Source organism: Octopus bimaculoides, chromosome Z, assembly GCF_046866305.1.
Source record: "Octopus bimaculoides isolate indiv1 chromosome Z, ASM4686630v1, whole genome shotgun sequence".
Lineage (NCBI taxonomy): Eukaryota > Metazoa > Mollusca > Cephalopoda > Octopoda > Octopodidae > Octopus > Octopus bimaculoides.
In genome coordinates this window covers 29,017,388-29,089,476 of record NC_142944.1, presented here as the reverse complement: position 1 = coordinate 29,089,476, position 72,089 = coordinate 29,017,388, and the positions used below count along the sequence as shown (strand labels likewise).

The 72,089-nt window shown below is 37.6% G+C and overlaps 1 protein-coding gene across 1 annotated transcript; it reads left to right on the top strand.

Annotated features, from left to right (window-relative positions):
- Positions 1 to 14,449: 14,449 nt before the first annotated feature.
- Positions 14,450 to 64,811, top strand: LOC106880831 (FHF complex subunit HOOK-interacting protein 1A). The gene is made up of 10 exons (XM_052973665.2): positions 14,450 to 15,284; positions 19,706 to 19,864; positions 33,252 to 33,338; positions 38,076 to 38,243; positions 41,724 to 41,803; positions 48,035 to 48,196; positions 50,579 to 52,056; positions 55,012 to 55,190; positions 61,655 to 61,868; positions 64,133 to 64,811. The coding sequence occupies exons 1-10, from the start codon at positions 14,511 to 14,513 to the stop codon at positions 64,327 to 64,329; spliced, it is 3,498 nt and encodes a 1,165-aa protein (XP_052829625.1). The 5' UTR covers positions 14,450 to 14,510; the 3' UTR covers positions 64,330 to 64,811.
- The last annotated feature ends 7,278 nt before the right edge of the window (positions 64,812 to 72,089 follow it).

The following is a 72,089-nucleotide window of genomic DNA, read 5'->3' as shown; positions in this document are numbered from 1 at the left end:
CGAGTTGCTTCAGCTGCACAGTTTCCTTTTTTAGATTCATATGCTTTAAATGCTCCTTGGACACTTCCATGTTTGAAGAGCTGTAATTAGTGAAATTTCAATTAAATTATCCTTCAAGATGAAATTTAATTAGTTTAAATATGTACTAACACCTATAAATATTACTTGATGCCATTAGACATTCTAAAATACTGTTAATATGTTTACAAACTGAAAATATAGAACTCTGGACATTACTTATATACATATGTATATCCTGGTATATGGATATACATATGTAAGTATATTTGTGTAATGGGTAAATTGTCGCTATTTTATATTTTTAATTTTACACATGTGCATTGTTTGTTTTCGATTTTGTCAACTGCACAGTATAGTAGGGTCAGTTTGGCACCATCTTTGAGAAAAACAGCACCATGACACAATTCACTCTGCCAGAAATTTGGAAATGACATGCTGTACTGCTTGACATTCACACTGAAGCCCCTATACGAACATTTCAGAGTGCTTGGATGTCAATTTGAGGACTTGTCATGTCCCCAAAACATGTACCGAGAACGATAGAAATCAGACATCCAGTCAACTTCATTGTGTTTGGAGTGATCACTTGTGATGACAATGTTGTAGCTCCATTCATCTTCCCATATGGCCTCAGATCTAACATGGAGGCCTACATTAAGTGCTTGGAGGAAGTAGTGCTGCCCTGGGCCAAGAGGATGGCTGTTGGCAGAACCTATGTCTGGCAACAGAACTCTGCACCATGTCAGACAATTTCTGTGACTGCATCACCCCTAACATCTGGCTACCTAACTCCCCAGACTGCAAACTCCTTGATTATTATGTGTGGGGTGCAGTTGAGCAACACCCCCAAGAGAATTCCTTGTAACACCAAAGTTGAACTGAAGGCAAGAATTATGGCAGCATTCACCAACTTAAACAAGAAGACTATCCAGAAGAGTTGCTGGAGATTCAAAAGTCATTTGGAGGCCATGGTTGAAGCCAATGGTGATTTTACTCTTTAGTATTTCAAGATATTTTTATGTAATTTTGGTAAATATATCTGTTAAAATGTGATGTCAGTGTTATTTTCATTTCTGCATAATGTAGATGACAGTTTATTCACCACACCCTGTATATACAGGGTGATTCGAAAGTCTCCATACATATAAAAATAAGATACCCCTGATCCCCTGATCTGACCCCTCTTGATTTCTATCTTTGAGAGCATTTGAAAGGCATGGCGTATCGCAGAAAGATAAAAGACATAAATCATTTGAAGGAACGCATCACCAACTCATTTGCACAAGTATCACCATATCTGCTATTAGGAGTTCACAATAAGTGGAGTAAATGTATTGCATGTGTATTCAAAACAATGGTAACCATATAGAGCTTATTAAATAAAAAAACTGTTCTTATTAATTGTTTCTTATAAAAAGATAAATTGTTCCTATGTATGGCGACTTTTGAATCACCCTGTATATATGGATATACATATGTGTGTGTATATTTGTACATATATACATGTGTGAGTGTGTGTGTGTGTGTGTGTATGCATATACACACATGTATATGTATAGTTGTGTGTGTGTGTGTGTGTGTTTAGCAGCTGTGGCCAACTCACTACTTTTCAAAAACACTACAGAAAACAAACCCAAACACAATAAAAGGCAGTGCTCCAGCATGGCCTCAACCTCAGGCTGAAACCTGTTAAAGAGTAAAGATAAAAGATACATATATAAGTGTGTATGTGAATGTTATGAGTAATTATAGATTAAATCTAGTTAATCTGGTTTTTCTAGTCAGGAAGAAAATTATCAAAACATTGATGAATATAACACATTGTGTGTGTGTGTGTGTGTGTGTGTGTAAACAGGGTGCAATGGGTAAATTTTTGCCATTTTATATTTTTAATTTCACGCATGCACGTTGCTTGTTTTTGATTTTGTCGACTACACAGTATGGTTGGGCACCATCTGTGAGAAAAAACTGTACCATGATGCAATTCACTCTACCAGAAATTTCAAAATGACATGCTGTGTTGCTTGACATTCATGCCTAAAGCTCCAATACTAACATTTCAGAGTGTTTGGGCGTCAATCTGAGGACAGTGCAGAAGATTCGGAAAGAGTTGGATGAGTCTAATGGTGATTATGAAGGTACGGCAGCTTGGAAATCTCACTCTGATTGTTCTGACAAGAAAAGAACTCCTAAATTTGTTGGTGAGATCATTTCCCATTCAAACTTCTCCAGTGGCCAAGCATTATCTGGATGGAAGAACACCTTTCATCTTGAAAGCAAAGATGGTCATTTTTCTTCTGGTACTGTTGTCGATGAATAGTTAAATGACCAAATCCAAGCTTTTCTGCTAGTTCCTCAGAAGTTATGATGAGATTTTGTTCCACCAGGGTTTGCAGAACGTCTTCATTGAGCTCTGCAGATCTTCCAGGATGAGGCTCATCTCCTAAGCTGTAGTTTCTGGCTTGGAATTTCTGGAACCACCATTGACACTGGCTTATGTTTATTGTCCAATCCCCATATACTGCATTAATATTCCTCACACTTTCTGTTGCGCTGTTGCCTTTATTGAACTTATAAAGCAAAATATGCCGAATATGCTCTTCCATTATAGCTTTGAAAATATAACTGTTAAAATCGAACTGCACTCTTCAAAGCTTGCACTAAGAATAAGGATAAGGTAAAATTACTACCTGCTTTTATAACAAATTGATGCAGTCAGTTTATCCCGTTCCCCTCTGACTTTTAGTTCATGCAATTGAAAAAACTGCATTATTTATGGGATGACCCAGTACTTTCAAGTCCACACAAATTAGCCATGCATGTTCCTTGTAATTTATGCAGTCTAGAATAAAAGCAAGATTCTGATATGTCTCTCTTAAAATGATTGAGTGAGCAATTGGAACTGAAGGCATGGTGTTCCCAATGTGCAACAGAACCGCTTTTATGCTGTAAAGGGATACATTTATGAATAAGCTCCACTCATTTGGTTCATAGGTCAGCTTAAGGGCATTGGATAGGACTCTGATATCATTAATATTAGTCAAGTTGTTTTCCAAAGTGAAGAATTACTGTAGATCTGCAGAATGCTTCCTAAATACTGTAATTCAATCATCTTTAACCATCAGGTTCCATTGTTGCAGATGTGAGGCCAGGACTTCACTCTGTTGCTTAGTAAGTGTTAGATCATGAACTAGATCATTGGGTTCAGGTTGGGTGATGAGGTGTGGTTTCTTGTCAGAGTTACCACACATTTGGACACACATAACTATAAAAATATTGAGTGTATGTTTATAATTTTATAGGTTGGCAAATACCTTAGGAACAGCCCATTAAAATTATATCAAAATCCGTTAATAACTTTTAGAGTTGTCAGTTTCGGCCCAATATATATGTGTGTGTATATAATGTGTGTGTGTGTGTATGTGTGTGTGCATATATAGTCACAAAATATATAATTTAAATTCCGTTTTTCCTTATAGGAATCAAAAAGTAAATTAAGTACAAGGATGCAAAGGGAAGTGTCCAAGTAAAAACTAAGACAAAAGATAAATGAAAGTGAATAAACAGGGGATACTGATAATGCAGGTACCATTCACATTCCCACACACACACACTTACTAAACATAGACACACACAGGGATATATGCATGTGCAACAGGAATACAAAATGACAGATTATTTGTAAGGAGAGACACAAAAAAAGAAAGAAGAAAGCAAAGGACCACCAATGAGGTCACAGAAGTGTGACAAAAGAACTCTGGCCAAAATACAATTAATATAAAATGAAGCTGAAGCAAGTGAACACCAAATATATAGTGCCTGTATTTTCATTGGCTAAACTGGCAACATGACCATTCCTAAATACAACAATATCTGTTTCAACACAAGAATTCACATCAAGAATCTTAAAATAAATATATATGTATATAGATATACATATATATGGCAAATGGAAGATGGAATATACAAAAATTTATTAATCACAATAATTGTTTTGACACATCTAACATCGATCTCTCATGGGTAGGACACTCAACAACTAGTTCAGGACCATCCAGCGGTGCAGATGTAACTCATTAAAATAATAGTTCTGCAATGTAACTTTCTGTTTTGTAGAAAGAAAAGCAGCCAGACGGAAGAAATATCTTCGTTTACATAGAAGATCAAAAATAAAATAACAGATGGGAAAAAGAGAAATAAACATGCATATACAACGAGTAAAGTATTAAAAATAGCCATTAACAAATATGGATGTATACACGCCCTCAGGAAAGCTGCATGGTGCAAGTACACTCACTCATGCATGCATCCATGAAAATGTGAGCATACGCACACATGATCACAAAGCGAATTAACTATCTACTTGGTGTTTGTTAGAATGGGGAGGTTAAAAGCAAACTTAAGTTATTCATACCTTAAAGTAAATTGTTAACAATTATTCAAAATTCATTCCCACTGCATTGTGTGAAAATGCATTTATATTCATGTAGGCATCTCAAGAGTCTTTCAGAAAGTCTATTAATGATCTTCTTATTAGCCCACAGAATAGACAGGGATTCCTCAGAGCAGAGACAGCATCTCCTGGAAATTATATTGTATGGTTTCACATGCCTTACTATGGTCTAAGTTATGCTGTACTTCATTTTATCCTCCTTCAGTCACTATATAAAATCAGCCAAAGATATTGAATTCTGTTATTGATTGTCTTAAAGACGGCGACGATTCTTAATTGAATCAGCTGTCTGCCCAATTTAAACACGGTACATCTATATACAAGATTTGTACATTATTTAGATTATTTACATTCGACGGATATTTGTCCTCATCTTGTTTGTTGTTAGCACAACGTTTCGGCTGATATACCCTCCAGCCTTTCTTGAGGAAATTTCGAACCTGGGTTCTCATTCCTAAGGTATTTTTCGATGTTGTTGTTATTATTATTATTATTATTGTTATTGTTTAGGTCACTGCTTGGAATCAAACTCGGAATCTTGGGGTTAGTAGCCTGTGTTCTTAACCACTACACCATATACCCGTGGGCAATTATAGAGTGAATTTTAGGGCTTATAAATCTAATATTCTCCTATCCTTCCTTAATACCGGTTCCCATATGCTACTCATATCTGCACTCGGTCTGCTTAGGAGGTTGTTGTGTCCTAGCATATGTGCTGCTTCTTTTAGTTTCATGTTTGGTCTTATTCTTTATAGGATTTATGTGGGTAACAGGTTACTACCTGTAACCTTAGGTATCCACAAGTTTTCAGCAGTCTTTCAAGTGCTTAAAACCCTCCTGATAATCCTTGCTGTTCCTAAGAGATAAAATTTCAGTAGGATCTCTACGATTAGTATTATACTGGACAGACACGGAAACTTAGAGCTCCATAAGTCATAAGAGTGTTTTCAATCTTCCTTCATTAAAAATTTTTTTTTTTTTTTTTGTACAGCCTTGTTTTTAATATTGCCTAGTAGTATTTCTGTTTAGAGACACTCCTGTTTTGCAGGGGATACCCATGTTGGCATATGCCGATGATGTTACCATCATGATGTCGGACACCTCCAAAGTGGAGATGGTCAACTTCATTTTAAATGAATGAATTGTTTGCAGGGGCCAAAATGAATACCAACAAGCTGTTGGGCTTACAGCTGGGCACTGAGGTGGCAGGGGCTATTGGACGCTGGACTGATGGACTAGTTAAACTACTTAGGGTTTGGTTCAGTCCCAACCTCCAGGTAGATAAGAACTGGGATGAGGTGAGGAACTGGGTGGTCAGTCTTACCCCAAAATAAGTAGAGAGGAAGCTGTCCCTGAAAGGTCAGGCAGAGGTGGTGAATGCCTACATTACTTTCATCATCATCATTTATCACCTGACCATCATACCTTCCCCAGTTACTGCTTGATCAGGCTGGGGTATCTCTTATTTATTTTCTTGTTGAAGAGATGCATTCCAATGATCAGCAGAGATATACTTTTCTCTTTTTTCTTATCATTTCATTATATGTAATCCCCCAAACTTTATGCATGTGTAGTGACGCCTTAATAGCAGACATTTCCGGAAAGCTTATCCAAGCATGCGCAGGGACTGGTTCCGGAGGGAATACAGGAAGAGTCTCATGCGTATGCGTGGTCATTCGATATCCAAGCTTCGCGCCCTTATTCATTCTCTTTCTCGGCCGGCCAGCGAGGAGCCAAGACGTACAAGCAGTCTCTCCCCAACATTCCAACTCTGGAGACAGTCTTTCCAACATTCCAACTCTGGAGCTAGACAAATAACCACTCAACATCAATGACGGCGTCTCAGCAACCAGAGGGCGAAGTGCTGCCTATTTCCTCTGTAAATAAATATTGTTGTGTTGATGGTTCAGAATCAGCGTTCCGTTGTTTCTTCTAGTAATTTAATGTACGGAAGCAGGTGTACACCTAATGGTGTATAACCACTTTCCTACAATTGGAGACTGCCATAATGAAAGAGTTTAATACTAACCGACTTGTGCATCCCTTTCATTATGAAAACGACATGTCAACAACAAATCCACTCAGTCATGTTATTAAGACATTCCTACAATTGGTGACCCCGACGCAAGAACAAATGCAGCCCGGAGAATCCCTACAATTGGTGACCCCGACTCAAGAACAAACGCAGCCCGGAGATTTCCTACAATTGGTGACCCCGACTCAAGAACAAACGCAGCCCGGCACTTTCCCACAATTGGTGACCCCGAATAAAGAACAACTGCGGCCGAGGCTTCTGATCTACCGACCGATACCACCACCAGAGAATGCACACACTCACTCGCATCAGCTTATTCCACAGCTGCAGGACTTTCTTTTGGTCATCACACGGTACTTTCCTACAATTGGTGACCCCGAATAAAGAACAACTGCAGCCGCGAAAATCTGAACTGCCGACCAATAATACTACAATTGGTACCCCGAGCTAAAAGATCTACAGACCTCGTTTTCAACAGCCATTGAATTCGTATGTTTCCCGACGTTCAACTTCAGGGTGGCCTCTACATTCTCATCCATCACAAGTGAAAAGCTAAGAAAATTTTTTCTACGTTAAAGTTTTTCATTTTGTCCAATGTGAATACCCATCAGAGTGTAAGTATCTTGAGAGAAAAGCTGAACATTAGAAGCATCAGTTGTGGCGTGCAAGAGAGACGATTGCGCTGGTATGGACATGTGGTGAGAATGGAGGAGGATAGCTGCGTGAAAAAGTGCCACACCCTAACAGTTGAGGGAACCCGTGGAAGAGGTAGGCCCAGGAAGACCTGGGCTGAGGTGGTGAGGCAAGACCTTCGTACATTGGGCCTCACCGAGGCGATGACTACGGACCGAGACCTTTGGAAATGGGCTGTGCGTGAGAAGACCCGGCAAGCCAAGTAAGATCGTTGCCAGTGCCCCTGGACTGGTTCTTGTGCGGGTGGCACATGAGATGCACCATTTTGAGCGTGGCCGTTGCCAGTACCGCCTGACTGGCTCCTGTAGGATTGTCGAGCGAGATCGTTGCCAGTGCCCCTGGACTGGCTTGTGCGGGTGGCACATAAAAGACACCATTTCGAGCGTGGCCGTTTTCGTGCGGGTGACACGTAAAAGCACCCACTACACTCTCTGAGTGGTTGGCGTTAGGAAGGGCATCCAGCTGTAGAAACTCTGCCAAATCAGACTGGAGCCTGGTGTTGCCATCCGGTTTCACCAGTCCTCAGTCAAATCGTCCAACCCATGCTAGCATGGAAAGCGGACGTTAAACGATGATGATGATGATGATGAATGACTTCCAGAGCCTATAACCAAAGACTTCTTTGCGGCTGAGACCTTTGTGGTTTTTCACACAAAGAACTTCACGGTTATTTCATCCTAACAACTTTTTGAGCAGTTTCCTACATGTTTCACGAGACATCAATTTATTCTTACACAGCGTCCTCTACTTGCTGAAAATAGCAGTAAAATGCACAGTTACATTTCAGTGAGTACATAACATTTGTTAATGCTTACTTGTTCGTCACCTCTCCGTTTCTCTTGGCCGGAGAATGGAAGAGTTACTGGCTTATCTTCATTTGCATCGGGATCTTTTGGTCATTTTCACTCGCAGCTCTGAATTCATGACAGCATTTTCCAGCAATGCCACTCAACGGTACCTCTCAAATAGACGCCCTGTCAAATTTCTCTCTCCTGATACGCACCACCAGCTACCATCCCGCTTCTAATGGGATGGTTGAGCGTTTTCATAGGCAATTTAAGGCTGCCTTACATGCCTCGCCCAACCCGCAGTCTTGGGTTGAATTTCTTCAAGGTCGACGCAAATGGTCGTACAGAGATTGTGTCTGTCGACCGTCTGAAAAAGCGTACCTTGACAAACCCTCAACTTTCGTGTACGACATGCCCGTTTTTCAAACACCACACACCACTGTCAACATCATTACCACCACACATACAGAACACAGCTACAGCTACAGCCAGTTTCCAGCGACGACATCAACAACCACTACGAACTACAAGCATCGCCCCCGACGTTGCCAACAGCAATACGACTCTACGTACTACCAACATCGTCAACATGACTTCTACACATACACAAGCAACCAACATCAACAAGCGCGGTTTTATCTCGACCCTGTTAGAGTGGATGTTTCCACTCACGATCAACAGACCAGCCAGAATATTCAGTACCAGGTAACACAGGTCCCAGCCGGCATCCGATGCTCAACTACAGCTCTGTTCCTTGACCGCAACTTCCTGCGTATGAACATTCTAAATCTCCTTGTGTAACTTTTATAGAATATTCCATACCAGGTAACACAGGTCCCAGGCAGCATTGACACTCAACTACAGCTCTGCTCCTTGACCGCAACTTCCTGCGTATGGACATTCTATCTCCTTGTGGAATTTTAATACGAACTGGTTTTCTCTATCTCAGTGTTTTAAGACTTTTCACAGTCTATATTACAGACACTTTTACTATGTTCTGTGTTTTCTCTCTCACACACACTTGTGCACTCATATATTTTCTTTCCTTTCAGAAAAAAACAAAAAGCAGACTTTTACATCGCGTGATTCCAGTTTCCTGGACAGTTGTCATCACGGTTGTTTTGTCATTGTCAATTCATTTGTACATTGCATGCATGTATCTCACAAGTGTACATTCATTTCTTTGATTTTTCTTTGTGTGTGTTTGTGCCACATCTTATGGGTGGTTTCGGTGGCCATCTTGCCTCAGGCGTCCCTCCAAATTTTCTATTTTTGTGCTTTCGGCACTCGCGGGGAGCCATGTAGTGACACCTTAATAGCAGACATTCCGGAAAGCTTATCCACACATGCGCAAGGACTAGTTCCGGAAGGAATACAGGAAGAGTCTTGTGCGCATGCGTGGTTGTTCGACACCCAAGCTTCGCGCCCTTTTTCATTCTCTTTTCTCGCCGGCCGGCGAAGAGCCCAGACGTACAAGCAGTCTCTCTCCAACATTCCAACTCTGGAGACAGCTCTTTCCAACATTCCAACTCTGGAGCTAGACAAATAACCACCAACATCATTGACGGCGTCTCAGCAACCAAAAGGGTGAAGTGCTGCCTATTTCCTCTGTAAATAAATATTGTTGTGTTGATGGTTCAGAATCTGCATTCCGTTGTTTCTTCTAGGAATTTGATGTACGGAAGCGGGTGTACACCTAATGGTGTATAACCACTTCCCTACACATGTTTTTCTATTGTCCCCCTTCTCTTTTGCCTTTGTAGCAAGTAAAAGAAATCATCATAATCATTATTTTTTTTATTATTAATATTATTAAGTTGGTTACCTAGCAGAATCATGAGAACATTGGACAAAACACTTAGTAATATTTCTTCTCACACTCTAAGTTCTGAGTTCAAATTCTACTAAGGTCAACTTTTTTCCCTTTCAGGATCAATAAAATTACATCAGTTGAGCAGTGGAACTAATGTGATTTGCTAAGCCCCCTCTCCACAAAATTGATGGCTATGTGTCAAAATTTGAAAGTATTATTATTTTATTTATCACCATCATCATCACTATCATTTCATACATTGCTACAATTCAAATTTTAGATTTTGCTTTTGTATCTGGTTTGCAAGATTCTTTATGTGAATTTATGTGTTGAAAGAAATTTTGTTGCATCTTAGGAGAATCATTATTCCAATATTATTAACACACACACTGGTTCAATTCCACTCCCTTATTATTAGTCAGATAGTTAAATATCCAACTAACTGATCCGATTGTTTGTTTAATTTGGTTTGACAATAAGTCATTTGTTTTGTTTGTCAAAGCTCTTTCATTACTACTTGCAACCTTGGATATTTAACCTATTGACTAATAATAAAGGAGTGAAATTAAACCAGTGCATGTGTTAATAATATTGGCATAAATACTCACCTTAGATACAAAAGAAAATTGTATATAAAATATATAAAGAAATTACGGAGATGCACTTGCATAGCAAGTGACCTGATCTGAGATCGTGTGCTGGAACGAAAACAATTGCAGCGTGGAAGGTGTTTATAAGCCATTTAAAATAACACACAAAATCCGTTAGATTCACTTCAACATTTAAATTTAATTTGTCAAAATATTTTCGTCGCTTTGAGACCGCGACCTGTTCACTGACAAAATTCTGTGCTTGTTATTTTAAATGGCTTATAAACACCTTCCACACTGCAATTATATAAAGAAAATTTTATATAAAGTTTATTATTATTGATGCATTTTATTATGATTTTATTATTTTATTTTAAACATAATTTAATCATCATCACTATCATTTAATATCTGCTTTCCATGCTAGCATGAACTGGGCAGTTTGACAGGGCTGGCAAGCCAGAACACTATGCCAATCTCTACTGTCTGCTTTGACATTGTTTCTGCAGCTGGATGCCCTTTCTAACACCAACAACTTTACAGAGTGTGCTGGGTGCTTTTTATGTGACACCAGCATGAGCAAGATTGCCAGGTCAACTTGCAAGGCAAAGACCCCTCAACTGAGAGATGGAGTAGTACTGAGGGTGATGGCTTTATGCTAGGTGATGAAAGGATAAACTATGATAGAGGGACAAGTGTCTTTCAGTAGAAGGGATACATGACAACTTCAGTAAAAAAAAAAAAAAAGAGGGAGAGAGTGAGTGAAGGTGGTGAAAAAGATCTGGGCATATCTTCAATTTACTGGCAAGGATGTATAAATGAAGTGGTTCAAAAGATTGGATAGAGTGAGTGGGCAGATAGGTTTCTAAGAGTGCAGAAAGAGAGTGGGAGATGGATGGGAGGAGAATGTAGTGAGTGAACAAGGATGGATGAAGTGGGAGTTAGAAAGATGAGTTGCAGAGGAGAGATTGTGTGCAGATAAGTTTGCTAAATTACAAAAGTAGGAAGTTGCATCTGCAAACAAGGTGTGTGCAAACATTTGCTTAGAGGTTCATACACATTTCAAAATAATTATCAAATTATTTTATTAATCATAATTTTATACTTATTCTTTATCTTTTACTTGTTTCAATCATTAGACTGCAGCCATGCTAAGGCACAGTCTGGAAGAGTTTTTAGTTGAATAAATCAACTCCGGTACTTATTACATTTTGTGTAAAGCCTGCTACTTATTCTATTGGTGTATATTACTTTTGTCATAGTTTTACATTATTGTCCTTAATTCTTTCATTTGCCACTAGGCTGATGAATGAAGAGACAATATTTAACAAACAAAACTCACCCTTCTGATGTACTCCTCAGTTTTCGTTTTCATTTCTGTAGTTAGTACTCTGTCAGATTCTAATACTCCTAAATACTTATAACTCTCTCCTCCTTTCAATGAATTTAATGTCTGGCTATCTTGTAATTGGATGTCTTCGCTGTTGACTACCTGTCCCCTTCTCATGACTAATATTGCACACTTATCTGTGTCAAATTCCATGCCTATATCTTTGTTGAAGAGTCTTACAGTCTGTATTAAGGAATCTATATCTTTTCCATTCTTACCAAAAAGCTTCAGATCATCCATGAAGAGCAAATGGTTAATTTTTCCATTACTATTTCTGAACTGATACCCTGCCTTTGCCTTCCTTAATACTAAACATAGAACAAATATTAAAAGAGACAAATATCAAACATAGAACAAATATTAAAGGGGACAATGAGTTCCCCTGGAAAATGCTTCTTTTGATATTAACTTTCTCTAAGAGTGTGTCACCTGAGTAGAGATCTACTTTCCATTTCTTCATGCTAAAGCTAATTAATTCTCTTATATTGTCTGCTATACTGAATATACTCAGACAGTCACTTACCATGAGTGTGGGATTATGTCATAGGCTTTCCTATAATCTATCCATGCTATTGTTAAATTTTTCATTATAGCTTTTACTTCATTTAGAACTGCTTTGTCTATGCATTCCTCTAGCCTTCTTTCTGCAACCTTTTTGTTCTTCTGGTAGTAAATTCTGATTGTCAAGGTACTCATAAATGCTTTCTAAAAGCATTCCTGTTAACTGCTTCCACATTAATGGTAAGCAAGTGATTGGTCTATAATTGCTAGCTGTTTTACCCTTGCTCCTGTCCTTCATAATGAATATTATCCTCCCTCTAGTCATCCAATCTGATATTATTCCGCCATTAAAGCAATCCTAAAGTTGTTCCCTCAGTCTCCCATTTAAACTAACCCATAGACTAAATTTGGTCCTGGACTCTTCCAATTCAGCATCTTTCCTAACACTTTACTCATTACTGCACTAGTTAATCTTAGATCTAGCTGCTTTCACTCACTACTTCTTCCCTCACTTTCCTTAACCATACTGCATCTCCATATTAATTGACTGGTTTATTCCAAATATTACTCCAGAATTTTCTATCTTCTTCTGCATTAGGTTTCTCATCTTCAGTACTTCGTTCTCCACTATCTATTTGGTTATTAAATCTATTCTGGTCTGTCTCAAATAATCTATTCTGTTCATACTAATCTATTCTTTTCTTATATCTGGAGAGCTTGCCTGTTACTGCTATGATACGCTGTTTCAACTCTTCCATTACTGTCCCAAATCCTTTCTCATTGACTAAGTGTCTTTCCTCAAGGGAAGATTTGCAGCTTGCGTTTCATAAGTTGTTTTCCAGGCTTCTATTCTACTCAGATCTTGTCTTAAAGACTTCACTTTATTTTGTAGTCTCCTTTTCCACATTTACTCTTTTTGATTTTTCCCTGTAAGATATCTAATTTTCTAGTGACTACTGCTCCTCCTGCCTCGGTCAATAAGTTAGTATCGCCTATATTTTTTGTATTGTGTGTTGTTTGTTTGTGCAGGTTGTGTTCCTCTGTCAGGTATCGGCTTTCTATGGCACATGTGGGCTTTGTTCATTTTGTTGGATATTTACAATATGAGTTTATTCCTGTATGTTTTTGGAGGAGTGTTGTGTAGTAGTGTGTGTAAATCATAAATCAGCTTTCATAGTATTTATGGTTATCTATCCACTGTTCTTTCTGTTTTGGTTGATTTTGTTACAGGTTCAATTTTTACAGTGTTTACTTTTTTAACTGAACATCACCCATGGACATGTGTTGATGTTTCTTTCATAGTTATAATTATTATTGGTGTATCAGTAAGACACTGAGAAGAAATAACAATGTGCATATATAGAGAGTTCTTATATAAATATGAATGTACATGTAATTAAAACTTAAAATTAAAAAATTTTTCTCACAGGTTTGCAGTTTTCGTATAAAAATATTGCAGCATTTACATTTTTATGCACATGTTGCTGTCTAAGAGGAAGCTATTTTTTTGTATATATATAGGTGCAGGAGTGGCTGTGTGGTAAGTAGCTTGCTTACCAACCACATGGTTCTGGGTTCAGTCCCACTGTGTGGCACCTTGGGCAAGTGTCTTCTACTATAGCCTTGGGCCGACCAAAGCCTTATGAGTGGATTTGGTAGACAGAAACTGAAAGAAACCCGTCGTATATATATGTATATATATATGTGTGTGTGTGTTTGTGTCTGTGTTTGTCCCTCCAGCATCGCTTGACAACCGATGCTGGTGAGTTTACATCCCCGTAACTTAGCGGTTTGGCAAAAGAGACCAATAGAGTAAGTACTAGGCTTACAAAGAATAAGTCCTGGGGTCAATTTCCTTGACTAAAGGTGGTGCTCCAGCATGGCCACAGTCAAATGACTGAAACAAGTAAAAGAGTATATACTCCATATAACAAAAATCTTTCAGTTTCCAGAGATCATTTACATTAAGACATTGTTTTCTCTCATTGTTGTGGATTCTTAATTCCTGCTTCATGATGGTTTCATATTTGTTCTATCTTCCTAGCAGCTCACTGTCACATATCCATGGTGTTTGGTATTCACTGTGGTATTGTTATTGTTATTATTATTATTGTTATTATTATTATTATTATTATTATCATTGTTATTATTATTATCTATTTCAGATATCAACTATGTTTTGCTTGAAGAATTAGAAACACTGGGTTTCCAGTGGATTCTATCATAATGAACTGGTTTAAACGTACCAGTAACAATAAGCAGGAAGCCCGACCATTTCCACCTGGAAACAAAGATGAGTATGGCTTTCCTGAAATGCATCCTCGACGAGAAACTGACCCTGCAACATGCCTTGAAGTTTTCCAAAACCACTGGAAGCAAGCATGGATGGTGATAGAAGATGCAGATGGCTTATTAAAAGAACTGTATAGCATGGATGAGGTTGAGACCGTGATGCATAACTTCGAACAAATGATGACACTTCTTGCCGGTGAAGAAAGCTACGATGATGACCACCACCAAGGACGACCAGGACCTATTCTTGTACTAGTCATAAAAGATAACACTTTTGAAAAGTTTAGTCAATGGTGTGGACAGATTCATGAACTGGAAGAAAAATTGATATGTGAGCAACTGAAAATCTTCTATCATCTAATAGCTCACTCTGAGCAGCTACTTCTCATACACAAAGCAATCGTACATCCTTTGATGACGCTGCTTTCGTCATGTACTCAATATCTAAAATCAAAAGAAGTAGAGGAGCTCTTAGCTCAGGTATTGCATCAAATCTGCCTTTGCATTTCACAGCAGACATCTACACTGGAAACATTTTTCTCAATGGATGAAGGAAAAGTGCCAGCTGAATGTCTGATATTCTCTTTAATCCTATACATCCATCGAGATGGAAGGGTTGGTCAGCAGGCACGTGAAGCTCTCCTTTTAATTATGGCTTTGTCCAATAAATACCCACACATTGGCAGATACATAAGCGACTACTGTCCAGTAAGTATGATTTTACATATTTTATTTTTGTTACACTATTATATTTTAAACATTTTTCTTTATTATATATATTCTCTTTTTCTCTCTCCATATATATATATATATATATATATATAAAAACAAATAATAAATGAGTATATGCATATATACGTACAGGTATGTGCATACCTACGTCTACCTGTATATATAGGTGCATATCTGGGTACAGGACATTGCAAACAAAACATAGACAAGAAAATAATAATAACCAGAGTACAGAAAACACACAAGCCACATAGAGAACATTTTACTTCATCAGCTACCCCCATTATAACACCGGCGTTTCGAAGAGTTGGGTAGGACGTATCGTTAAAACGGCTCTCCCCATGGAACGCAAATTAAATTTGTATACACAAATTAAACCTGTGCCATGGAGGAATGTAGTGGCGGACAAAAAACAAGACAGGAAAACAAATGGAAAAGGCAATGCGGCCAGACGTGAAAAATTATGTGTATATGAACGCTGTGAGGCACGAACTTGAAAGTGGGGACGAAGTAAGTTCGCGTGTTTGCTCGGCGATAGCCAAGGAAGAAAAGGATTAGTGACCGGAAGCTTGTGACCATGCAGGGGTAAGGGAGAGAGAGAGAGAGAGGAAATATGTATATATATATATATATATACATATATATATATACCTGAGTAAGCACATAAATGTGAAACAAGGTGGAAAAAAATAGTACTTGAATACCAGAGGTAGAATAATATGCTTTATTAAAAAGCAGCAAAAATATCACAAAAACTGTTACTCAGAGTTTTACATTCCCATTCGTTGGACAGTTTTGTTTAGAATCAAAACGAAACTGTCCAACGAACGGAAACGTGAAACTCTGAGTAACAGTTTTTGTGATATTTTTGCTGCTTACTTGGGCACCAGCAAAGAAACTTCTGATCTCCAAGAAAAATCAAAGATCCTGTCTCGATTTCACTCATGAACATGTCATTTGGACAGAAGAACAGTAGTCACAGGTTCATTTTAGTGATGAATCGAAGTTTAGTGTGATTGGTTCCAATGGCAGGATGTACGTCCAACGAACATGTATGAAGAAAATATATATGTGTGTGTGTGTGTGTATGTATTTATATATGTATATATATACATACACATATATATATATATAGATATATATGTATATATTTATATATGTGTATATATATATATATAATACATACATATATGTGTGTGTGTGTGTATGTATTTATATATGTATATATATGGTTGGCGTTAGGAAGGGCATCCAGCTGTAGAAACTCTGCCAAATCAGATTGGAGCCTGGTGTTGCCATCGGGTTTCACCAGTCCTCAGTCAAATCGTCCAACCCATGCTAGCATGGAAAGCAGACGTTAAACGATGATGATGATGATGTGTGTGTGTATATATATACACACACACATACACACACACATAGAACTATAACAAAATAAATTTGTAAGATACTGCATGAGTGAAAATATATATGAAAGAAGGTTTGAAAATGCAATTTTAAACAAGTTTATTCACTTGACCTGTTTCACTTTTTTAGAAAAAGATTGTCAAAAGTAAAAATGTAAAGCTTTGTGGTGTTAAGCACTGGTTGTCACAAAAGTATTAAAATACATATACACATTCTTTGATAATAATAAGAAATGTTAAAAACAGTTTACAAGAAAGTATTTCAACCAAAGTATTAGGAATTCAATAAAAATCATGTTTCTTTGGTAGTATATATATACACAGAAGGAGATATATTTAAGAATTTAGAAAAAATTGGAGAGGAACTGACCTGTCTTTTTGGCATTTTTTCTGTCTTGTGTGTAGCTAAGGAATATTTGCTATTTTAAGGGACAGTGTGGGAGGTTGGTTGGAGTGGGGGGAAGGAAGAGCAATGTGGAATTAAAAGGATTTTTTTGTTTCTGGGCTAATCTGTCATGGTTCAGTGGTTTTGGGGACTGGTCTTAGAGGTCAGAATGATGTGAGTGTGTTTGTCTCTGTGCACGTCTCTATGTGTCTGTGTGTATATACATATGTTTGTGTGTGTGGGTCGTTTTTTGATTGGTCCCAGAGTTTATTGTGGCATGTGTATATGGGTCTATGTGTGTTTTATATTTGGTAGGATGGTGTGTGTATATGTGTGCATATATATTTGTATATATGGATCTTTTTTAAAACGGGGGGGGGGGCCACATTTTTCATTTACGAAACACTTTGAAACTTGGAACACTGGTAGAATGTGTCATATAAAACATCTTTTTCTCTTAGTCTTCTTAAAAAAAAAAGAAATCCCTAAGTTATTCCATGTTAAAGTTGTCGTATTTCTGTAATTTCAACCAATCACTGACGTCCATTCAGCCGATATACATAAAGTGCCGACTACATAAACAAACGATTCTGAAACAATTCTATCGGTGATAGGGTTAGGGTTAGGGTTAGGGTAAAACAGCAAATTTAAAAAGAAAAAAGCAAATAAAACGAAGAAAAAAAAAAGAAAATGAAAAAAGCAAATAAAACGAAGCTATGGAAATTAAATATGCTTTACACCGCTTAATCAGCCAAAGGAGTAAATGTAAACAACTGAATACTTGTCAGTGATTGGTTGAAATTATCGAAATAAGACAATTCTTTACATGAAATAAATTCGAATACAAAAATATTTTTCTGTTCTATAACACAAAATAGATAAGTATACGAAGTTTGAAAGTCTTTCGGTACCAAAAACACTACGTAAAACATTAATGAAAAATGTGGCCCCCGTTTTAAAAAAGATCCGTATATATATATATATGTATATATATATATATATATATATATATATATATATATATATATATATATATATATATATATACAATTGCAGCGTGGAAGGTGTTTATAAGTCATTTAAGAAACGCACAAAAACCATTAGATTCACTTCAACATTAAAATTTAATTTGCCAAAATATTTTTGTCGCTTTGAGACCGCAACCTTTTCACTGGCAAAATTCCATACTGCATCTCATGTCAGTGAACAGGTCGCAGTCTCAAAGCGACGAAAATATTTTGGCAAATTAAATTTTAATGTTGAAGTGAATCTAACGGTTTTTGTGTGTTTCTTAAATGGCTTACAAACACCTTCCATGCTGCAATTGTTTTCGTTCCAGCACATGATCTCAGATCAGGTCACTTGCTATGCAAGTACATCTCCCGTAATATATATATATATATATATATATATATATATATATATACATATGTATGTATGTGTATATGTATATATGTATATATGTGTGTATGTATATGTGTATATATATATATATATTTATATATATATATATATATATATATATATATATATATATATATATATATATATATATATATATATATAAATTATAATAGAGGGTACATAAAACACTACCTTGCTAGATATAAAAGCTAAAAACCTCAAATAAGCCACCAATCACACTGAAAAACATAATGGACCAGCAGAAATCAGGCAAATGAACAAAAATTTAAGAAACTTGGCTAAAAGCTGTAGAATTAGGTAATCGATATACCTGGGTCATGATTTTGAATTCTGGGCTATGCTTTAATTCTCTTCAGCAAGTCTTACAATACCCAATATGAAAAATCCAACTTGCCTCTCTGAATCCATTATGCATTAAATAGCTCCACACCAAATTCAAAACAATTTCATTACATAGTATATATATATATATATATATATATAAATGAGTAAATATTCAAATGAATATTCATATAGATATTATTTTTATTATTATTATCAGCAGCAAATATAAATAATTGGTTATAACAACAACAACAATAATATTAGTGGTCAGCTACCAGCAATAGCATGAAATTGCTATACAATGAAAATTATAATTATATTAGACAGTACATGAAGCACCAGATTGCTGAAATTCTACAGCTTTAAGCCTAGTTTCTTAAATTTTTGTTCATTTGCCTGATTTCTGCTGGTCCATTGTGTTTTTCAGTGTGATTGGTAGCTTATTTGAGGTTTTTAGCTTTTATACCTAGCAAGCTGGTGTTTCATGTACCCTCTGTTATAATTATAATTTTTATTGTATAGCAATTTAACACTATTATTGCTTGCTGGCCTCTAATATTATTGTTGTTGTTATTATCAATTATTTATATTTACTGCTGATAATAATAATTATAATAATATCTATATGAATATTTACTCAGATATACACACAAATATGTGTGTTTATTCCTTTTCTAATAGTTCATTTTTGCTTTATATTCCCATAGTTTGTTCCTATAAAAGAAACCTACTTATAGTTATTTATATGAATTGTTTTGCTATTTTTCTACACATTTGCTTGCTTTTTTTTATTGTTTTTTTTTTTTTTAATGATCAGTTTGAAATTCTTACTAATTAAAATGTATTGCTTTCTTAAGGTTCTGGCAACAGGGCTAAGTGGACTGTTTTCTTCCTTGCCACGCAAAATAACAATAACCAATGAAGACTGGTATTGCTTGACGCTAGAAGACTGCAAAGATATTCCTGATTTGATGCTTTTTCTAAACTCCTTAGAATTTTGCAATGCTGTTTTACAGGTACAATCATATATTAATTGTTGAGTTCTCTGATTATTTGTGTGTGTGTGTGACTTTTATATGTTTATTTTGTTGTGCAATGATATAAACAATAACATGTCCTGTAAGAAATGAAATAATACTATTTAGAGCTATATGTATTTTTCACATTAAAACATATCACTGAGGTATTGCTTCATTGTCAAACCCTAACCCTTCCCTGTTTTCAAATAAGAAGGGTTTCATACTACACCACTTCAAAAGTACAGAGCCAGTGGACAATTTGCTTACAGTGAATGCCAACAGATTTCTTACCCTCTGTAGCTCACTGCTTTTTGATACGAAGTGCAGAATTTAAACATTCAAGCAAGCACTCACACACACACACACACACACACACACACACACAGTTATATTAATTAAGTAACTAGAAGATGGATTTGGTATTAAACTTTATTTTGTACAATGTTTGTTTCAACCCATCTTGCTATTGTCCTTTATGTGTTGGACTCTGTTCAGCATGTTGTGTTGTGTCCATTTTGCAGTCTGAGTCTCATCAGGTACATCCATAACGTTGTGTCTCACTAAAGATCTTCAGTATCGGCTGCCATGTTGTTATATGCTTATCTAGTTAGGGAATGAATAAAATGCATAGAATGAATAAAATGCATAGAAATCTTGTGTCCTGTTTAGATAAAATGACCCAATCAGCTATCGCTTTCATGAATAATAAAAATAATAATAGGCTAACCACAAGCAATAATATAAATAGAACCCATTGGACTGGTAATGGCAGCACACATGCAAACAAAAAAACTGACCAAGTATGTTCATGCAGGGACCAATTGAAATGCCCTCTGGACAAACAATGCATGACCCAAAATGTGGTGTACAAGTACACCATAAATACTAGAGGAGGCTCCTACATATATATCAGTGCATCAGCTGCTAATTTCAAAAATTGGTATTTCAACCACATCATCAACTTTCAAAAAATCCTTAAACGGTACACAGCATCATTGGCCAATTTCATCTGGCAACTCAAGGAAGAGAAGGCAAAATACAACCTGGTCAATAATTAAACATGTGAGTTCCTATAATACACTATCCCAGAAATGCCAGCTATATTCCAAGGAGTCACTGTCAATATTATTAACAAAGGGGCAGCTTATAAACAGATTTACTGAATGACTACTCTGATGCATGCATACTGCTAAACTCACGTTCACACACTACAAAATAAACCACACCTCACCAACAATTCAGATTAATCCTAACCCCTACCATCACAAGTTAAAACCTCATGAACTGCAACCATGGAACCTATACCAAGGAAGGGCTGCATGTGAATGCTACTTGTATTTAGACATGTAACCTTACAATGGAGATGCATATAAGTAAAATGTACCAACAAACACTAGCAAGCTTGAGGGATGCATGGAGAAGTGGACATGCGTAAATCTAAAAGGGAAGGCAGGCTTGTCTAAATGCATACATGTCTGTTTGTGCACATGTACAGATATGCATAACGACGATGATGATGATGATATATATATATATATATATATATATATGAGTGTGCCTGTGTATGGGTTTATGTCTGCATATGCACATGTATGTGTATGTGTGGGTGTTGCACATGTATATGTAGGCACATGCATATGTCTTTGTGTATGTGTAGGAAGGTATATGTTGGTGTGAGCATGTGTACGTATATGTATATATGTGTAAAACACATGCACACACACACACATATATATATATATATATATATATATATGTAACCTTCGAGCAGATAGTCAGCAGCGCCGCCTGGCTAAGGCTTGGCTACTCTGCATTGACAAGGGGCAACACCCTGAAACTAGTCTAGTCTGCAGATGCCAAACCAGCAGGGGGACACTGCTGACCTCCCCTGTTCGAAGGTTATAAAGGACACAGGTTCGTGTGTCACATAGCTAGCTAGAGGCGATGGCTTCTTGGAGCTAATTCACGGCAGCTTTCGTCCTAATTTTGGGACTGCCATGTTGGCTTGGCGATAACTATTAATTTCCAGTACCGCTGCCGTAGTCTCCTTTAGAGAGACTTAGAAATATATATATGTAAATATATAAAAATAAAAAGATAAAGAGAGCAAAGGTAAGGTTGAAGAATTTTACCCTCCTCAACCTTATATATATATATATATATATATATATATATATACACATACAGACAAGTGTGAGAGTATGTCTATGAACATGTGTAGGGTATATAGATGTGTGTGTGCGTCTCTCTATGTATGTATATATATGTACACAAAACTGTTTGACTAAGTATTAATTTTCCTATTTTTCCTTTTTTTTTTCTTCTTTTCTTCTTCTACTTTCTTTTTCTTCTAATTAGTTATGAAAGCAAAAGCTGATTAGGTTAATTTATCTAAACAGGACAAGATTTCTATTGTCATATTTGAATTTTTGTGTTTCTGTAGTCTTGTTTGCGTTTTATTCATCCCCTACCAAGACAAACATATAACAACATGGCAGCTGACACCCAAGATCTTTAGTGAGACACAACTTTATGGATGTACCTGATGAGACCCAAAATGCAAAATGGATGCAACACATGTTGAACAGAGCCCCACATATAAAGAACAATAGCAAGATGGGTCAAAACAAACATTGTACAGAATAAAGTTTAATACCAAATCCATCTTCTCATTACTTAATATAATTTCCCCAACTGACACTGTGGAGTTCCTGAAGTAGATCCATCAGAAATATACCACAACTGCAGATGACAACAAGTAGCCCAAACTGTGCCAGTGCTCTATTCCACACTAACTCATACCTATAAGTCCAAAATATTATTATTATTATCATCATCATCATCATCATCATCATCATCTTCATCCTCATCATCATCATCATCATCTTCATCCTCCTCCTCCTCATCATCATCATCTAAAACCACTTTGAATCAAAATTTGCGATCTATAGAAAAGGTGTAGGTAGAAACAACATAAGATGTACCTGATGTAAGCTATGGACACATAAGAGGTGCAGCAATATCAAATGAAGGTTAACTGGGAAAATAATTTTCATGTGTGGCAGATGCACAGGGGCAATAAACACTGAAGATGTACAGAAAACAGATTCATTCTCATGCCAGTAGTTGATAGTTTCTGTTACTTGGGTGACCAAGTCATTAGCAAGGATAGATGCTCTGAGAGTATAGCTGCTAGAATAAGAATAGCCTGGACAAAGTTCAAAGAGCTGCTACCTCTGCTGGTAACAAAGGGCTTCTTGCTCAGAGTGAAAAGTAAACTGCATGTGTGCGAACAGCCATGCTATATGGCAGTGAAACATGGGCTGCAACTGCTGAGGACATGTGTAGGCTTGAACAAAATGAAACTAGTGTGCTCCGCTGGATGTGTAATGTCAGTGTGCATACACGACAGAGTGTAAGCACCCTGAGAGAAAAGTTGGACATAAGAAGCATCAGATGTAGTATGCAAAGGAGATGACTGCGCTAGTATGGTCATATGTTGTGTATGGATGAGGACAGCTGTGTAAAGAAGTGTCACACCCTAACAGTGAAGGGAACCTGTGGAAGGGGTAGACCCAGGAAGACATAGGATGAGGTGGTGAAGCAAGACCTATGAACATTGGGCCTCGCAGAGGCAATGACGAGTGACCAAGACCTATGGAGATATGCTGTGTTTGAGAAGGCCTAGCAAGCCAAGTGAGATCATAGCCGTAGCTGATGTCAGTGTCACATAACTGGCCCATTTACAGGTACCTTCCAATTGTCAGGCAATATGCTGAGCTTGAGAAGACTTGTTGAGTCAAATGAAATCATAGTCATGGCCAATGCCAGTGCCACCTGATTGACACCCGTACCAGTGGCACATAAAAAGCACCATACAAGCATGGTGGAGGCCAGTGCTGGTGGCATGTAAAAAGCAGTCAATGCCAGTGCTGCCTGACTGGCTCCCATGCCAGTGGCACGTAAAAAGCACCATTTGAGCATGGTCATTGCCAGTGCTGCCTGACTGGTTCCCATGCCAGTGGCACATAAAAAGCACCCACTACACTCTTGGAGTGGTCAGCATTAGGAAGGGCATCCAGCTGTAGAAACATTGCTAGATTGAATTAGAGCTTGGTGCAGCTTCCTGGCTTGACAGTCCTCAGTCAAACTGTCTGACCCATACCAGCATGGAAAGTGGAGGTTAAATGATGATGATGGTATAGATATATATATATGTGTGTGTGTATGCATACATATATATATATATATATATATTCAGATATACATGTGTGTGTGTGTACATACATACATATATATATATATATATATATATATATATATATATATATACTAGCAGAAATACCCGGCGTTGCCCGGGTTAAAGAGAATAATGAAATCTAAAAACGCCGTCTAGACTATGCATCATCTTTATATATAGAGATGTATATACACACACGCACCCAAACACACGTATATATATGTATATCAATATAAATATATGAAAGTCAATGAAGTTTCGTAAAAGAAGGTGATCATGTACATACTTTCTTGCTGTTGTGATTATAACACCTCATTGTAAACTATGTTCCTTGTTTTCCCTTGTGGAGCATATACAAATAGGTTTTTTGTTGCTGCCCACTCTTGAGCAGCCAACATACAGTTGTCCATGTGAGAAGCAGGGCTCTTCCAAGAGAAGACCAGCTACAGACAGTGTTTGACCCTGATATTTGTTTATGGACATGGCAAAAGTCACACGAAGGCGGAATTGTAGTCTTCTGAATGTAAAAGGAATGTCTGCTCCTGATGGAGTAAGAGGAATTCTTGGAATAAAGACGTCATCCCCTTTTGCACATCCAGAAAGAATGGTAGCCTCGATAACGTGTGACATCATTTTCTAAATAATGCTCATCTGTTATGTTCGGGTTAAAATTTCATCAACATCAAAAATATATGAATTTTCATGGGAGTTATGGCCGTTATGCAAAGAATATAATTTCCAAATTTCATAAAGATCCATTCAGTACTTTTGACGTAGTTTTGGATAAGAAAACAAATGACTAATGTGTGTGTTTGTGTGCATGTGTATGTGTGTGTGATGGGTGTATATATGTATAGATATCTGTATGCATGTATATATGTATATATGTGTACATATTACATGTACATCTATATATATATATACATCTACACATATGTATACATATACATGTATGTATAGATCTATATATATATATACATATACGTGTACATCTATATGTATACATATACATCTCTCTCTTTCTCTCTCTCTCTCTCTGAAAGTATCTGTCATTACAGTATCGAAATGGTGTACATATACATGTATATGTATACATATACATCTCTCTCTCTCTCTCTCTTTCTCTCTCTCTCTTTCTCTCTTTCTCTCTCTGTGAAAGTATCTGTCACTACAGTATCGAAATGTGATTGTTTCAGTTAGTGGAATAGTTTCATTTTTAAAATGAAAGTATTTGACATGAGTGTTTTTGTTTCACTTTTGACACGTAATACTTAAATAGTGGAGGAGATATTATGTTGCCGTGTGCTCGAACTCTGCAAGAAGTTAATAATTTTTTTTGACTAAAACACAACTGGAACCCTAAGTAAGGCATGTGTAAAACTTGAATGAAATTGGTTGCGTAGTTCTCAAGTTTTAGGGATTCACACACACAGACAGACAGACAGACACACATTCTCATTTTTATATATATATACACACACACACACACACACACACACATACATACATACATACATACATACATACATACATACATGTGTGTGTATGTATGTATACATATATACATATATATTGAGAGACAGAGAGTGAGAAAAACCATTCATTATGAACACAGATAACAGATAATGTTATCCAACATTTATTATCAAATTAGTATGTCACAAATTCCTTATTTAAAATTAATTAAAAATTATCTGCCTACTTGAGTCAAAGGCCAGATATTTTTATATTCTCTGCTTAAAATTATTGGCTAATTATTGTTATTGAAAAAGCTTCATCTAAAATTGATCACAATAGGTAACTTCCATTTTATATATTTAATTTACCATTCCCTTTCTATACAGCCAGGATGTTTCAACTTTTGATCTTCTTTCTTTGTGGATTATTATAGTCACTTGATTTGGAATATATATATATATATATATATATACATCACACATACATATACATATATATATATATATATATATAGATAGATAGATGCATATGTATATATACACCCACATGTATATATATGCATCTGTGTGTATATATATATATATATATATACACACACACACACACATATGTATATATGTGTACACAACACTCACACACATGTATGTATATATATGTGTGTGTAAGAAGTAAGATGAGGATCCCATTAGAATCAGGTACTTGAAAAGGTGTGCACCAGGTAGCGTTGGGTAATGTCTGTGGTTCCGGCCTATGGCTGGTGAGAGTCAACATATAAGACAGGATATTTCAGTTGTGTACAGAGAAAACCAACCCTATGAGTATTTAATGCCTAAGGGGCTGGTACAAATTACACATAACTTTGAGTAGTACGTTGTTGATATACTCTAGGGTTGTGAGATAAATAAAATTAGTCACAAAACAAGAAGGAAAGAAAAAGATGCAAGTGGGTACAATGCACAGAATATAAACCAGCATTTTTTAAATTGAGGATCCCTACCCTTCAGTGGGTTGTGAAATAAATAAAATGGGTCATGACCAGAAAAGTTTGAAAAATGCTGCTCTAGGGTGTCTGACAAGTTGTAAATTTCTTGGTGTATTGTAATCAAAATAAATAATAACAAATGATGGATAACTGTCAGCTCATTACAGGTGTTTTTTACATAACTTTTAGTAGAAGAATGAGAACATTACATCATTATAAAAGACCATAATCATCCGATGAGAAGTAATTTTACAAAAGAAAAGAATATCCATTAATACAGCAGGGAAATGTCTGTCAAGGCCAGCTATGAGTGGGAAAATGAGCAACTATGTTGGCAGTTTAGGGTAAGAATGTAGTTCTTTAAAGTGTGTAATTTGAAATCTAAGGTCAGTGATTTGGGTGAGAAGAAGTCTGCTAGACTAGAACACAGGTAGGCCTGAATGAGTTATAGGAGAAAATTTATTATGATAAGCTATGAGTTGTGGGAAGTAAGAAAGGGTTATAAGACAATTAAGGATAAGGGGAAGGGGAAAAAAGAGAAGATAGATAAACCAAACATAAGGGTGAGAGAAAAAGAAAAATGAAATAAAAATAAAAATAAAAGCATATGAGTTGATAGGCATACGAAAGGGTCAAGGTATGAGAGTTTCTTTCTAATGGTAAATGACTAGGGGAGGGAGATAGAGAAACACAGAAATTTAGGAGTATTTGGTGGATATTGGTTGAAAGTGGTGGTGGGGGGGAGTATGGAGGCCATCAAATATGATCAGACTTATGGAATTAAAGTTATAGTAAAGTAGAGTGCTACTTTTCAATAAGGATTTTAAACTTAAAATTTAAAAATTTTAAATTAAAGCAGGATGGGGTTATATAATGAAATACACCTAGTAAAGGATTAGAGGAAGTAACAGATCAGAATCAGGAAGGCCAGTGATAAGGAGAAGTCTAATGATTAACTATGGAATGTTAAACAGGTGGCAGTGATATCAAAATTGGATGGTATAATCATCTTTGTGTGAATCAGGTGAAGCAACTCAAGACTAGTCATGGATACGAGGTTTGGATAATGTGTTCTATCTTCTATATAACAAGGGCTGCTCAAAACTGTATGTTGGTGTAAGGAGTATTTAAGTAGTAGAAATGAAAACGAACTGTCTAGAGTATGCAGACAATTAATAGAAGTTAGGTATTATTGTCATTGCTATTGCATAATACTGGGTACATCACAGATAGAATGGTTAGTTCCTTCAATATAGCATACAAAGCAAGTATAGTAAGAACGGAGAAGATATTGGTAAAGAGAAAATGAGACTAGGAGGGTTCAGAAATGAATGGGTAGATCGATAGGCTAAGGGTCAGTGAAAGAGGAAGTAAATTGGATTGAACCTAGGTTGATTAATGTCCTTAAAGTCTTTGAACATACAAGTAGCCTTATGTATACAGAAAAGACAAAGGTCTAGTTTATTATTTAGTAGATTTTCACTATTAAATCTCTTTAAGATTTCAAATAGCTCTATGCAACAAAGTCTGCATCCATATCTACTGTTTAAGTACAGTTTAGAGACCCTAATGATGTCCCAACTTAAATCAAATTCAACATTGTCTTCTTTGAGCCCCCAAATCTTCATAGCTAGAGATGTTCTGCCAGCCCTATGTTATAATTTAAAAGATGAAAAATGGCTGCATAAGTGCCCCTTGAGGTTTACAGAGCAGCCAATATAGGTACAAGTATTGGTCTTCATTATAACATCACATTTGTAAACCACATTTTCCGCTAAACATTGACCTGAAAGCGGAAAAGATGTTTTGTCTAAACAATTGCACCCAATATTTTCTAATACTTGAAATTTATTGTTACTGGTACATGATCTAATGTTATTATTGCATAATAGTTCAAGCTCAAGAGATTTACCTGTGTTCACATGGTAGTTGGTGGGGTTTATATTACAATGATCAATGCTATTATGATTAAAATTAGTTGCCAAGTCCTGGGTCGGAGACTGTTGGCACTGTAAGAGATTTGACATTCAGATAGTGACACTAAAGGGTCGAAGGTGGGTGGTATAATGGAGTGATTACCAGTGTTAGAGTTCTGCATGTTTAGCATATCAGTAACATAAATAGGGATAGGTGGGCTATCATTACTGCTAGTGGAGAGTATGTTGTAGGAAGGGGTGTTGTGTGAGCTTAAGCTGTCACTATTGGTTACTGTGGCATAGTTTGTACAGCTGCTATCCACATTAGTGGCTGGCTGGCTGGCTGTTGTCAGCATCATCATATCTACTAACTGGCAATACAAGCTCACTGTTGGTGTTGTTGTCTATAGTATTTTTGTTGGTGGATAAAGTAGGAATGTTAATATTATTATTTCAAGTTCCACTTGAAAAGGCAGATGAGAGTAGAGAGGGAAGTGCTGTCTCATAGCAAATTCGTTGAAAGATGGGTGACTGTTGGAAAAATGGCCAGTATAAACGGACCAATTCTGAGAATACACCTGTAAAAAAAAAAAAAAAAAAGGTAATGTAAAAGGAGAAAGGGCTCTATACCCCTTTCTTATTTTTTCTGACCAGGCTCCCGTGGTTTTATGGGTTTTTCCATGTGTAACCTTTCCTTTTTCGAAGCGCCTCCCCCTTTGGGAGTTCTACTTATTTATTTATCTATTTATTTATCTATTTATTTATTATATCTTTCTCCGTTTTCTTCCTCTGTTTAGACGAACTTTCCTACCTTTTCGGACAAAACCTTTTGTAACCTTCGTCCTGTCTTTGTCCTTATATGTCTTTAATTGATATTAGCCCTTGTGGCCAATAAAATGAATTAATATTATTATTATTGTTATTGTTTTTCCAACTTCAATTTTTATTGTGGTGCTAGAGGTATTATTACTACATCTGGCCACGGATAAGTGTTTCTTATTCAGGCCAGCTATAATAGTACCTAAATTACAGAGTGTTGAGTAGGAGACTCTTGTTTCTGTGGGAGAATAAATGGTAATACTTGTGAAGTTGTGCTTTAGTACACTAAATAATTTTCCACTTATATTAGTATCCATTATATAATTAAAGGGAGGGTTGTACCATATTATGTCATGTTTCTTCCTATTTTTACCTTTGTATATGCTATACTTCCTATCCCCCATAATTAGATAGGGGTTTGAGTGAAGAACTTTTGTTTCTAAATTTATCTTCATTTTTATTTGTATTGTTGCCAATATGGTCACTGCCTGTATTTGCAGCATAGTTATTAATTTCCTCGTAAGCCTTGCTCATAGTGCATATACCCGACAGTATTGACTACACGGTCAAATTTATTATTAGCATTATTATTATTATTATTCCTTCGTAACACAGTGTTGGTAAAAGTGCACCTGTCAAGTTACAACAAGAACTTCAGACAGATAATACTTTCCTTAAGATGCGCACTGTACCCAATAAGGCTGCTTTTTGCAAGACATCAATCTGGCATGGGATTTCCAGTTGCCTTAAGAAGTCTTGAAGCTTCAATGTCATTGAGCCCAGTGCTCCGATCACCACTGGTATTAATTGTACATTACCCTCTCGCATTCCATACAGTCTAGCCATTTCCACTTTCAGTTCGGAGTACTTGGTGATTTTTTCAACCTCTTCACTCGCAACATTCATGTCATTTGGTATGGCTACATCAGTGATCTGACAGTATTTGTCTCTCTCATTCAATATGACAATATCCGGCCGACGGTGTTCGAAAACACGATCCGTCTGAAAATCAAAGTCCCAGAGTATCGTTACTTTTCCGTCTTCCTGCATAACTTTACTTGGTACATGCTCATACCAGTCCTCTGTTACTTCATATTGGTATTTACGGCATAAGAGCCAATGAAGATACACACACACTTTATCGTGGCAGCGTTTGTATTCTTTTTGTGCAAAGCTCTCACATCCACTTACCAAATGGGTTACATTTTCCACACTCTTTCCACAGAGTCTGCATTTCTGGTTGTCAGAAGTCTGGTCTTATGCTTCAAATCAAATCGCTCAAGCCATGCCCACGATGCTGTTTTATCCTTAACATCTTGTGTTAGTCCTTTCAAACTGTCCATGCATTCTCATCTCAAGAAGGTCTTCTTTTCTCTTCTCCTCAGCTCTTTGGTTAAACTCTGCCTTATCCATCATTTCATCTGCTTTTACACCTATATCTTTTGCAGCATATTGCAGCAGGTCTTCATCACTATTTATCAAATACTCAGAAAACATTTTCTTTTCACTCCTTATACAATACTCTCTACTAATTAGTCCTCTGCCACCATTCTTTCTTTTCATATACAGTCTGTTTACGTTTGCTTTAGGGTGTAGCGCCCCATGCAGTGTCATCAACTTTCTCGTCCTTCCATCCAGTGTTGATATTTCCTCCTTAGTCCATTTGAGGATGGACGCACTGTATCTGACCATCGCAACTGCCCAGGTATTCATTGCGGTAATCAAATTTTTGGCATTCAGATTGGATTTCTACAATATCTTCACTCTTTTTTGATAGGCCTCACTGACCTTGACTTCCATTTCAACCAGCTCTAAAATCCCTAAATATTTATACCCACTACCATCAGGTTCACCCATGGTCTCACCCGATGGTAACCACAATCCTCTGCAGGCTGCTTTCTTTCCTCTTTTTATCATATTATTATTATTATTATTATGATTATTATTATTAGTAGTAGTAGTAGTAGTAGTAGTAGTATTTTTAATGTTATTATTGTTATAATTCTCATATTATTATAATTATTATTGCCTTCGTCTTAGCGAAGGCAGATTTATTGTTTACAGTCGTGTTTGTTTGTTTGTCCATGGACAAGATATTTCAAGAATTGCTGGATGGATTCGGATGAAACTTTCAGGGATGTTTGGCCTCGTGATTCGCACAAACTGATTAGATTTTGGGATCGATCCAGACAAGGATTCTGAATTATTTTTCCGTTTTTTTTCACTTAATTTTTGAAAGCGGTCAGGTTCATTTTCAATATTCTCATTTGTGAGAGCCATTGAGTTTATTTCAGATATTCTCATTTTAAAAATCATCTCCAGTTAATCGTTGAGAGGATGTTGGTGTTGCCTTGGTGGAGGTTTGCTCTTGTTATTATTATTGTTGCTGTTGTTGTTTGCAGATATTATTTCCTGTTCATATCCTGCATTTGAAAGAGCAGAATTGTAGAAGTGAGAGCATGAACTGAAGATATCTTCATTCACAGAAAGTTGCGTAATTCTACATAAAACCCCTTTAGCTAAAGATTTAATAACAGAGCTGGGTAATTAGAGAATTTGCTAACATATCTAGTGGTTTCATCTGATTTCTATAAGGATAGTATAGTCCTGATTTTATGTTTAGCGAGACATCTAAGAAGTTAACAGATTTAGTCCCTAGTTCAAAAGTTAAGTCGAGGTAAAAGTTACAGAAGAATTTAATTTTTTTGCGAGTTCTTTCAAGTAGAAATTTGCTATTAGTGGGTATTACAAAAAGAGTGTTGTCCCTATTTAGACCACCATCACACACACACACACACACACACATGCACTGCACACACACACACACACACACACACACACACACACACACATATATATACACACACACATGAAGGCATGTGGTTTAATGGTTAGGCAGTTGCATTCATGATCACCAGATTGTGGGTTTGATACTCTGACTGGGCAGTGGGATGTGTTCTTGAGCAAAACACTTCATTTCATATTGCTCCAGTCCCATTTTTGATCAGTGGAGAATGTTGGCCTGCTTGCCTAACCAGCAGTATGGTATCATTTGTTTGAAGGCTAAAACAATGCAAAAATTCCAATCTGATCACCAATGTGTAACAACATCTGATAGCCTAGTCAGTTATGTGGTTATATATATATATATATATATATATATATATATATATATATGTAACTACACACTTGCTGTTGGCAATTTCTTTTCCTGCTTTGGACTTTTCCTTTCTGACTAAAAGCTATGCTCGAAACATCAAAAACTCTCTCTCTTTACTGACCATCAAACTAATACATTCCATGTGCACATCCTCTTGTCTGTTATTGTTAAATTTGAAGACTCCTGTACAAGTGTGTAGTTAGCCAGGGATTAGTGTTGAGTGCTGCATTAGGAATACACCAATTTTCTCCATTTCAGGTATATCAGGACCTATATGTATAAAATGTGTGAGGTATAAATATTAAAAGTGAGGAAGGCTGGTTTATGGGATTACCCTGGGTTTCCCGTCCATAAAGAGTTTATTTAGCTTTATGGCATATCATCTGACTCCAAAACCTGTTGGCCTAAGAACCCAGGCTAACAGGTTTTGGGGTCTGATGATACACCATAAAGCTAAACCCTTTATGGATGGGAAACCCATAAATCGGCCTTACCCACTTTTAATATATACTGCTCTACATCTTAGAGTGTGCTTCTTCTTTCGGATTTATGTTTTCTACAAACTATATGTATGTATGTAATATAAGTGTGCGTGCGTGTGTGTGTGTGTGTGTGTGTGTGTGTGTGTGTGATTTAAACAAGCAACCAAACATTTCAATTGTGCCTTCTTAAAAGAGAGTTCAAACCTCAAGACTGCCACAAGAAAAGAAATATATAATTATGTTACTCTATCAAAACATACTTTTACACACAGTGACATACATGTACCCATATTCTGTGAGTGATTTTCTCATTTTCTATGATTCTAGATTGCCCACCCACTGGTACGTGATCAGCTTGTCAAATATATTTATAATGGCTTTCTTGTTCCTGTTCTTGGAGCAGCTTTGCACCAGGTATGTATGTTTTTGTTAAAGCTTATTAAATCATTTAGCAACATCAAGCTGAAGCACTTGCATTGGATTTATTTCATAAAGAGAGACTGAAGAAGGAGTTCCTAAGTAGACTAAAAAATATTATTAGGCAAGACATCACATACAAAGTGTAAGCAAGAGAATGAATTTTGACCATTTCTTTGATGGTCAAGCACATGCATTTAGACAGAAGGAAATAATAGTCACTCAATGGACTCATGTGACCATTTCTACTTGGCAGCTATCTTAAATGCAGCTGTTTTCAGTCATGCTTTCAGAGACAAGATACAGCAGCATCAGTTTAATCATAGCTGTTTGACCATAAGTGATCAGACTGTCATCTCTTGGAACCATTTTGCATTATGTTCACAGTCCATCAACAATACTGACTCTCATCTCTCCTGTAGGTTTAGTTTCCAAGCCACTGTTGCAAAATTTGAAAGAATTGAGATCTATTTCTCTCAAGCTGGAACACAGAAGAGCCATATTTTCATACTAGATGAAATTTATGATAATGTTAGACACATCAGTACTCTATTGGAAGAGTAGTAGGTGATGAAAAACAGAAGCACACATTAATCAGAAGAAGTCAGTGGGCTTGTCACTTGGTACCTTGAAAGATATGTCCATTCAGAGAGTAGCTTCTGCAGCTGGATTGCAAGTCTGGTTAAGGTATTTTCTCCACCTGCAGGTCTGGACAGATCTCTAGGTGGATGAAAATTAAGAAGAGGTCATAATCAGGGTAACCAGTTTCATTCAGAAAATGACTAAGGGAAAACTGTCACAGAAAAATCAGGTGGAGATGGCTAAATCTACATTATTTCTGTGGTATGTTATTGCATGACCACCATACTTTCTCTCATGAAACATTTAAACAGTCTAGAACACATACTCTTTCATGTCTTGTGGAAGAGACAGGTCCCAATGATCAGACGGTCATCTGCAACCAGTACACACTCCTGAGGTTTTTCAGAATGCCATAACTGGTTAATCACTGGCACACACTGAATTACATTTAAAAAGATTCCTGTATAACAACAATAGTTGAATGGTGTGGTTGCTTTTTGTGAGACATGTCTTTCCACCATTTGTCACAATGATTGAGTTTTGAGTCAAGCACAAAGCTTTAACATCTGACATCTGAAATGATGATCACTACCACTACTGTTGCTGCTGTCATCATTGTCACTGTAGTAAAGGTGGTGGGTTGGCAAAATCATTAGAGCATCAATAAAAGCCTTGCAGTATTCTTTCTGACATTTTACATTTTGAGTTCAAATCCTGCTGACATTATCTTCACATTTCATCCCTCCAGTGAAAGGTGAATAAAATAAAGCACCAGCCAAATAGTGGGGTCAATGTAATTGACTTGACCCTTCTCTTGAATTTTTAGATTTTGTTACAATTCATTATCATTATCGTCATTGTCCAATGCTTGCATAGATCAGATGGAATTTGTTGGGTCAGATTTTCTATAGTTGGATATCCAAGTCGTTTTTACTTTCAATATTCCATGTTTAGAAAAATGAAGTACCATTCAGTTACTTGGTGACCACACATAAGTGTTTGACCTTGTTCCTATGGTTTGAAACCATTATATTATAAAATGTCTGTGATGAGTTTTTATGGATTAGTATTTTTCAGACTATTAACCTCATCTCTAGAGATGAACAAATTCTTCAGTATTTATATCTACACTATGTTTTGATTCATTTCATCTCCAATAATTTCCATATGTTGTATTTTTGGTTGTGTACATATTACTAGACTGGATTCAAATTTTGGAACCTATAATAGACCACTGATGAATCAACAATGGATGTTACAAATACTGAGCTAATTGCCAGTGCTGGTCTTACTGATTAAGATATCTGCAAGCATTATATGTACTTTTTTCCACTGCGGTGTCTATTAGTTATGGAAATTTCATCCTCTAGTGATTTACATTTTCCTACATTCATCAGTAGCATAGTAAATAAAGATGTTATAACTTTTTATTGCATCATTTGTTGCACCTCTGTGCTGGTGGGGTGATGTGTGCTGCATCTTTTTGTGGGGTGGGGGATATTGTATTGTATCAGTACATTTTTTTATGAGGTTTGAGTCTTTGGTTGTATTAGCTTTTATCTTGTGTGTTGTTTGTGTAGCGCAGGTTGTGTTCAGACGTTTACATTACTGTAAATGTTATGCACTGGGCACAACTCAGACACCTGGAGTAGATAACAGCTATGTTGTTCTTAATACTTTGGATGATTATAGCATATCAATTATAATATTAATAATAAAGTGAACTGGTAGAATCATAAGTGCATCAGGAAAATGCTTAGCAGCATTTCTTCTGGCTTTATGTTCTGAGTTCAAATTCCGCTAAGATTGAATTTGCCTTCCAACCTTTCAGAATCAATAAAATAAGTACTAGTTGAGCACTGGGCTGATATAATCAACTTTCCCTTCCTTCAGAATTACTGGCCATGTTCCAAAGTTAGAATGGATTAATATTATTATCATTACTATTGTTAACCATATCATCTCTGTTGTTATTATCCTTATCATCATCATCATTCTTTAAATTCTGAGTTCAAATCCTGCCAAGATTAACTTTGCCAACCATTCCTCAAAGGCCAATAAAATAAAGCACATGTACCAGAATCAATTTAATCAAATCACCCCAACTCCTCAAAAATGGCTGGCCTTGTATCTTAAATTAGAAATTATTAAAATCCTGCTAAGGTAATCTCTGCCTTTCATCCTTTCAGAATTGAAAAAATTAAATACCAGCCAATTACTGAGGTCAGTGTAATCCCTAAACTGGCCTTGTGTCTAAATTGGAAACAATTATTATCATTGTTGTTATTGTTTTATTATAAATATTGCGTATTTATATTACATCTTTGCATTCATGTATTCTATATATGTATATAATGTTTATATATTAATTGTATTTCTTTTCTGAAATGACAGGAATTATCTTATTTACCAATTATAATACTTGACTCCCCAGTTTATATGGTCAGTATTGTGTTTTGGAGATTGTTAGTTACTCAACTAACTAGTCTTCTATCTACCCATCACTTGTTCATATTTCTTCGCATTAAAACCTGTTTCATTGTTCACAAACCTATAAGCTGACAAAGCAACCTCTATCTGTGGCATCTTAGTCTACCAGAAATCTCTTTCAAGTTAATCCAATGTCTTAACAGAGAGACACATTAGATAATGTAGTCCAAGATTCTCTATGCCTGATTGTAAAAGATGTACAGCCCACTCATAACTGGAATGCTTTTGATGGTAGATCTGCATGCTCAAACTGACAATGATTTGACTAATGAGATAATATAGTCCTAGATGGAATAATCATAGTTGGAATGCCTTTGATCATTGATTTGCTGACTCAGAACTAAGCTGGAGCTAAACAAAAACAATAGTTATATAAGAGTTGATTACATGTAGTTCTAGGTTCACTATATTTCAAAAATTGACAGAGTCATGAGTGGAATACCACTGATTATAGATTTGCAGATCATAACTAATATGGAGCTAAACAACAACAGTTATAGCCACGAATACTAACTACTATGTTTTTCATTAGACAATGTAGTCCTAAATAAAAGATTGAATGATCACAGCTAGAACATCTTTGATCATAGGTCTGTTGACTTAAAGTTTAACCTATTACAGATGCACAATTTCCTCTCTCTGCCTAATCTATTGCAATACTGCTCATATCAAGAGAGCAGTTTTCTACTCCATCTTCTCTAAACATGAAACTAGAACTTCAAAATCACTACAAGTTCCAAGCCTTACAATCAATGAAGTAGAAAATTCTTTTGGATGCAATGTAGGATATATGTTTGGATAACAACTCTGTCATATATACATGTGACCAATGTTCCAATATAGGCCTACTTGAGCTTTCAAGCTTCTCAGAAGATCAGCAACTGATGAAGACTGAGGTATTTTGGGATTCTTTTAAATGCAGGTCTGAAAGTTGTCTAAAGCAGAGTAAACCTTTTGATGACAAATTGAACCAATCAGCAACTTTGCCTAAATTATGGTTTTCCATGTCAGGTTAAATATGATTTTGAATTACAGTATCTCCTTAAATGAATTTCCAATATCTCCTTAAATGAATTTTAGCACCAAGTTCAAAAACAGTGAGTGCTCTAGTTTGTATAGCAGAATCTTGGACTTTGCGAAGAGATTGGGAGGGTAAGGGGCTATTGATGTAGAATTAGAATAAGCAGAGACAGGAAACAACATATTTTGAGGGTGCCAATAGTTGATGTGTATTGATAAATGAGTCAATTTGCATCAATGCACTAATGTTTATTGATATCTATTTTTTTTTACTTTCCCAGTTCAAACCCATCCTTTCCATTTTTCTGTCCATCCACCTCCTCTTTTTTAAATCTTTAAACCATTGAATTTGACCAACTTCATCTGATAATTTCCCAAATTGGGTCTTCCTACCAAATTTTTTAAAATTCTATCCCTGTTTGTTTTTTTCACATCTCTTGTTATTTTAAGAATATGTGTGTATGTGTGTTCGCTGTTAAATGTTCTCACATTTCATATAACTATACATATCCTTCATAATACAGTCATCTTATTACAGAATTTCCAAGCTGTCATAATAACACCTTACCTCATCCCATCACAAAAATCCTTGTTTCCATTGTCATCATATACATCCTTTATCATACTTTCATCTCTTTACAGAATTCTCGAGAGGAGGTCATCACAGCCACAGCTTATCTCGACCTCTTCATACGACGGATTACTGAACCAACTTTGATCAAGGCCTTCTTGAGGTTTATCCTTTGTGAGAAGAATGATGAAATTGTCATACTTGACTCACTAATCACCAGGATAAACAGCAACAGCAAAGTAAGTGCTTCTTTATAATATGATCCAAACCCTTAAGAAGGTAACAGAGGTTGGTGGTTGTTGAATAAATAGAGGTTGTAAATATTCATTGCTTTCTTGAGTTGTGATATTGAAATTGTTGTAAAAATGCTTATTGTAGTTGTTGTCTAAAGTTTACATGTTTTGAACTATTAGAATGGTACATAATAACTTGTTCGTTTGTAATGTTGATATGGGTTGTTACAAGGCCTTTTGCAGTGATCATAATAGTAGAATTAATGGTTATCCTTTAACGACATGCTTAAAAACATTTACCAAAGTTCCACAGAAATACACTACATTTCACAGTCAGTAAGACTGACAATACAACAGAAAGTAGCATCTTCCTTCATTAACACTACATTGTTGCACTGAATACAAATTAAAAATTCCAGCACAACAGAAAAACCTTATAAACACATCATCCTCATCTTTAATGTCCGTTGTCCATGCTGGCATGGGTTGGACAATTTAACCAGAGCTAGTAAACTGAGGGGCTGGCCAAGACTCTAGTCTGATTTGGCATGATTTCTATAGCTGGGTGCCCTTCCTAATGCCAACTACTCCAAGAGTGTAATGGGTGCTTTTTTATGTGCCACTAGCATGAGTGTCAGTTGCGTGACACCAGTATCTGCCATGACTACAATTTCACTTGATGAGTCTTCTACTCAAACACAGCATATTGTCAAAGATCTCAGCCATTTGTCATTGCCTCCGTGAGGCTCAACACTCAAACAGTACATTTTACATGTCACTGGCACAGGTGCTAGTTACACAACACTGGCATCAGCCACATTGCCTCCATGAGGCCCAACACTTGAAAGGTGACTTTTATGTGCCACCAGCGTGGGTGCCAGTTACGTGACACCAACATTGGCCACAACTACAATTTCACTTGGCTTGACTGATCTTTTCAAGCACAGCATATCACCAAAGATCTCGGTCACTAATCATGGCCCCTGTGAGACCCAATGTTCGAAGATCATGCTTCACCACCTCGTCACATGTCTTCCTGGGTCTACCCCTTCCACCGGTTCCTTCCACAGTTAGAGATTGACACTTCTTCACACAGCTATCCTTGTCCATACACATCACATGACCATATCAGTGCAGTCGTCTCTCTTGCACACCACACCTTATGCTTCTTATGTAACTTCTACCTACAGTCAAGCAGGGTCATTAACCTGAAGGCATTTGTGATTTGTCCACTTTCCCACTTACTAAGACTTTGGTTTTTGCTAGGTTAATTCTAAGGCCCTTCAATTTTAGACCTTGCTTCCACACCTGAAATTTCTTCTCTAGTTCTGGTAGTGATTCAGCTATAAAAACAAGGTTATCAGCATAGAGGAGCTCCCAAGGGCAGCCTGTCTTAGATTCCTCTTTTATTACCTGGAGGACTATGATGAACAGGAGGGGGATGAGGACTGATCTTTGGTGAACCCCTACTTGTACCCTGAATTATCACTATACTCATTGCCAACCCTTGTCTTACTGACACCATCCCTGTACATGACTTGTACAGCTCTCACCAACCAATCGTCTATCCCTAGTTTCCACATTGACCATCAGATAAGGGATCGGGGCACTGTATCAAAGGCTTTCTCCATGTCGACAAAAGCCAGGTACAGAGGTTTATCCCTGGCTAGGTATTTCTCCTGCAGCTGCCTTACCAGAAATATAGCATCAGTGGTGCTTCTCCCTGACACTAAACAAAACTGCATCTCATCTAGACTAATTCTCCTCCTAATTAGTTGGGCTATGACCCTCTCTGTAACTTTCATCACCTGATCCAACTATTTGATACCTCTGTAATTATTTCTATCTAAGGTGTCACCTTTACCTTGGTAGCAGTTGATTATGGTATTGTTACACCAGTATGACTTTGTGTACCACCTGATTAACTATACGTGTAACTAGACCATAACCTACGCCTTCAGCGATTATTCCTGATGGGCCAGGAGCTTTCCCAGTCTCTGTATCCTTCATGGCCTTGTCTACAACACACACTATGGATTTCTGGTCCCTTTGTTGGATAAACTTTAGGCAGACTCTCTTCACAGGTGTTCTCTACATTTAGTAGCCTTTCATAGTGACACTTCCAAGTCTCTTTCTTAGCAGAGTCACTAACTGCAAATGAACCATCATCCATGCAAACACACTTCCCTCCCACAACATTACAATTTTCCCTGACACACTCTCTTGCAAACCGAAGCACTTATGGTCCTCACGCTGCAGAACATTGGCAAACTTCTTCCTTTCTGCTTCACCCCTGGCTAAGTATACCTGCTTCCTAGCTTCCCTTCTAGCTGCCTGATATAGCTCCTTGCTACCACCACCCTTCCAGTCCTTCCAAGCCTGTTTCTTTTCTCTAATGGCCCTATCAACTACATTGTTCCACCATCATGTCACCCTAGGTCTGGTTGGAACTTTGCACCACCCAGAAATTTGATCTGTGTCTCTCTGTAAGTTGTTTCATAGGAACTTCCAGTTATCCCATATATTGCAAGTCTGTAACTCCTCCTCCTTCTCATCAAATGCTTCAGTTAGGAAGTCCCTAAACCTCTGACTATTCAAAGGATCCTTAAGCTTCCAGATCTTTCTTTTCCATACTGGCTTGCTTCTTGGAATCCTTCATGCCAGCAGGAAAAATTTAAATATTACAATGCAGTGATAAGAGCATAAAATCATTTATGGAAACAAAAATGTCATCACACATAACACTGCACTACAATAAACATGTTTACAACCACAACACATGAACAGACAGACCAATTCACCACTGCGGAGGCCTCATAGCATACATAAAATTATGAATCCCATATATAATGTACAACACTTTAAAAAAACTAACAGGACACAAAACACCAGAAATGCATGAATTCAAGAAACACATTAATATAATGAATAGTATATATCACCACTGATATCTCATTCTCTTAAGTTGCATATCTTAATTACAACACTCCCCTTAACACCATCATTTAAAGAGACTTCAATGTACCCAACTTATCCAGGTACAAAAATACTGCAAATAACAATTAGACCCCAAATACCAAGTAATGGCCCACTTCTGACATGCATGTAGACCATGGTTTTCATCCACTTCCTCCAATCAGGCACCCAAAAATCAATTGTAAAATCATGAAAAACATAAAAAGCTCTGAGCCCAATAAAATGTACACACAAAGCATGTAGGGCCTGAAGAAATCACTGTTATCAGTAACATCTTCAGTTACTTATACGTAGCATGAACCTAATTTCAAGGCTACATAATAGCTTTTACAACAACAACAAAACACACAAGATTCAAACTACATCAGCATCAACAAAACTTCAACTACATTCCCTAGTATCCAACTAACAGAAAAGACTCAGCACATGATAATAAAACAACATACAAACATACATTTAGGTATGTATCATTATTATTTACATACCCTTATTTATCACCTTATTCTGCAGTTATCCCTAGTCTCCCTGTCACTTTTCAAGACCCTTGTTGACCTCAACTGTGAAGATGTCATGTTCCAACTGGTTTTCAAGTAAGTAATTTTTATTCTAACTTTATAACCCTAAACCTTAACCCCTGCAATTTTCTCAAGATCCTGGTTATTCTCAACTGTAAGGACCTTGTGACCCTGCTGATTTTTTCAAATAGGGATCATGGTTCTAACTGTAATCCTACTTACAAGTTTCTTCGTCACTGCCTGTCATCAAAATCACTCCTCAATAATCTCATTCATCTTAAAATTAAGGACTAGATGAGTTTGCAAAAGTTTAGTCTAATTTATATAGTCTGTGATATAAAGGTGCTTTCATATGCCAGTGAATCACTTACATCTCCCTCACTAAACTCCAAACTGTATCTAGAATAGGGACCACTTAATCCAATGATCTTTTATCTAGTCAACTGGCCCCAGCAACAATAAGGAGGGATCCCTTAGAAAATATAATCCAAGATACACAATGTCTGTATAAAAAATGAGATGGTTGTGGCTGTAATGTTTTGGATAATATTTCTGCCAGATCAGGAGTGACCTGATATTAAACAAATGTGTGTGTGTGTTGTGCTGGAGGCTTCCATGGCATACATGGAGGCTATGGCTTCGGTTCCCGCAACGAGGAGGGAACCTCCTGGAGTTCTGTGATGCAACCGATCTTATGGTTTGCAATACCAACTTCAGGAAACCTGCCTGTCACCTAGTCACCTACCAATCTGGCAGACACTCTAGCCAAATCGACTACATCCTCGCCAGAATTAGAGAAAGAGGGAGGCTTATAAATGCCAAAACCCTCCCTGGCGAAGAATGTACACCCCAACACAGATTAGTAGTTAGCGACTTCGAGATCAAGGCAATATGGGTGCCCAGAAGTAGACCGGCCTGGGGGAGAAGGGTATGGAAACTTAAAGACCCTGCAAATGGACAGAGATTTAGAGACAAGTTACTTGAAGCATTTGACGAAATAGAAGGGGAAGACAATTGGAGATTTCTGCGGGACAACCTGTTGAGAGCCACAGACCAGATCTGTGGCTGGTGTAAAGTCCCCTCTCGACCCAGAGTAACGTGGTGGTGGAACAAGGATGTAGACGGGGCTATTAGACAAAAGAAACAGGCTTGGAAGGACTGGAAGAACGGTGGTAGCAGGGAATTGTACCAATCTGCCAGAAGGGAAGCTAGGCGACAGGTTTATTTAGCCAGAGGGGAAGCAGATAAGAAAAGATTTGCCAATGTTCTGCGCCGTGAGGACCAAAGACTCGAGGTATTTCGTGTTGCAAGACAGTGTAGGAGAGAGAATAGTGATGTTGTAGGAGAGAAATGTGTTAGCATGGATGATGGTATGCTTGCACTAAATGAGGCTGCAAAGAAAGAGGTCTGGAGATGCCACTACGATAGATTGCTTAATAAAGAGAATGAATGGGAGAAAGAGAGCTTGCCGTATGTCGACCCAACAGAGGGACCAGCTATCCGAGTTGACAGTACCAGGGTAGATAAAGCAATTAAGAGTATGAAGACAGGGAAAGCCCCCGGCCCATCAGGAATCACTGCAGAGATGCTCAAAATATCTGGCAATGTTGGCTACAGCCTAGTCACCCGTATTACAAACCAGGTGATACACGAAGGAGTCATACCCAATGACTGGTGTAGCAGCACCATAGTAAACTGCTACAAAGGTAAAGGTGACGCTTTAGACACTAATAATTACAGAGGGATCAAGCTGTTAGATCAGGTTATGAAAGTTACGGAGAGGGTCATAGCCCAACTAATTAGGGAGCAAATCAATTTAGATGAGATGCAGTTTGGGTTCGTGCTAGGTAAAAGCACCACTGATGCCATATTTCTAGTAAGACAGCTGCAGGAGAAATACCTAGCCAAGGATAAACCTCTGTACCTGGCCTTCGTTGACATGGAGAAAGCCTTTGACAGGGTCCCCCGATCCCTTATCTGGTGGTCAATGAGGAAACTTGGGATAGAAGAATGGTTAGTGAGAGCTGTGCGAGCCATGTACAGAGATGCTGTCAGTAAGGTGAAGGTTGGAAATCATCATCATCATCATCATCATCATCGTTTAACGTCCGCTTTCCATGCTAGCATGGGTTGGACAATTTGACTGAGGACTGGTGAAACCGGATGGCAACACCAGGCTCCAGTCTAATTTGGCAGAGTTTCTGCAGCTGGATGCCCTTCCTAACGCCAACCACTCAGAGAGTGTAGTGGGTGCTTTTACGTGTCACCCGCACGAAAACGGCCACGCTCGAAATGGTGTCTTTTATGTGCCACCCGCACAAGCCAGTCCAGGGGCACTGGCAACGATCTCGCTCGAAAATCCTACAGGAGCCAGTCAGGCGGTACTGGCAACGGCCACGCTCAAAATGGTGCATCTCATGTGCCACCCGCACAAGAACCAGTCCAGGGGCACTGGCAACGATCTTATTTGGCTTGCCGGGTCTTCTCACGCACAGCACATTTCCAAAGGTCTCGGTCAGTAGTCATCGCCTCGGTGAGGCCCAATGTACGAATGTCTTGCCTCACCACCTCAGCCCAGGTCTTCCTGGGCCTACCTCTTCCACGGGTTCCCTCAACTGTTAGGGTGTGGCACTTTTTCACGCAGCTATCCTCATCCATTCTCACCACATGTCCATACCAGCGCAATCGTCTCTCTTGCACACCACAACTGATGCTTCTAATGTTCAGCTTTTCTCTCAAGATACTTACACTCTGACGGGTATTCACATTGACATTACACATCCAACGGAGCATACTGGCTTCATTCCTTGCGAGCTTACGTATGTCCTCACCAGTTACAGCCCATGTTTCACTGCCATGTAGCATGGCTGTTCGTACGCATGCGTCATACAGTCTGCCTTTTACTCTGAGTGAGAGTCCCTTTGTCGCCAGCAGGGGTAAGAGCTCTCTAAACTTTGCCCAGGCTATTCTTATTCTAGCAGCTACACTTTCAGCGCACCCACCCCCACTACTAACTTGGTCGCCCAGATAGCGGAAGCTGTCGACTACCTCTAGTTTTTCACCCTGGAATGAGATAGAAGTTGTTTCCTGTTTGTTTACAGTCTTTATTGCACCTGGACATCTGCCACAAACAAAAACTAACTTGCTAGTTAACCTGCCTTTGATGTTGCTGCACTTATGTGTCCATAGCTTGCACCGGGTACATCTTATAGAGTTACTACCTACTCCTTTTCTACATACTGAGCAGGGCCATCTACCTGAAGGGGTTTGTGTTTTATCTACCTTCCTACTTATTAGGATTTTGGTTTTAGCTAGGTTGACTCTAAGGCCCTTCAGTTCTAGACCTTGCTTCCACACCTGAAACTTCTCCTCTAGTTCTGATAGTGACTCCGCAATTAGGGCAAGGTCATCAGCATAGAGGAGCTCCCAGGGGCAACCTGTCTTGAACTCCTCTGTGATTGCCTGGAGGACTATGATAAATAAGAGGGGGCTGAGGACGGAACCTTGGTGGACCCCTACCTCTACCCGGAATTCATTGCTGTACTCATTTCCAACCCTCACCTTACTGGCAGCATCTCTGTACATGGCTCGCACAGCTCTCACTAACCATTCTTCTATCCCAAGTTTCCTCATTGACCACCAGATAAGGGATCGGGGGACCCTGTCAAAGGCTTTCTCCATGTCAACGAAAGCCAGGTACAGAGGTTTATCCTTAGCTAGGTATTTCTCCTGCAACTGTCTCACTAGAAATAAGGCATCAGTAGTGCTTTTACCTGGCACGAACCCAAACTGCATCTCATCTAAATTGATTCGCTCCCTAATTAGTTGGGCTATGACCCTCTCTGTAACTTTCATAACCTGATCTAACAGCTTGATGCCTCTGTAATTATTTGTATCTAAAGCGTCACCTTTACCTTTGTAGCAGTTGACTATGATGCTGCTACACCAGTCATTGGGTATGACTCCTTCGTGTATCACCTGGTTCGTAATACGGGTGACTAGGCTATAGCCAACACTGCCAGATATTTTGAGCATCTCTGCAGTGATTCCCGATGGGCCGGGGGCTTTCCCGGTCTTCATCAGCAATGAATTCCGGGTAGAGGTAGGGGTCCACCAAGGTTCCGTCCTCAACCCCCTCCTATTTATCATAGTCCTCCAGGCGATCACAGAGGAATTCAAGACAGGTAGCCCCTGGGAGCTCCTCTATGCTGATGACCTTGCATTAATTGCGGAGTCACTATCAGAACTAGAGGAGAAGTTTAAGGTGTGGAAGCAAGGACTAAAATCGAAGGGCCTTAGAGTCAACCTAGCAAAAACTAAAATCCTAATAAGTAGGAAGGTAGATAAAACACAAACCCCTTCAGGTAGATGGCCCTGCTCAGTATGCAGTAAAGGAGTAGGTAGTAACTCTATAAGATGTACCCGGTGCAAGCTATGGACACATACGAGGTGCAGCAATATCAAAGGCAGATTAACTACAAAGTTAGTCTTTGTATGTGGCAGATGTTCAGGTGCAATAAACACTGTAAACAAACAGGAAACAACTTCTATCTCATTCCAGGGAGAAAAACTAGAGGTAGTTGATAGCTTCCGCTATCTGGGTGACCAAGTTAGTAGTGGGGGTGGGTGCGCTGAAAGTGTAACTGCTAGAATAAGAATAGCCTGGGCCAAGTTTAGAGAGCTCTTACCTCTGCTGGCGACAAAGGGACTCTCACTCAGGGTAAAAGGCAGACTGTATGATGCATGTGTACGAACAGCCATGCTACATGGCAGTGAAACATGGGCTGTGACTGCTGAGGACATGCGTAAGCTTGCAAGGAATGAAGCCAGTATGCTCCGCTGGATGTGTAATGTAAATGTGCATACCCGTCAGAGTGTAAGTATCTTGAGAGAAAAGCTGAACATAAGAAGCGTCAGTAGTGGTGTGCAAGAGAGACGATTGCGCTGGTTTGGACATGTGGTGAGAATGAATGAGGATAGCTGCATGAAAAAGTGCCACTCCCTAACAGTTGAGGGAACCCGTGGAAGAGGTAGGCCCAGGAAGACCTGGGCTGAAGTGGTGAGGCAAGACCTTCGAACATTGGGCCTCACCAAGGCGATGACTACTGACCGAGACCTTTGGAAATGTGCTGTGCGTGAGAAGACCCGGCAAGCCAAGTGAGATCGTTGCCAGTGCCCCTGGACTGGCTCTTGTGCGGGTGGCACATAAAAGACACCATTTCGAGCGTGGCCGTTTTCGTGCGGGTGACACGTAAAAGCACCCACTACACTCTCTGAGTGGTTGGCGTTAGGAAGGGCATCCAGCTGTAGAAACTCTGCCAAATTAGATTGGAGCCTGGTGTAGCCATCCAGTTGCACCAGTTCTCAGTCAAATCGTCCAACCCATGCTAGCATGGAAAGCGGACGTTAAATGATGATGATGATGATGATTATACCATACATTTACAAAGATGTATATACATGGTAAGTGTTTTGATCTGAGACTGTGTGTTGAAACTAAAGCAATTGCAGCATGGAAGATGCATGTTAGTCATTCAGAAATACTTAAAGACTGTTGACTTCACTTGAACATTTATTGTTTGTGATATGGTGTCAAAATTATCGTTGCTTGAAACTGCACTGGGTCATTGACAATGTTGCACTGCAATGCAACAACATTGTCAGTGATCAGGTTATTGTTGGAGTGATAAAAATTTTGACACCTTTTACAAGCAATAAATGTTCAAGTGAAGTTACCAGTTTTTGTGCATTTCTGAATGGCTAACATATACCATACATTATGCAGTAGATATAACTCATACTCTATATTATATACTAACTAAGCTATATAAGATGGAATAGTCAGGCTAAAACCATTTTGATCATGGGTCTGCTAGATTACAGCTGGCATGAGACTAAGCAACTAAAACTGTTTATTTTATAATACATTAGATAATGTATTATATATTATATATAATGTATGTATATTGTATAATACATTAGATATCTGAGTAAAAGGTGTGATGGTCAAAGTTGGAAGATGTTTGATCATTGATCTGCTCAATCAGAAGTGACCTGGGCTAAATTTCATCCTCCCCACCTCTCTCTCTCTCTCTCTCTCTCTCTCTCTCTCTCTCCCTCTCTCTCCCTCTCTCTCTCTCTCTATCACTCTCTCTCTCTCTATCACTCACTCTCTCTCCCCCTCTCTCTCTCTCTCTATCACTCTCTCTCTCTCTCTCTCTCTCTCTCTCTCTCTCTCTCTCTCTCTCTCTCTCTCTCTCTCTCTCTCCCTCTCTGTGTATATATATATATTTCCTTTGTCTCCAGATATCTGATACCCTGTACACATGTGATGGTTAGTCAAAAGCGTGCTGTCAAAGACATTGACTTTCATAGTAAAAGTGCTGAGAAGTTTTTGTCTCTGAGACCCAAATGCTGTCTAAAATGGGATCAGGACAAAGAGAATAGTGAGACTATCAATTTCTCTCGGTATGTATTTATTTATTTAACAGTTTACTTATTTATATGTTGCATTTGGATGGCAGAATCATTGGAGTAACAGATATAATGCTGTGTAATATTTTGTTTGATCTTACATCCTGAGTTGAAATGTGTCACAGGTGAATTTTCATTTTTATACTTCCAGGATCAGTATAACTGATTGTTTCATCATCACCATTTTATATATATTACCTTGATGGCATGGGATGGACTGATCCTCAAGTTCGAGTCAATTTTGATGTGAAATTAATACTCTCTGCTAGATCAGTTGGAGGGCCACAGCTCATTTCTATGTTCCATATTTGAAATGATTTCAACAGCTGATGGCCTTCCTAACACCTATCACTTTACATAGTATTTTTGGTGCATCTTGTCAAGACACCAGTATTAGAGAGTTTGTCATATCCTCAACAAGACTACAGACTCATCACTACCCTATGTTGACTCTGTTCATTTTTTTCAACCACTCACAGAGTACCTTTCAAAATGTGTGATCCTCTGTTTATGTAAGAAATTGTTATATGTATGAAATAGTAATCTGTGTGTCATACTTAATACAAATACATGAAAAAAAAAACAAATTAACTCTGGTATTTGTCAAGGGAATAATGTCTCCTATGGGCATACTGCATTAAATACATCATGAATCTTGGGTTTTCAATTACTATTTTCCTATGTCAGTGACAACAGACTTTGCCTTGGTATGCAATTTCCAGCAAATACATGTTGCTGACAAAATTCAAAAGGGCAGAAATGCACATTAGGCATTCCTGCAACTGATATATTTTTGTGTTATTTAACACAGTATGTCCATAAGAGATATTATCTCTGGGTGAATACAGCAGTTAATTTGCCATTCAGTGATGCATTTGCATTAGATGTTTTACACAGATAACTATTTTAATCCAATGTTACTTCTGTTGCACATAATAAATTGTTATTTGTATAAATATTTGTATATTTGTTATTACTAAAAGGAATGGAAAGTTGGTAGAATGAGGAGAGCTTTAAGTAAAAAGTATTGCAATGTTTAGTCATCTATTTTTATGTTGTGAATTCAAATCTTGTTGAAACTAACTTTGCCTTTCATCTGCATAAGGTTTAAGAAAATAATCCTCAATCAGGTAGTTGGTTTTTATTTCTTTTATGGTCTAGTCAGGAAGAATGGACAGTAATCATGACTTTTTCTGAGTTTTCGTCCATGTTCAAGTGAGATAGATACAGTTGGCATTTAATTGGAATATCTTTGTATAGTCATCGCCTTAAAAAGTTTAGTAAAAAGGGCTCCTGAATACCAGGTTATTATGTTAGACATAATCTGATACTAATCTCTCTCTATCTTTCTCTCTCTCTCTCTCTCTCTATCGCTGACCACAACATTCAAATTTTTTTTCTCCGTGTTTTTCTCCTTGTTTTTCTCCTTATTCTTTCTGTTGAAGAGCGTAGCTCGAAACGTTAAAGACTTTCTCTATTCCTGAGCATTAAACTAATACATCCTTTTGTTGTTTACACCACCTGTCCTCGTCTGTTGTTGTTTTTTTCATAAATTTTCCCATATATATATATATATATATATATATATACATACATACACACACATGCACATATACACAAGGTCTGATCAAAAAGTATTGGGACTGTTGCTATAGTAACAAAACTATTGTATGCAGAGTGAAGCTACTTGGCACAGATTAATCTTGAACTCTTTCGCACATGCACACCAAGTTGTAATGTTCTTTCTCACTTCCATTGTTTATAGCAGTGCTTGGAAGTAAAGTGTGTAGAGTGTGGTGGTCTGAAAAAGATGATCGGATTTCAGTTGTGCAGGACTCCTTCATTGTGTTGAAGAAGACAGAAATTTTTTGAAATCAATCATAGTGGGTGACAAATCATGGTTCTGTGGCTGACTCTGAAACCATGGCTCAGTCTTAGAAGACCCCAATAAAGTTTCAAAACATCAAGGAAATCCAAGAGAATGTGACAAGATAGCTGCTTGCTATCCCCAAAAAAGGAGTTCCAGGTATGCTTCCATCAATGGAAAGAATGGGGTATAAAGTGTGTGGCTTTAGAAAGGGCCCTAGTTTGATGGAGATTAAATGTAAAACTGACATATGTTGTACTTTTCTTCCTATATAGCACCAGTCCCAATACTTTTTGATCAAATTTCATGTGTGTGTGTGTGTGTGTTTACATGTATGTATCCATACATACACATGCACAAACATACACACATAGATTATATTATTCCTTTATTTATTAACTATGAATACTTTTGTAATTTTACATTTCCTGTAAAGAACAACAAACTAAAGCATATATGTACTATTTATTTATATATATATATATATATATATTTTTTCCCCCCTACAGGAGTTACAGTATGAATGACACTTACTCGACAAAGTCAGCAAACAACTGGAATGAACTAGAAACAGACTATATGGAATATTTGTATGATGCTTTCATTAATTTGAAAATGTGTTGCGATGGATGTCAGTGTTGGTCTGTACCCTATGATGGGGATAGACCATCGCCCCTGAGTATGATGTCACTAAATATTCTTACCCCAAAAAAGTCTTTTATGGATTCTGTGAATGGTTCTGTTGCTAGAAACCATAAACAAGAAGAGACTAGGAAAAATATGAAAACTGAGACAGAGCGAGGTGAGTGTGGGAAAGACAACAGTCTGAAACTACTGTCTCATGGGAATACACAGTCTTCTGTACGAGTAACTCCAGACAAAGACTTGTTGTTGCAGACACAGCAGACTTTGGCTAGCTGCAACTCTGACTCTGTTGGAAATTTGGAAACTAAAACTGCCCAAAGCTCTCAGCCTGAGAAGTTGTCTTTAATTGATAATGGTTATTCTTCACAGACTCCTGAAACTTCTTTGACACAAAACCAACTGTCTGTTGGTAAAAACTGTAAAGATGAGAACAATAAAAATATGAATGCTGAACCAGAACAAGGTGAGTGTGGGAAGCTACTGTCACAAGAAAACATGCAGTCATCTGCACAACGAACCACTCCAGATAAAGATTTATTGCAAACACAGCAAACTTTGGCTGACAGTGTAGGAAATTTGGAAACCAAAACTGCCTCAAGCTTACTTGTTTCCCGAAGCTCTCAGCCTGCACAGTATGATGAGAGCTGTACTGCACAGACTCCTCAGACTTTCTTGACACAAAACCAACTGTCTAACTTGCATGCAAACTGTGATGATATGGAATCCTTCCTCAAATTTCTTGATAGAATAGAAACTGGCTTTGTTGAAAGTGATAAAAATGAAGATGTTTTTATGTTTATAGACAATTTATTTTCAGGTCCAACTGGTCTGCCTTTCCAATTTGGCCCTTATTCTAACCCTAACCAAGCAAAGTCAACTCCAGTTAAGGTAGAACCAATCAAAAATACCTGCCCTGAGCCATTGACAGAAAATAGTATTGACACAATTTCATCTACTTCAGGTGCAGATGAAAATATGTCAGTATCAAAACAGATTGATAAAAAAGCTAATGTAGTTAATGAGAAAAATTCAAAAGAATGCCAGCAGAATCATGCAACATCTGATCTATCATCAACACAAGACACAGGTTTTGATCAACAGTTGTCACAAATGAATGGCCTACAAGATGAAGTGATGACAGGTTCTAAGCCCTCATCAGTTGATACACAACAAGTTGGGCAATCTCCTAGTGAGCAAAGCCCTTTGCAAAGCTTCTGCAATGCAAAGAATTCAAAACAAATGTTTATGATAGGCAAGAAAAAACTTCCTTCAGATCCACATGCTGCTAATTCTCTCACAGGATCAAATGCCCCAAAGCATATAACTGGAACCCCAAATATTGGTAAGTTATTCATCATAACATTAAGTTCTAACATGGGAACAAATTCTGGGTGGAGCTAATTGTTGATCTTGGCAAGATCTTACAATTCATCACTTGTTTCAAACATAGGCAGCAATTTCATTGGCATTTTATCTTATCAACTCAAAAAAATTAAATGCAAAGTTGACACAGTGCAATTTCTACTCAAATTGTGTAGAGGTAACTAAAAAAAATCCAAGACATTTTTTGATGTACAATTCTGCCAATCTGCTGCTCCAATAATGATGATGCTATATAATGATATGTATATATATATATCATCATCATCATCATTTTCATTTAATATTCATTTTCCATGATGGCATGTTTGGAGAGCTTGACATGCCCTGGTGAGAACATCATGCTCCAGTCTTTACTGGTAAGACTGATCACATCTAAAAGATGCTTCACCTTTGGTGGATATAGCTTTGACCAGGAAGAATTGATGTTATCAGCTAGTATCCAACAATTATTAGTGTTTCATTTTTGATCTGTAAACCATCCTATTAGGAGGTTGGCTGTAGTTGCTCATCTTCTCCTCCTAACTTCCAGCTTTGCTCTTCACTCTTACAGAGCAAGAAGATCAAGCAGTTAACTACAAGAAACCCTATCATGTGATATGAAAGTAGACCAAGAGGAAAGGCTGTAGTTTCCTCAGGTTATTCACACAAACCTGAGGCCTGAGTAATTGTGTAGTCTGAAAAAGCAGAAAAGATAATACTGATCAATCTTACAGAAGGGTGTGTAATAAAGCCTTTGATTCTAATAGTGCTGAGTACCTAAACCTTTTGCTGAATTGCAAGGAGAAAAGATGGTAGGTAGGCTGTTCCCAATTGAGACTGGCAATTGAGGATTCCCTGCCAGTTAGTATGAAGAATGCTTACAAACATTGGAATAAGAGCTGTGTGCAAGTTGGGTGAGGTAGCAGAAAGGACCTATTGTTGGTTATAGAGTAAGGGAGAGGAGCTAAGCTGGAAACCAGCCACTAAAACTGACTAATCAACAAGAAGGTATTATGATTTATGGTCAAAACATCCAATGATCTTTAGACATTGTTTGATGACATCAATTCCTCCTGGTCAAGGCTACATTCACCAAAGGTAAATGGAGAAGCATCTTTTTTAAATGCAATCAGTTGCATGATGTGTGTGCATATGCATATATATATATATATATATATATATATATATATATATATATGTATGCACAGCAGAGTGTAAGCATCTTGAGAGAAAAATTGGGCATAAGAGGCATCAGATGTGTGTAAAAAAGATGACTATGCCGGTATGGTCATGTGATGCATATGGACAAGGACAGCTGTGTGAAGAAGTGCCAAACTCTAATGGTGGAAGAAACCTGTGGAAGAGGTAGACCCAGGAAGACATGGGACAAGGTGGTGAAGCATGATCTTCGAACGTTGAGCTTCATGGAGGTAATGACAAGTGACCGATACCTTTGGGTGATGCCAGTGTCATGTAACTGGCGCATAAAAAGCAACCTCAAACATTGGGCGATATGCCATGCTTGAGAGGACCCATCAAGGCAAGTGAAATTGTGTCGTATAACTGGTACCCATGCCAGTGACGCATAAAAAGCACTGTTTGAACATTGGGCCTCATGGAGGCAGTGACAAGTGACCAAGACTTTTGGCAATATACTGTGCTTGAGAAGACCTGTGAAGCCAAGTGAGATAGTAGTTGTGGCTGATGCTGGTGCTGCATAACTGGCAACTATGCTGGTGGCATGTAAAAGCACCCACTACACTTTTGGAGTGGTTGGCATTAGGAAGAGCATCCAGCTGTCAAACCTTGCCAAATCAGACGGAACCTAATGCAGCTCCCCAGCTTACCAGTTTTCAGTCAAACCATCCAACTTATGCTAGCATGGAAAGCAGATGCTAAATGATGATGATGATAATGATTAGATAGAGAGATATAGATATATACATACATATATATGTGTGTGTGTGTGTGTGCATCTGTATGTACAAATGTATATTTGTGGATGTTTGCGCATTTATGAAAGCGGGGAGATAGCTTGTGTGAAACAAAGAGAGAGAAGGAGATATGTTTGTGTGTGTGTGTGTGTATTCCCTTTATTCCTTGCAGCCTCAACACCTGACAGAATCATATAGGTGTCACACATATAGCATGTCATGGACGATTTAATTCTAGCAGATCCCCCATCTCCAGGTCTGAACACAGGTATTTCTTCAAGAGAAAACTGATAATGAGAGAGAGAAACAGAATCAATCCTCTCCACCCCCACTGTGTGTGTGTGCATATATATATATATATATATATATATATATATATATATATATATATATATATATATATATAGGGCAGGGAATCGTCAATTAGTAATAAAATTAATAATTAGCAAATTTGCCAAGTAGTTCAGTATGAAAAAACCTTTATCGGTAAAACCATTTATAATCATAAATATACAGGGATTAGCATGAGTTGCTTCTCCAACATACTGAAAATTTAGAAATAGCAGTCAAAGAACTACTGATTCCAAACTACAAATTTTTTCTATCTGTTAGAGAAAAAAAATTTGTAGTTTGGAATCAGTAGTTCTTTGACTGCTATTTCTAAATTTTCAGTATGTTGGAGAAGCAACTCATGCTAATCCCTGTATATATATATATATATATATATATATATATATATATATATATATATATATATATAGATAGATAGATAGATAGATAGATAGATATATTTATATAATATGCATGTTAGAGACAGACAAATGAATATGGGTAAATAAGCCAATGATTGAAACTTGACTTAATTTTACAATATTTGTAATACATACATATGTGTGTGTGTATGTATAATACATACACACACACACACACACACACACACACACACACTAGTATATAATATGAGTGAATTATATTTGTTTAAATTATATATATTTTTTCAGGCCCTTTCTTATCAGCCTTATTGTCAAAATTAGAGAGCATGGTTCAGAATTCACTCCATGTCAACTTTCTGTTGACTGGACTCATCTCACGTCTTGCTACTTACCCACAACCTTTACTTCGATCATTTCTCCTGAACCACAATTTGGTCTTCCAGCCTTCCATCAAATCGCTCATTCAGGTGAGTTCTCTTCTATTATCATGTTATTCTTCATTTAGCATACTTAGGACAGAGGAGGTAATAGATGTAATGAAACATTGGGTTCTAATTGATAAAAAACATATTTGCAGATGAATAGTCTCATCAAAGCAAACTTGTTAGCATGTATAACAAACACACACACACTCATACATACACATATCTCTTTCTCTCTCTCTCTCTCTCTCTCTCTGTATATATATATATATATATATATATATATATACATATATATAATTAATTAATAATATCAAGGGTAATGAGAAATATTAGAAATTTCTACTACCAGTGGCCTAGTGTGTAAAATTTAGTCAATAGACTATATATTATTCATATAAATACAGTGTACATTTAAACACATAAGAAGCATCCATCATAGGATTCCTTGCACACTAGAAAGAACAATTAAATTCCAAACCACTATTTAGAGATAAAACTTTGAAGGAATGAAAAATAAAAACATTTGTTATATGCTTTTATTTTGCATTCCCTTTTTCATTTGGTAAATGTTTTTATTTTTCATTCCCTTCGAAGTTTTATCCCTAAATAGTGGTTTGGAATTTAACTGTTCTTTCTAGCATGCAAGGAATTCTATGATGGATGCCTCTTATGTGTTTAAATGTACACTGTATTTATATATATAGTGTAAAGCTGTAATGTTAGTGTTTATGTATATTATTGGGAAGTTTGTGGTGAAGAGAAATAGAGTGAAGTAGGTGAGCTATTTTTATGTTTAATTATTAAAAAAAAAACTGTTGGTTTGAAATTTTTTAATGCTTTGAAGATCTTTGTTTGCAGAAAGAGATTAATTCAGAGCCTCAAATCCAGATTTGATTCTTCAAATGTTGTAGGATTCTTTAGTACAAAATTGGCAGGTTCCCTATGTATGTTTGACAATATTTTCCAATTAATGCTGAAGCAGAATATTTTTTATTTTAATATCCACATATATTTGAATAGTGAAGTATCATTTTTTCCTGCTTGAGCTACAAAAACTATGGGTGTGTTAGTTGTATTGTCTTGAATTCGTTTGCTATAGACTCTATATATATGGATATCATAGTTGGTGTAGTGGTGTTGGTTACAGTTGTGCTATAAACAATATTACTTGTGAGACAGTTTCCTTTTAGAGGGTAGGATGGAGAGGGTCTGGAGTTGCAATTGTTGCTGTTATGTGTGTGTGGCCTTTTTAGAAAGTTTTATATGGTTATAATTTGCTACAGTTTTTTCTAAATTATTATTTATGGAATATATTTTTATGATGTATTTGTTTATTAGTTTATGGTATTTGTGATTGGCGTAGAAGTGTTTTTGGAGTATTTTGAGAAATAATTTGGCTAATGGTTTGGAGATTTGTATTTGAAGGGGAGATTGAACCAGATAATTCTCCTTTTTCTAGTCTTATGTTTTTTTTTATTTTGTATGTAGTGTTGTTTATATATTGTGTTTTTTCTGTGTAACTGTTGTTGCTGAGAGCTTTGTTATATGAAGTTGCTATCAATAAAAATCTTTCATCACAACTTACTCTACAACATAATTATCATTCAATGGAGCTCCAGCAACCCCTGAAAATTTAAATTTAATCCTTTAGCATATTTGGTCAGCTGTATCTGACCAAAATGATCCTCCTTTTGTCTGTTCATACTGGTCATAACCAGCTGTAATTGACTTCTCTACAAAATCACTGAAAAAATAAATGATGTTATTGAATTCTTGTAAGTTTGAGATAATGCAAGATAAATTCTTACCCACCTAATTATGAGTATAAATACTGTGAAAATTTTGAGATCACATTTTTTTTTTTTTTTTTTTAACATTTGAAGAGAAGTGTTTGTAGTTTTTACCGATATGGTGCCAACAAGTAGCCATTCCAACTTTGATGGTTTTACACTTGATATACAAAATGTGAAAGAAAACAACAGTGATTTGTCTTCAGCTGAATTTGATACAGTTGTTTATGTTTCTTTGGATGAGGAAGAAGATTTTGATAGTGAAAGTAAAGAACATATTCAGGACACCATTCAAAGCATTATGGCAACATGGTTGAAAATTATAGCATCAATTACAATTCCAGATTTCACAGTAAAGACTAGTCCACAACACAATTTATCTCCCAACGCCCAACCCTTGGATTAACTGTTTTTGTTTTCACTTAAAAGTTTTTTCAAAACTGTGACAGAAGAAACAAACAGATACCCCCAATGAATCATATCTACTCATGGAAGATCCTATCCACTTTGGCAGACAACTTATGCTGCAGGAATCAGAGCTTTTCCACTGTGAACATTATGTTTGGTGTCAAGTAGTTCCCTTGATTGTGGAACTACTGGAGTCCTGATGTAAGGTATAGTGACCTGTATATATCTAGCATAATGTCTAAAACCAGGTACTCGAAAATATCTCATTACTTATGCTTAATGATTTTGTTAATACCCCCAGCAAGAATGAACGCAATTAAGATCCATTATTTAAAGTGTGTCCAATTATTAATTTACTTTCTGAAAAGTATAAAACTACATATCTGCCAGGAAAAAATCTCAGTGTATGTAAGGATGTAAGGGTAGGGTACATTTTTGGCAATACATGCCTGCTAAACCCACTAAATGGGGAACCAAATATGGAAGGTTTGTGATCAGACACAGAGTATTGTGCTAATTTTGATATCTACAATGGGAAAAAATATAATGGAAATAGACAAAACTGAACCATTTCACCTTCACCATATTCTCACTGTCTCTTCTTTGGTGACTTTGCCATAAGATCTTACTTTTGTAAATACTTATGCATGCAATACTTGATGAGCAATCACAAAGGGCTGTACTATAAGATTAAAACCACCAAATTTTAAAAAAAGGGGACATTCTCAAGATGCAAAAAGAAAATTTACTAGGCACCTTATAGAAGAACAGAAGACACATTTTATTTTTGTCTACTAGTGAACAGCCAGGAGTTGGGATTGAGGGGAAACCCGCAGTAAATAATTCATACAATGCGCATATGGATGGTGTTGATAAATCCAACCAGTGTCAGGCCTACTAACCAGTTAGACAACCTGGAAAGAAATGGTGGAGATACATTTTGTGGTTTTTAGTCAATTGAAGCATTGTAAATTCATATATTATGTATGAACCACACAGTACCTCTATCACAAAGGACTACTAACCATGTGAAGTTTTGTGTCAATACAGCATCTCAGTTATGTTGAGGTGTTTCTTTCCGAAAGCACAGAGCTGGAAGGAAAACAAAATTAACTGAGGTGGATGTCACCAGAGAAAATGTTGACTCTTAGATAAGTGGTAGGAAAAAAGAATGTATTCTTTCATTGCAAGAAAGAAAGACTGCTAAAGAGTATCAAGTTGAAACCACTTTTATGTATTGTTTTGGAGAGTGCCATTGTGTAAAGGGTTCTTTGAGACAGTTCCATGACAAAATATTTTCTAGGTTGATACAGATAGAATTACCATTCAACCATGGTAGTGGTTGAATATATTCTTAAGTCCACCACTTCGTCAATCGCAGCAGCTTCCAAGCTTCACCACAAATTCAGTTCTCAACTAAATTGCAAACTGTTAACAGTTTTAAAGAGGACACCTCCTCAGCAACACTTTGGCATAAATAGTTTGAGATTTGGTTCAGTAGAAACAAAAGTTACATCAAAATATCTGCAACCTCAAGGGGGGCAGTAAGGCACCAATTTACCTTCGATTAACATAAACTTTTTAATTTTAAAATAAAAGTATACTTTTCTTAGGCTTAAATGATAGAAAAATGCATGAGGAAACAAAAATTAGTAGAAGAAAAGTTATGGGGTGAAATGCCACGAAATTTCATGTAATTAAGTAAGAGAGTAAGGGAGTAACGCTTAGCAATAAGAATAAAGAATATATTGCTAAAATGAATGTTTACGTCCTAAGGTGGCAAGCTGGCAGAGACTTTAGCACGCTGGGTAAAATGCTTAGCGGTATTTCGCCTGTGTTTACATTTTCAGTTCAAATTCTGCCAAGGTCGACTTTACTTTTTATCCATTTCAGATCTATTCAATTTGACATAAAGATTATTTAATTAATTTTTTTAAACTAAACACTTTGAAACTTCCGATACTGGTACAATGTGTCACATACATCAGGATTTACTCTTAACATTTGGGACAAAATTTTGTATTTTAGAAGTTATTTCATCACAAGTTACAGAGTGACAATGGACAAATTCATGTTTGATAAGTGCCAATACATGAAACTCTCATCTTTTTACTTACTCTCTAACTTCTGCCAATGATATATATACATATTATACATATATGTGTAAAAAAATCTCACAATGCAATCAAACCAATGAAAGAGCCTCTATCTGGTCGCTTGACACACTAAAAATAGCAGCCAATGTATCCCTCTACCCAGTATTTTATAAGGTAAAATCCTAAATTATTAATTGACACATTATTAATTATCTTATAACAGCAATGCCTGGAAAAATCATAGATTGCATGGAAAAATGTGAGCATGAAAAGTCATATTCTTAAGATTATAAACCTGGAAAAGTACTGGACAAGTTATTACACCTGTAAAAGTATAGGACAAACTATTACTTCAAGTCAAGTAAAGAATAAGAAACTTTTTACTTAAAATATTGCAGCTAAAATTAGAATTTGAATATTAAAAAATATTTTATTATAGTTTACAAATAACACTATACTTATTTAAGTAGAATTTGGCTAATTTACTACCTTAAATACAGGAAAAAAAAACTTACAAATTAGCTCAACAGTTTTATACAATAAATTTAAAAGACAAGAACTGTAAAGAGTGATAAATTAGAACCTAGTACTTATTCTATCGGTTTCTTTTGCCAAACTGCTATGTTATGGGGATATAAATGGTGGTGGGACAAACACAGACACACGCAAATGTATACATTTATATATGGGAGAATGTACGAAAAAAAACAACAGACGAGGACAGGTGGTGTAAATAACAAAAGGATGTATTAGTTTGACGCTCGGGAATACAGAAAGTCTTTAACATTTCGAGCTACGCTCTTCAACAGAAAGAATACGGAGAAAACAAGGAGAAACAAAATTGAATGGTGTTTGGTCAACGATCTATCATGGCTTCTGAGGACAGGAAGTTCAGAAAATTCACGTAGGAGAGCTAAGAAAAAGGGGAGATAACAAAAGGGAGAAGAAAGAACAGTGACCCAAGAACGAGGAGTTGTGTGTGTGTGTGTGTGTGTGAAAGAGAGAATGCTGGTGATCTTGATGTATGCATGTGTGAAAAAATGGGGAGGGGAGAAAGGAGTCGGTCAGTTGTAGTGTGTATGTGGTGTGATGTGAGGGTGTTGGGAGGTGGGGAAGGCATGGGTGGAGTGTGGATTAGGCTGAGGGTGGGGGTAGAGGTAGGGGTGGGTGTAAGGAATTGGATGGGGTGGAGTGGGAAGGTAGAGTAGGAGTGTGTTGGGGTGGGGTAGGATGAGCTTATGAGGGAGGGTTGACGATGAAGGGGGAAGGGGAAGGTGGATATAAGAGGGGGAAAGTGGGTATGGGAGGAGGGAGAAAGAGAGAAGAGAGAGTAAGAAAGAGTAGGGGTGAAGATGTATATATATATATGATGTATATATATATATATATATATATATATATATTTCCATCTACCAAATCCACTCACAAGGCTTCAGTCAACCTGAGACTATAGTAGAAGACACTTGCCCAAGGTTTCACACAGTGGGACTGAACCCAGAACCATTTGGTTGGGAAGTAAGCTTCATACACACACACACACACACATGCACATATACACATATATGCATGCCTGTCTGGTAGGAAGTTTGCTTCCCAACCACATGGTTATAGGTTCAGTCCCATTGCATAGCACCTTGGGCAAGTGTCTTCTATTATAGCCCTGGTGTGACCAAAGCTTTGTGAGTGGATTTGGTAGACAGAAACTGAAAAAAGCCCATCATATATGTGTATGTGTGTCTGTGTACGTATTTGTCCCACACCACTGCTTAACAACCAGTGTTGGTTTATTTACATCTCCATAACTTTACAGTTCAGCAAAAGAACTGATGGAATGAGTACTGGGCTTAAAAAGTAAGTAATGAGGTTTATTTTTTTGACTAAATCCTTTAAGGTGATGCCCCAGCTTAGCTGCAGTCCAATGACTGAGACAAAAGAAAGAGAGAGAGAATTGAGGAGAGTATATGGTAGTTGTATGTATGTGTAATATGTTTGTAAATATATAGTCTCTAGATTGCTTTATCCTATGTGTCCTTCATTTTTAAGCTAGAAGAGGACAATTGGATGCTGTTTCTTGCAGATTGAGTGACCACATGGTTTATACATACAGAACATTATCTATTATGCCCGTCCTTACAGGGAATTGACTGCTATTTCTAGCTTGTGGAGGCTTCCTTACTGACTTTTTCTATGTTATATATCATATATTCCACAGGTGCTGTCATCGGTTCGTCACAAAGTCGACCACTATTCACATGCCATCCCTGATTTCTCACAGTTAGTCGTGAAGGCACGACAAACATTGAACTTGAGAATTTGTACGTACCAAAACGAGCTTGAAAGGAAGTCTTTGGTGAACAGGAAATCTCCATCCCCAGGTCTACAGCTAAAAAGCAAATCTGTTGAGTATGCTTCAAACTCACACAAAAGTATGACATATTAATTTTATTTGCTTTCCTAATTGTTGTTTTTAAAAATTAATAACCATTAAAACATGCATGTAGTATTATACTTACCTTTGTTTGCTTTTGTATCTTTTTGCTTTTGTTTTTGATATTAATATTATATATTGTTAAGTATCAAAATTTCTCATTATACATCACTACCATGATGTATACACTATCGAGTTTAGTGTGTGTGTGCGAGGCTGTATGGTAAGAAGTTTGCTTCCCAACTGCATGGTTCTGGATTCAGTCTCACTGCATGGCACCTTGGGCAAGTGTCTTCTATTGTAGCCCCAGGTCAACCATAACCTTGTGAGTGGTTTTAGTTGACAGAAACTGAAAAAAGCCCATTGTGTGTCTGTGTGTTTGTGTATCTCCCTGTCTTGACATCGCATGATAGTTGTAAATGTGTGTCACTGTCATACGAGCAGTGTCATTCATTTCCAATATTCTGCATAAAAATATCTGGCGATGGGGCAATATTACTTTGCTTGGAAACAGGTAAAGGTTGGTAATATGAAGAGCATCCAACCATAGAAACCTGTCTCAAACTCCAACCCATGCAAGCATGAAAAAGTCAGCATTAAATGACGGTCAGGACAATAATGTATATCTATATATGTAGAGAGAGAGATAGTAATGTAGATAAACATGATTGGGATTGATACATAAAATATACATACATATGTATACACATGTAAATATATGTAAGGATATATCCCTTTATATATTTATATGTGTATACGTATGTATGTTTATTTTATATATCAAGCCCAAGCATGTTTATCTACATCACTATATCCATCTCAGTTCATCTGGATTTCTTTTACCCTCTCTTTATCCTGTGGACTTAGATTTTGGAGTGTAAGTTCAAATCATTTGAGCACCACTATGTGTTTTCTATACTGAGCATCTCTGGATCTCACCTGTTCATTCCCCCCCCCTCTCTCTCTCTCTCTCTCTATATATATATATATATATATACATACATGCATAGATAGATAGATAGTAATTAGTTAGGCACTGCTTATATTTTGAGTTCAAATCCTGCAAAAATCCACTTTTTTCTTCACTCTTCTTGGTTCAATAAAATAAGTGTGAATTAAATTTTGAGACTGATGCCATTGACTGTATCCTTCATACAAAATTAGGGGTTCCGTTTGGACTCAACACACCTGATGTTGACTTAACAAGTGGACAATTAGATCAGTTACTTTTGAGTTACTCATCTTGTACCTAAAATTAACTTGGAATTTAGTTATTCTTCATTGAATGAAGGACAAGCTGTTAAATATATAGTTGGATTAATTAATTCTTAGCACACTGCGAAAAACTAGGTTTTTATTTTCCTGATGATAAAAATAATTAAGTCATTGAATAAGTCTAGTTGTTAATTCTATCCCCCTCTCTTTCTTCCTCTCTTTCTCTCTCAAACTATGTAACTTAAAAATATTACTAACTTACAATTATCTCCCTTTAAACTAAATCTCACTCAAACCTGTCCAAACACACACACTCTCTCCCTCTCTATGAATTTGTCTATCTATCTTCCTCCTATATATATTCTATCATTTATGCAGTGTATCATTGTCTGCTTCAGTGTTATGTTACAGGAACAAACTTTTAAAGGATACTCAGCCTCTTAACAATATTATACAATTAATAGATAGTTCAGTTGATCAAAATATTACAAAATATGTTCATCAAAACTGACAATATCGATTCCATCTTTTCCTCTTTTCAAATGCCATGCCTACAGGTGTCAGTACTCATGGATCTCCATGACAAATCCTGAACCTGAATAATTTTTCTTGGGAAAGATATACAGTGGTCTCCCATCACCTTCTGTCAGTTTATTTACAGTTTACTCTGCTAGTCTCCTGCCCCACCAAGTTTACTATTGTGGCACTGGATCTATTTAATGCCCAGGGAGGGAGATTAATTCACATGACATCAGTGCATGTCCATACATCAATGGGCCTGTGTAACACATGTTTAAAGAGCCAACCCTTCTCTGAGTCCTATATGTCTTAGCCATAGCACCAACATCTGCTATTTGACACATAACTAGAAGCTTTTACAGATATTACCACCCCAGGTCAGAGAAGACTTGGGAGTAGGGGTGACTAAAGGATAATTCCATATTCCCCAAAACTTCTGAATCCTGAGCTGGAGCCTCACAACCAGATGCAGTTTAATGCTTTGCTCAGGACCAATTCCATCTATTTTCTTTTATTTCTTTATTGTAGGTGTTGGCAGAAAGCATTCATTCTTTTTACCAGCATCTGGTGAGTCATTTATTACTTTGTTATACTCCTCTCACCATTTCATAGATAAACAGATGCACATACACATGCGCGCACGCACACACACACACACACACACACACATACACATATATGCACGCATGCACACACACACACATAAAATTTATATGGAGCATTAATAGAAAGCAAAGAAGCCATACAGCGTGAATATTGATTTTTTTTTGTATGCATACATACAGGTTCAGGTGTAGCTGTGTGATAAGAAGTTTGCTTCCCAACCACATGGTTTCAGGTTCAGTCCCACTTCATGGCACCTTGAGCAAATGTCTTTTACTGTAGCCTCAGGCCAATAAAAGCCTTGTGAGTGGATTTGATAGGCAGCAACTGAAAGAAGCTTGTGTGTGTGTGTGTGTGTGTGTGTGTGTGTGTGTGCCTGCGCCTTTGTGTGTGTTTGTCCCCACCATTGTTTGACAACCAGTGCTGTCATGTTTACATCCCTGTAACTTAGCTGTTTGGTAAAAGAGACCAATAGAATAAGTATCAGGCTTATAAAATAATAAGTACTGAGGTTGATTCATTTGACTAAAATTCTTCTAGACAGTGCCCCAACATGGCTGCAGTCCAGTGACTGAAACAAGTAAAAGATAAAAGATTAAAAAAAGGTATATATATATATATATATAAACTAAAAAAAATCACTTTACATAACATGATATTTTGATTTTAAAAATTTCTTATCATTTGAATAGGTACATAAAAGCAATTTGAAAGTTTTCATCATGGACAATGTTCACAACATATTTTTTTAAAAAAGCATATAGTGGGCTACGATGTTTATAACACATGTTTTCTTCACAAAGTTTTGCTAGTCATATATATATATATATATATATATATATATATATATAGATGTTTTCGATCTAGTTTGGATTCTTTGCCATCAGATTTGATTGCAAAGAATTCAAATTCGATGGGAAAGAATCCAAACTAGATCGAAAACATATATATATATATATGTATATATATATATATATATATTATTATTATGATTGACCGTTGACTGGACACTATTCAATTTTTTTTTTTTTTCTCCTTGTCTCTGTATACTTTCTGTTGAAGAGCGTAGCTTGAAATGTCAAAGACTTTCCGCATTCCCGAGCGTCATACTAATACATCCTTTTGTTATTTACACCACCTGTCCTCGTCTGTTGTTGTTTTTTCGTATATTCTCCCATATATATATATTAGGTCTGATCAATAAGTATCCGGACTGTTGCCATATAATTAATTCGTTTTATTGGCCACAAGGGCTAATATCAATTAAAGACATATAAGGACAAAGACAGGACGAAGGTTACAAAAGGTTTTGTCCGAAAAGGTAGGAAAGTTCGTCTAAACAGAGGAAGAAAACAGAGAAAGATATAATAAATAAATAGATAAATAAATAGATAAATAAATAAGTAGAACTCCCAAAGGGGGAGGCGCTTCGAAAAAGGAAAGGTTACACATGGAAAAACCCATAAAATCATGGGAGCCTGGTCAGTAAAAATAAGAAAGGGGTATAGAGCCCTTTCTCCTTTTACATTACCTTTTTTTTTTCTACAGGTATATTCTCAGAATTGGTCCATTTATACTGGCCATTCTTCCAACAGTCACCCATCTTTCAACGAATTTGCTATGAGACAACACTTCCCTCTCTACTCTCATCTTCCTTTTCAAGTGGAACTTGAAAAAGTTGATGAGGCCTTTCAAACGGGTCCACCATATCACCTCTTTCGCTACAGCCACTAGGCATAGGAAAATTGCCTTGCCCTCCTGGTTAAAGGAGGTCGGCGGGTCAATTCTCACGATGGATTCAGCTGATAGCCGGATCCGTCCTACACGTGACAGTAGCTGTTCGATATAGACCCACAGGTCAGCAATGCTCGGGCACTGGACGAGCGCGTGCAGAACAGTTTCGTCGTCCTGAGCGCACCTCGAGCAGGCCCGGTTGACGGCACTTCCGTGTCGGTAAAGTTTATCTCAAACAGGTAGCGCACTTCGGTAGCACTGCCAGGCGAGGGACCTTTGGAAATTATCCATGGGCCCCGGCCCAAAAGTTCTCCTGAACAGACTGTTTAGCTGATTATCCTCGATGCCTAGAGTTTCCCCGAGAACGTCGTCACACTTTTCTCCCACTAACCCTCTATAGAACGCTAGAGTGGAGCTACTACCGATCGCACTGCCCGCCTGACTGAGGGTGGTGAGAGCTTGGCGGTACTCGAGGTGCCAAGCGCCCTTTCTCGGTCTACGTTTGATCCAGGATTGCAGCTCTGTTAGAGAAACGAGCTGCGGAAAATCGCGTCTGACGAAAGGCGACCACACCTGTTCACCTGTTCACCACACTGTTGCCATATAATGAAACTAAATCACGCAGAGTAAAGCCACTTGGCACACTTGACCTTAAACTCTGCTGTGAATGTGCACTAAGTTTTAACATTCCAGCTCACTTCCACTGTTTACAGTAGTGCTTGGAAGGAAGGTGTATAGTGTGTTATCATTGCATTGACCATGACAGAGAAAGTTGTCATAGTGATACCTGCTCAGAAGTCTATGCAAAGTTGCAGAAAGTGTATGGAGAGGAGTGTATGAACCACACACATGTGTATGAGTGACTCAGACGTTTTCACAATGGCCAAAAAATGTCAATATTAGCAAACGTTCTTGGAGATCTGCAACCAGCAAATCTGAGAAAAACGTCACAGATGTGTGTGCATCTATGAAGAGAAATCATTGACTCACCATCCGTGAGTTAACAAAGTATGTGCAGATTAGTTACGGTTCAGTTCAGTCCATTATCACTGAAGATTTGGGTTTGAGACACATGTCTGTCAAATTTGTACCAAAACTGCTTTCAGCTGACCAAAAAGACACTCTGGTTTCAATTGCACAAGATCTCCTTCATTGTGTCAAGAACGATGAAAACTTTTTGAAAACTTTGCGTAGGCCTCTGAGTAGGTGTCACCAAGCTTTTGGCAAAATTTGATGCAGATTCTCTGCTCAACTTTCTCTATCAAGTTCAATGTGATGATCACACACTACACACTTTCATTCCAAGCACTGCTGTAAACAGCAGCAGTGAGCTAGAATGTTAAAACTTAGTGTGTATGCATGGCAGAGTTCAAAGTCAATCTGTGCCAAACAGCTTCACCCTGCATCCTTTAGCTTTGTTAGTATGGCAACGGTCCTGATACTTATTGACCAGACCATGTACATATATTATAGAAGGTAATTCAACATTCCCTTTGCATTGATAAAAACCTGCTGACAACAGAGGTCAAATGGAGTCACTTGTCCCCACCCACTATTTCACAGTATTCAGTGAACCCTACTAAGTCTAGAATTTATTGTCTGCCACAGCTCATCATCTGCCCTGTTAGTCATACTGCCAGCCACCCAGGTCGCACCAAATAGTTGAAATAGTTATGCTCAAACAATTGTTCTGGATTACTAACTTTTGTCATTATCATCATTGTCCAGCATGGTAATGATTCTGCCACCTCATTCCTGGAAACCACATGTTTTTATGCATGTGAGACACAGACAAAATTCATTGAAGCAGATTTTCTATGACTAGATGCTCTTCCTGTTACCAACCCTCTCCTGTTTCCCACCAAAGTCATAATTCTCTTAGTCCTTCTAACATGAACATCCTAATGGATGGATGTGTGGTCACAGATTACAAAGAAACAACACTGATTATTTGCCTATAACATTTGTTTACACTTAGCGTGATGTCAATTCAAGATGACACAAGCCCACACACACATGCACATACATCATACAAACACACACACATACATACAATATACAATGGGCTTCTTTCAGTTTTCATCTGCCAAATCCACTCACAAAGCTTTGATTGGCCCAGGATTATAGCAAAACAAGCCATGTAGTTTTGAGTTCAGTTCCACTGCATGGTATCTTGGGTAGCATGAGGTAAGACTAAGCCTGAAACCACATGATTGTAAAGCAAATTTCTTAACCACACAGCCATATTTACATCATCATCATCATCATCATCGTTTAACGTCCGCTTTCCATGCTAGCATGGGTTGGACGATTTGACTGAGGACTGGTGAAACCGGATGGCAACACCAGGCTCCAGTCTGATTTGGCAGAGTTTCTACAGCTGGATGCCCTTCCTAACGCCAACCACTCAGAGAGTGTAGTGGGTGCTTTTACGTGTCACCCGCACGAAAACGGCCACGCTCGAAATGGTGTCTTTTATGTGCCACCCGCACAAGCCAGTCCAGGGGCACTGGCAACGATCTCGCTCGAAAATCCTACAGGAGCCAGTCAGGCGGTACTGGCAACGGCCACGCTCAAAATGGTGCATCTCATGTGCCACCCGCACAAGAACCAGTCCAGGGGCACTGGCAACGATCTTACTTGGCTTGCCGGGTCTTCTCACGCACAGCCCATTTCCAAAGGTCTCGGTCCGTAGTCATCGCCTCGGTGAGGCCCAATGTACGAAGGTCTTGCCTCACCACCTCAGCCCAGGTCTTCCTGGGCCTACCTCTTCCACGGGTTCCCTCAACTGTTAGGGTGTGGCACTTTTTCACGCAGCTATCCTCCTCCATTCTCACCACATGTCCATACCAGCGCAATCGTCTCTCTTGCACGCCACAACTGATGCTTCTAATGTTCAGCTTTTCTCTCAAGATACTTACACTCTGACGGGTATTCACATTGACATTACACATCCAACGGAGCATACTGGCTTCATTCCTTGCGAGCTTACGTATGTCCTCAGCAGTTACAGCCCATGTTTCACTGCCATGTAGCATGGTTGTTCGTACGCATGCGTCATACAGTCTGCCTTTTACTCTGAGTGAGAGTCCCTTTGTCGCCAGCAGGGGTAAGAGCTCTCTAAACTTTGCCCAGGCTATTCTTATTCTAGCAGCTACACTTTCAGCGCACCCACCCCCACTACTAACTTGGTCGCCCAGATAGCGGAAGCTATCGACTACCTCTAGTTTTTCACCCTGGAATGAGATAGAAGTTGTTTCCTGTTTGTTTGCAGTCTTTATTGCACCTGAACATCTGCCACAAACAAAAACTAACTTGCTAGTTAACCTGCCTTTGATGTTGCTGCACCTCTTATGTGTCCATAGCTTGCACCGGGTACATCTTATAGAGGCATACATATATTCATTTATATATATCTATATATGTGTGTGTCTGCATATATGTCTATTTCGAAACCCACTGTTACATAATGCAGAAGAGCAAATAGTTTACTTGCTATATCTGACTAAAAGATCAGAGTTCAAGTTTAGATAAAAGACAAATCTATAAAGTAAGAGAGAGATTTACTTGTAACTGTCAGAATTAATTTAAGTAATAGTGTTGTGGATAACGAAAAAACTACTTTGGACAAACTAAATTGTCATTAACTAGACATATAATAATATCTGGAAAAATAAACTTCCCAAATTTTAAAATACCGCATTTACTTGTGTATAAGTCACATCCCTCATTGAATGTTAAACTTTGCTACAAAATTTTTTTCTCTTCATAGTTTTAGCTTTTCCCTGTGTATAAGCCATACTCCAATTTTTTCAGTAAAAATTAAACATAAATTAGTGTGGCTTATACAAAAGTAAATACATTAGTTCCGATATGTACTCAGATTCAACAGTAGGATAAGAATGAATCACTGAAGAAGAACACTTTAAGAAATATAAGCTTTGCTGAAATATTTAATTATTAATCACTGTGAATAACATCTTATAAAAGAAAACATGATTATGATATCTCTTTGTATAGCACTATGAGTGAACATTGGTTGATAGGCATGTTATATGATGCATTAAATATGGAAATATTTGTGTTTTGTTATTTAATGTATCCTAAGGGATATAGCAATTATTTTAACTGAACTATGCACTTTTTATCTTTTTCTTTATATAACGTTCATTGCATGGAACGTTTCAACATTTTTAACACTGTATAATATGTGTGTGTGTGTATGTTTGTTTATACATACTCACATGCACACATATACACACATAGGTTTGCATGCCTTTTTTCTGTGTGTGCTTAAACAGCACACTATTTGGAAAATATGTATTTTTGGTGTGACCCACTCACTAATTTTTAAACAAAGAGTCCAGAAGTAATTGTCATTCATACTTTTTAAAGGAACAAGGTCCCAGATTGTCAGTTTGATCAGTGCTATGCATGAAACACATGACCTTTGAATCACTTTTATAACTTTCTGCTAATTAAAAATAGTGTATGTGTGTACACGTGCTGGAAGAACAACTGGGTTTAAGAGGAATTAGATGTTATATTCAAGAAAGAAGACTGTGCTTATATGGTCATGTGATGCATATGAATGAGGACAACTGTATAAAAAAAGTGCTAATCACCAAATCTGGTTGGAACATGTGGAAGAAAGAGATGAGGAAGACATGCGATAAAATGATGACAGCTTATGTTAGGAATTTGAGCTTCATGGAGATGACAAAGGACTAGGATGTCTGGCAATATGTGATTCTCAAGAAAACCTGCCCACTTCTGCAAAACTTCTGGAAATATTCTGTGTGTGTGTGTATGTGTAGACACACGCACACATATGCACAAACGGATACCTTTGCAAACTTCCTCTTATCATCTTCCAACACATCATCTGTTTCACTATAGCTCATTTCATTTTTACTCCCTGAAATTATTTCACTTGTTAGTTATTCTTCATTCATCAATTATTGTCCTCTACAACTATATATTACATTGATCACTTCCCCATTTGAGCACCAAGTTTTCTCTCCTAATGCACTATGTCTAACCCCTTTTTCTCTCTCTCTCTTTCTCCGTCTCTCCTCACACATGCAGCCTACCCAACATGTCATCTCTCATACTGGTGGCGCGCAATAAGCACCATTCGTGCCTGACTGACTCCCCATACTGGTAGCATGTAAAAAGCACCATCCGAACATGGCCAATGCCAGAGCTGCCTGACTGGCTCCCATGGTGGTGGCACATAAAAAGCACCCACTACACTCTCGGAATGGTTGGCATTAGGAAGGGCATCCAGCTGTAGAAACATTGCCAGATCAGATTGGAGCCTGGTGCGACCTCCTGCCTTCCCCAATTTCCAGTCAAACCTGTGGTATGACATCAGTGTCTGGGGAGGCTGACCGGAAGGGGAAAAAGGGCAGAGGGAGCCTCGATCGAGATCCGGACGGATTCGGCCACCGTGGTCGGCTGGGTAGGAACAGTAATTACCAGCGAGAAGAGAGTCCGGACGATAGGTGCCGTGGAGATGTTGGTGAAACGCCACCTAGGAGTTCTGGGAGAGCTGATCGCCAAGTTCGGACTGAAGCTGAACGTGGTTTTCGTGCCTTCGGAAAGAAACAGGGTGGACGCACTGACCAGGGTGAAAAGGGCGTGGCTGGAGGAACCGGAGGAAGCAAGGAAAGGGATAGCGGCAGCGTGTCGGCTGGGTGACTCCGAACTGAAGGAGCTACATGCTATGCACCACTTGGGGGTGGATAGGACCCTGTATCTGGCGAAAATGGTTGATGCTGACGTCACTAGGAGAAACGTTAAGAAAGTGGTTGCGAAATGTGACAGATGCCAGTCCATTGACCCCGCCCCGGGTGGGCATGAGCAGGGGAACCTCTCAGTAGAGTGCAACTGGAGGAGACTGGTTGTGGATGTGACGCACTACCGTCAGGAAATGTATCTCAGCATTGTCGACTGCGGGCCGGGCCGGCTGGCCATTTGGAGGGAGCTGAGGACAGGCATTGCCGATGCGATTGCCCGCATTCTGAAAGGGATATTCTTGGAGAGGGGTCCTGTGGAAGAACTGCTAATGGACAACGGGGTGGCGTTTCATTCGGAAGCGTTGGGAGAGATGCTTGACCGGTGGAAGGTGCGACGATTATTTAGA

Coding starts and splice junctions, on each gene's coding strand:
- LOC106880831 (XM_052973665.2), top strand. CDS start 14,511: ATGAACTGGTTTAAACGTACCAGTAACAATAAGCAGGAAGCCCGACCA. Junction 33,339..38,075: donor TTGGAGCAGCTTTGCACCAG/GTATGTATGTTT, acceptor ATCTCTTTACAG/AATTCTCGAGAGGAGGTCAT. Junction 48,197..50,578: donor GAGACTATCAATTTCTCTCG/GTATGTATTTAT, acceptor TCCCCCCTACAG/GAGTTACAGTATGAATGACA.